General features: G+C 48.6%; 2 protein-coding genes across 4 annotated transcripts; both read right to left on the bottom strand.

The window, feature by feature from the left end:
• Positions 1-15,018: 15,018 nt before the first annotated feature.
• Positions 15,019-31,856, bottom strand: LOC308116024 (paralemmin-1-like). Its single transcript, XM_080473974.1, has 9 exons — positions 31,836-31,856; positions 22,643-22,676; positions 22,390-22,470; positions 17,460-17,587; positions 16,579-16,642; positions 16,386-16,407; positions 16,005-16,061; positions 15,801-15,929; positions 15,019-15,639 (listed from the first exon to the last, which is right to left on the bottom strand). The coding sequence occupies exons 1-9, from the start codon at positions 31,838-31,840 to the stop codon at positions 15,071-15,073; spliced, it is 1,089 nt and encodes a 362-aa protein (XP_080330100.1). The 5' UTR covers positions 31,841-31,856; the 3' UTR covers positions 15,019-15,070.
• Positions 31,857-32,141: 285 nt separating this feature from the next.
• Positions 32,142-43,706, bottom strand: LOC308115732 (microtubule-associated protein 1S-like). Of its 3 annotated transcripts, none has more exons than XM_080473435.1 (6): positions 43,551-43,706; positions 43,117-43,212; positions 42,880-42,962; positions 39,652-41,860; positions 33,112-33,326; positions 32,142-33,034 (listed from the first exon to the last, which is right to left on the bottom strand). In XM_080473435.1, the coding sequence occupies exons 1-6, from the start codon at positions 43,681-43,683 to the stop codon at positions 32,879-32,881; spliced, it is 2,892 nt and encodes a 963-aa protein (XP_080329561.1). In that variant the 5' UTR covers positions 43,684-43,706; the 3' UTR covers positions 32,142-32,878. The 3 variants fall into 3 exon arrangements, 2 of the variants coding, with proteins under 2 accessions (XP_080329561.1, XP_080329562.1); XR_013935718.1 differs by having other exon boundaries at positions 32,143-33,034; positions 39,647-41,860; positions 43,551-43,703; XM_080473436.1 differs by lacking the exons at positions 32,142-33,034; positions 33,112-33,326 and adding an exon at positions 36,074-36,208 and having other exon boundaries at positions 43,551-43,703.
• Between the last annotated feature and the right edge of the window lie 26,714 nt (positions 43,707-70,420).

Below are 70,420 nucleotides of genomic sequence, written 5' to 3'. Positions count from 1 at the left end.
CACCTTTCCTTAACTCCTTTAGGAAGCCTCCTAACACCTTCAATAACTCCTTTAGGAAGCCTCCTAACTCCTTTAGGAAGCCTCCTAACACCTTTCACTAACTCCTTTAGGAAGCCTCCTAACTCCTTTAGGAAGCCTCCTAACACCTTTCCTTAACTCCTTTAGGAAGCCTCCTAACACCTTTCACTAACTCCTTTAGGAAGCCTGCTAACACATTTACTAACTCCTTTAGGAAGCCTCCTAACACCTTTCACTAACTCCTTTAGGAAGCCTCCTAACACCTTCCACTAACTCCTTTAGGAAGCCTCCTAACTCCCTTAGGAAGCCTCCTAACTCCTTTAGGAAGCCTCCTAACTCCTTTCCTTAACTCCTTTAGGAAGCCTCCTAACACCTTCACTAACTCCTTTAGGAAGCCTCCTAACTCCTTTAGGAAGCCTCCTAACACCTTTCACTAACTCCTTTAGGAAGCCTCCTAACTCCTTTAGGAAGCCTCCTAACACCTTTCACTAAATCCTTTAGGAAGCCTCCTAACACCTTTACTAACTCCTTTAGGAAGCCTCCTAACACCTTTCCTTAACTCCTTTAGGAAGCCTCCTAACACCTTTACTAACTCCTTTAGGAAGCCTCCTAACACCTTTCCTTAACTCCTTTAGGAAGCCTCCTAACACCTTTCCTTAACTCCTTTAGGAAGCCTCCTAACTCCTTTAGGAAGCCTCCTAACACCTTTCCTTAACTCCTTTAGGAAGCCTCCTAACACCTTCAATAACTCCTTTAGGAAGCCTCCTAACACCTTTCACTAACTCCTTTAGGAAGCCTCCTAACTCCTTTAGGAAGCCTCCTAACTCCTTTAGGAAGCCTCCTAACACCTTTCACTAACTCCTTTAGGAAGCCTCCTAACTCCTTTAGGAAGCCTCCTAACTCCTTTAGGAAGCCTCCTAACACCTTTCACTAACTCCTTTAGGAAGCCTCCTAACTCCTTTAGGAAGCCTCCTAACACCTTTCCTTAACTCCTTTAGGAAGCCTCCTAACACCTTCAATAACTCCTTTAGGAAGCCTCCTAACACCTTTCCTTAACTCCTTTAGGAAGCCTCCTAACACCTTCCACTAACTCCTTTAGGAAGCCTCCTAACTCCCTTAGGAAGCCTCCTAACTCCTTTAGGAAGCCTCCTAACTCCTTTCCTTAACTCCTTTAGGAAGCCTCCTAACACCTTCAATAACTCCTTTAGGAAGCCTCCTAACACCTTTCCTTAACTCCTTTAGGAAGCCTCCTAACACCTTCACTAACTCCTTTAGGAAGCCTCCTAACACCTTTCCTTAACTCCTTTAGGAAGCCTCCTAACACCTTCAATAACTCCTTTAGGAAGCCTCCTAACACCTTTCACTAACTCCTTTAGGAAGCCTCCTAACACCTTTAGGAAGCCTCCTAACATCTTTCCTTAACTCCTTTAGGAAGCCTCCTAACACCTTCAATAACTCCTTTAGGAAGCCTCCTAACACCTTTCCTTAACTCCTTTAGGAAGCCTCCTAACACCTTCAATAACTCCTTTAGGAAGCCTCCTAACACCTTTCACTAACTCCTTTAGGAAGCCTCCTAACACCTTTCACTAACTCCTTTAGGAAGCCTCCTAACTCCTTTCACTAACTCCTTTAGGAAGCCTCCTAACTCCTTTAGGAAGCTTCCTAACACCTTCACTATCTCTTTTAGGAAGCCTCCTAACACCTTTCCTTAACTCCTTTAGGAAGCCTCCTAACACCTTCAATAACTCCTTTAGGAAGCCTCCTAACACCTTTCACTAACTCCTTTAGGAAGCCTCCTAACACCTTTCACTAACTCCTTTAGGAAGCCTCCTAACTCCTTTAGGAAGCCTCCTAACTCCTTTAGGAAGCCTCCTAACACCTTTCACTAACTCCTTTAGGAAGCCTCCTAACTCCTTTAGGAAGCCTCCTAACACCTTTCCTTAACTTCTTTAGGAAGCCTCCTAACACCTTCAATAACTCCTTTCGGAAGTCTCCTAACACCTTGACTAACTCCTTTAGGAAGCCTCCTAACACCTTTCCTTAACTCCTTTCGGAAGCCTCCTAACTCCTTTAGGAAGCCTCCTAACACCTTTCCTTAACTCCTTTAGGAAGCCTCCTAACACCTTCAATAACTCCTTTAGGAAGCCTCCTAACACCTTTCACTAACTCCTTTAGGAAGCCTCCTAACACCTTCAATAACTCCTTTCGGAAGTCTCCTAACACCTTGACTAACTCCTTTAGGAAGCCTCCTAACACCTTTACTAACTCCTTTAGGAATCCTCCTAACACCTTTCACTAACTCCTTTAGGAAGCCTCCTAACTCCTTTAGGAAGCCTCCTAACACCTTTCACTAACTCCTTTAGGAAGCCTCCTAACTCCTTTAGGAAGCCTCCTAACACCTTCAATAACTCCTTTAGGAAGCCTCCTAACACCTTTCACTAACTCCTTTAGGAAGCCTCCTAACACCTTCCACTAACTCCTTTAGGAAGCCTCCTAACACCTTCCACTAACTCCTTTAGGAAGCCTCCTAACTCCCTTAGGAAGCCTCCTAACTCCTTTAGGAAGCCTCCTAACTCCTTTCCTTAACTCCTTTAGGAAGCCTCCTAACACCTTCACTAACTCCTTTAGGAAGCCTCCTAACTCCTTTAGGAAGCCTCCTAACACCTTTCACTAACTCCTTTAGGAAGCCTCCTAACTCCTTTAGGAAGCCTCCTAACTCCTTTCCTTAACTCCTTTAGGAAGCCTCCTAACACCTTTACTAACTCCTTTAGGAAGCCTCCTAACACCTTTCCTTAACTCCTTTAGGAAGCCTCCTAACACCTTTACTAACTCCTTTAGGAAGCCTCCTAACACCTTTCCTTAACTCCTTTAGGAAGCCTCCTAACACCTTTCCTTAACTCCTTTAGGAAGCCTCCTAACACCTTTACTAACTCATTTAGGAAGCCTCGTAACTCCTTTCACTAACTCCTTTAGGAAGCCTCCTAACTCCTTTAGGAAGCCTCCTAACACCTTTCCTTAACTCCTTTAGGAAGCCTCCTAACACCTTTCCTTAACTCCTTTAGGAAGCCTCCTAACTCCTTTCACTAACTCCTTTAGGAAGCCTCCTAACTCCTTTCACTAACTCCTTTAGGAAGCCTCCTAACTCCTTTAGGAAGCCTCCTAACACCTTTCCTTAACTCCTTTAGGAAGCCTCCTAACACCTTTCCTTTACTCCTTTAAGAAGCCTCCTAACACCTTCAATAACTCTTTTAGGAAGCCTCCTAACACCTTTCCTTAACTCCTTTAGGAAGCCTCCTAACACCTTTCCTTAACTCCTTTAGGAAGCCTCCTAACACCTTTCCTTAACTCCTTTAGGAAGCCTCCTAACACCTTTCCTTTACTCCTTTAAGAAGCCTCCTAACACCTTTCCTTAACTCCTTTAGGAAGCCTCCTAACACCTTCAATAACTCCTTTAGGAAGCCTCCTAACTCCTTTAGGAAGCCTCCTAACACCTTTCACTAACTCCTTTAGGAAGCCTCCTAACTCCTTTAGGAAGCCTCCTAACACCTTTCCTTAACTCCTTTAGGAAGCCTCCTAACTCCTTTCACTAACTCCTTTAGGAAGCCTCCTAACTCCTTTCACTAACTCCTTTAGGAAGCCTCCTAACTCCTTTAGGAAGCCTCCTAACACCTTTCCTTAACTCCTTTAGGAAGCCTCCTAACACCTTTCCTTTACTCCTTTAAGAAGCCTCCTAACACCTTCAATAACTCTTTTAGGAAGCCTCCTAACACTTTTACTAACTCCTTTAGGAAGCCTCCTAACACCTTTACTAACTCCTTTAGGAAGCCTCCTAACACCTTTCCTTAACTCCTTTAGGAAGCCTCCTAACACCTTTCCTTAACTCCTTTAGGAAGCCTCCTAACTCCTTTAGGAAGCCTCCTAACACCTTTCCTTAACTCCTTTAGGAAGCCTCCTAACACCTTCAATAACTCCTTTAGGAAGCCTCCTAACACCTTTCACTAACTCCTTTAGGAAGCCCCCTAACACCTTCAATAACTCCTTTCGGAAGTCTCCTAACACCTTGACTAACTCCTTTAGGAAGCCTCCTAACACCTTTACTAACTCCTTTAGGAATCCTCCTAACACCTTTCACTAACTCCTTTAGGAAGCCTCCTAACTCCTTTAGGAAGCCTCCTAACACCTTTCACTAACTCCTTTAGGAAGCCTCCTAACTCCTTTAGGAAGCCTCCTAACACCTTCAATAACTCCTTTAGGAAGCCTCCTAACACCTTTCACTAACTCCTTTAGGAAGCCTCCTAACACCTTCCACTAACTCCTTTAGGAAGCCTCCTAACTCCCTTAGGAAGCCTCCTAACTCCTTTAGGAAGCCTCCTAACTCCTTTCCTTAACTCCTTTAGGAAGCCTCCTAACACCTTTCCTTAACTCCTTTAGGAAGCCTCCTAACACCTTCAATAACTCCTTTAGGAAGCCTCCTAACACCTTTCACTAACTCCTTTAGGAAGCCTCCTAACTCCTTTAGGAAGCCTCCTAACTCCTTTAGGAAGCCTCCTAACACCTTTCACTAACTCCTTTAGGAAGCCTCCTAACTCCTTTAGGAAGCCTCCTAACACCTTTCCTTAACTCCTTTAGGAAGCCTCCTAACACCTTCAATAACTCCTTTAGGAAGCCTCCTAACACCTTTCCTTAACTCCTTTAGGAAGCCTCCTAACACCTTCAATAACTCCTTTAGGAAGCCTCCTAACACCTTTCACTAACTCCTTTAGGAAGCCTCCTAACACCTTTCACTAACTCCTTTAGGAAGCCTCCTAACTCCTTTCACTAACTCCTTTAGGAAGCCTCCTAACTCCTTTAGGAAGCTTCCTAACACCTTCACTATCTCTTTTAGGAAGCCTCCTAACACCTTTCCTTAACTCCTTTAGGAAGCCTCCTAACACCTTCAATAACTCCTTTAGGAAGCCTCCTAACACCTTTCACTAACTCCTTTAGGAAGCCTCCTAACACCTTTCACTAACTCCTTTAGGAAGCCTCCTAACTCCTTTAGGAAGCCTCCTAACTCCTTTAGGAAGCCTCCTAACACCTTTCACTAACTCCTTTAGGAAGCCTCCTAACTCCTTTAGGAAGCCTCCTAACACCTTTCCTTAACTTCTTTAGGAAGCCTCCTAACACCTTCAATAACTCCTTTCGGAAGTCTCCTAACACCTTGACTAACTCCTTTAGGAAGCCTCCTAACACCTTTCCTTAACTCCTTTCGGAAGCCTCCTAACTCCTTTAGGAAGCCTCCTAACACCTTTCCTTAACTCCTTTAGGAAGCCTCCTAACACCTTCAATAACTCCTTTAGGAAGCCTCCTAACACCTTTCACTAACTCCTTTAGGAAGCCTCCTAACACCTTCAATAACTCCTTTCGGAAGTCTCCTAACACCTTGACTAACTCCTTTAGGAAGCCTCCTAACACCTTTACTAACTCCTTTAGGAATCCTCCTAACACCTTTCACTAACTCCTTTAGGAAGCCTCCTAACTCCTTTAGGAAGCCTCCTAACACCTTTCACTAACTCCTTTAGGAAGCCTCCTAACTCCTTTAGGAAGCCTCCTAACACCTTCAATAACTCCTTTAGGAAGCCTCCTAACACCTTTCACTAACTCCTTTAGGAAGCCTCCTAACACCTTCCACTAACTCCTTTAGGAAGCCTCCTAACTCCCTTAGGAAGCCTCCTAACTCCTTTAGGAAGCCTCCTAACACCTTTCCTTAACTCCTTTAGGAAGCCTCCTAACACCTTTACTAACTCCTTTAGGAAGCCTCCTAACACCTTTCCTTAACTCCTTTAGGAAGCCTCCTAACACCTTTCCTTAACTCCTTTAGGAAGCCTCCTAATTCCTTTCTTTAACTCCTTTAGGAAGCCTCCTAACACCTTTACTAACTCCTTTAGGAAGCCTCCTAACACCTTTACTAACTCATTTAGGAAGCCTCCTAACTCCTTTCACTAACTCCTTTAGGAAGCCTCCTAACTCCTTTAGGAAGCCTCCTAACACCTTTCCTTAACTCCTTTAGGAAGCCTCCTAACACCTTTCCTTAACTCCTTTAGGAAGCCTCCTAACTCCTTTCACTAACTCCTTTAGGAAGCCTCCTAACTCCTTTCACTAACTCCTTTAGGAAGCCTCCTAACTCCTTTAGGAAGCCTCCTAACACCTTTCCTTAACTCCTTTAGGAAGCCTCCTAACACCTTTCCTTTACTCCTTTAAGAAGCCTCCTAACACCTTCAATAACTCTTTTAGGAAGCCTCCTAACACTTTTACTAACTCCTTTAGGAAGCCTCCTAACACCTTTCCTTAACTCCTTTAGGAAGCCTCCTAACACCTTCAATAACTCCTTTAGGAAGCCTCCTAACTCTTTTAGGAAGCCTCCTAACACTTTTACTAACTCCTTTAGGAAGCCTCCTAACACCTTTCCTTAACTCCTTTAGGAAGCCTCCTAACACCTTTCACTAACTCCTTCAGGAAGCCTCCTAACTCCTTTAGGAAGCCTCCTAACACCTTTCCTTAACTCCTTTAGGAAGCCTCCTAACACCTTTCACTAACTCCTTTAGGAAGCCTCCTAACTCCTTTAGGAAGCCCCCTAACTCCTTTAGGAAGCCTCCTAACACCTTTACTAATTCCTTTAGGAAGCCTCCTAACACCTTTACTAACTCCTTTAGGAAGCCTCCTAACACCTTTCCTTAACTCCTTTAGGAAGCCTCCTAACACCTTTCACTAACTCCTTTAGGAAGCCTCCTAACTCCTTTCGGAAGCCTCCTAACACCTTTCACTAACTCCTTTAGGAAGCCTCCTAACTCCTTTAGGAAGCCTCCTAACACCTTCACTAACTCATTTAGGAAGCCTCCTAACACCTTTCACTAACTCCTTTAGGAAGCCTCCTAACTCCTTTCCTTAACTCCTTTAGGAAGCCTCCTAACACCTTTACTAACTCCTTTAGGAATCCTCCTAACACCTTTCACTAACTCCTTTAGGAAGCCTCCTAACACCTTTCACTAACTCCTTTAGGAATCCTCCTAACACCTTTCACTAACTCATTTAGGAAGCCTCCTAACTCCTTTCACTAACTCATTTAGGAAGCTTCCTAACACCTTCACTATCTCTTTTAGGAAGCCTCCTAACACCTTTCCTTAACTCCTTTCGGAAGTCTCCTAACACCTTGACTAACTCCTTTAGGAAGCCTCCTAACTCCTTTAGGAAGCCTCCTAACACCTTTCACTAACTCCTTTAGGAAGCCTCCTAACTCCTTTAGGAAGCCTCCTAACTCCTTTCCTTAACTCCTTTAGGAAGCCTCCTAACACCTTTACTAACTCCTTTAGGAAGCCTCCTAACTCCTTTCACTAACTCCTTTAGGAAGCCTCCTAACTCCTTTAGGAAGCTTCCTAACACCTTCACTATCTCCTTTAGGAAGCCTCCTAACACCTTTCCTTAACTCCTTTCGGAAGTCTCCTAACACCTTGACTAACTCCTTTAGGAAGCCTCCTAACACCTTGACTAACTCCTTTAGGAAGCCTCCTAACACCTTTCACTAACTCCTTTAGGAAGCCTGCTAACACATTTACTAACTCCTTTAGGAAGCCTCCTAACACCTTTCACTAACTCCTTTAGGAAGCCTCCTAACACCTTCCACTAACTCCTTTAGGAAGCCTCCTAACTCCCTTAGGAAGCCTCCTAACTCCTTTAGGAAGCCTCCTAACTCCTTTCCTTAACTCCTTTAGGAAGCCTCCTAACACCTTCACTAACTCCTTTAGGAAGCCTCCTAACTCCTTTAGGAAGCCTCCTTACACTTTTACTAACTCCTTTAGGAAGCCTCCTAACTCCTTTCCTTAACTCCTTTAGGAAGCCTCCTAACACCTTTACTAACTCCTTTAGGAAGCCTCCTAACTCCTTTCACTAACTCCTTTAGGAAGCCTCCTAACTCCTTTAGGAAGCCTCCTAACACCTTTCACTAACTCCTTTAGGAAGCCTCCTAACACCTTTACTAACTCCTTTAGGAAGCCTCCTAACTCCTTTCCTTAACTCCTTTAGGAAGCCTCCTAACACCTTTACTAACTCCTTTAGGAAGCCTCCTAACACCTTTCCTTAACTCCTTTAGGAAGCCTCCTAACACCTTTACTAACTCCTTTAGGAAGCCTCCTAACACCTTTCCTTAACTCCTTTAGGAAGCCTCCTAACACCTTTCCTTAACTCCTTTAGGAAGCCTCCTAACTCCTTTCTTTAACTCCTTTAGGAAGCCTCCTAACACCTTTACTAACTCCTTTAGGAAGCCTCCTAACACCTTCAATAACTCCTTTAGGAAGCCTCCTAACACTTTTACTAACTCCTTTAGGAAGCCTCCTCACACCTTTCCTTAACTCCTTTAGGAAGCCTCCTAACACCTTTACTAACTCCTCTAGGAAGCCTCCTAACACCTTTCCTTAACTCCTTTAGGAAGCCTCCTAACACCTTTCACTAACTCCTCTAGGAAGCCTCCTAACACCTTTCCTAACTCCTTTAGGAAGTCTCCTAACACCTTTACTAACTCCTTTAGGAAGCCTCCTAACACATTTACTAACTCCTTTAGGAAGCCTCCTAACACCTTTACTAACTCCTTTAGGAAGCCTCCTAACACCTTTCCTTAACTCCTTTAGGAAGCTTCCTAACACCTTTCACTAACTCCTTTAGGAAGCCTCCTAACACCTTTCCTAACTCCTTTAGGAAGTCTCCTAACACCTTTCCTAACTCCTTTAGGAAGCCTCCTAACACCTTTCCTAACTCCTTTAGGAAGTCTCCTAACACCTTTCACTAACTCCTTTAGGAAGCCTCCTAACACCTTTACTAACTCCTTTAGGAAGCCTCCTAACACTTTTACTAACTCCTTTAGGAAGCCTCCTCACACCTTCCCTTAACTCCTTTAGGAAGCCTCCTAACACCTTTACTAACTCCTTTAGGAAGCCTCCTAACACCTTTCCTTAACTCCTTTAGGAAGCTTCCTAACACCTTTCACTAACTCCTTTAGGAAGCCTCCTAACACCTTTCCTAACTCCTTTAGGAAGCCTCCTAACACCTTTCCTAACTCATTTAGGAAGTCTCCTAACACCTTTCCTAACTCCTTTAGGAAGCCTCCTAACACCTTTCACTAACACCGCGATGTCATCCCGGGGTTAAGGAAAAGTACAGGAGAAGGAGATAGGAGGACATACCAGGGCGTACCAGGACATTCCAGGACGTTCCAGGAAGTTCCAGGATGCTCCAAGATGTTCCAGGGTTCCCTGGGGAGGAACTTTTGTGATTTTCAGATCGATAACAGGTATTAGCTTAGCATGCTAGTTAGAATGCCAACAAAGTTTGTTTGATTGAGCTGATATTTGGGGGGGAGGGGGGGGGGCTATAGAGGGGGCTAGGGTTACAGATCACTGGCTACTGAGCCGGATCCCGCCCACTTTTGACCCCACCCTAGGGTTATCGTTACAGGACCAACCCCAGCTGAAGGTGTCTTGGTTTGCTTCATGTAAACACCACCCACGCCTACTATAGTAGATCCTTCTTTCTGGGAACCAGAAAAATTAGAGTTCGTGTTGGGTTAGGTGGTGGCCTATATGCAATGAGCTACATTAGAGTTCAGTTGGCTTTCAAAATTAAAGCCCCCACATTTTTAAAAAGTCCTTTTTTGTTCACAATTTATATTTGTTCAATATTTAAAGGCACCAGAGGCCATGATTGGGCAGACACCGACGGGCCTGGGTTCGAGGTCCCGATCAACGTGTGTGTGTGTGTGTGTGTGTGTGTGTGTGTGTGTGTGTGTGTGTGTGTGTGTGTGTGTGTGTGTGTGTGTGTGTGTGTGTGTGTGTGTGTGTGTGTGTGTGTGTATTCATGTGTGAATAAAAAGCAACACAAAGTTTAGCTCGGTGTCTTTATTTGTTATCCCCATGTGATAAGGTGACGTTGCCGTAGCGACACTTCAACAGATGTTTGGTCGCCATTCTTCTCTTTCTGTTGAGTAACTTTATGAGGAGTTGCTGAGTCACTTTATGAGGATGTGGTAAGTCGCTTAATGAGGAGTTACTGAGTGGCTTTACGAGGAGTTGCTGAGTCACTATATGAGGAGTTGCTGAGTAACTTTACAAGCAGTTGCTGAGTGGCTTTACGAGGAGTTGCTGAGTGGCTTTACGAGGAGTTGCTGAGTGGCTTTACGAAGAGTTGCTGAGTCACTTTACGAGGAGTTGCTGAGTGGCTTTACGAGGAGTTGCTGAGTGGCTTTACGAGGAGTTGCTGAGAGGCTTTAAGAGGAGTTGCTGAGAGGCTTTAAGAGGAGTTGCTGAGTGGCTTTTTGAAGAGTTGCTGAGTTGCTTTACCAGGAGTTACTCAGTGGTTTTACAAGGAGTTGTTGAGTCACTTTATGAGGAGTTGCTGAGAGGCTTTAAGAGGAGTTGCTGAGTGGCTTTAAGAGGAGTTGCTGAGTCACTTTACGAACAGTTGCTGAGGCACCTCACGAGGAGTTGCTGAATCACTTTATGACGAGTTACTGAGTCACTTTATGATGAGTTGCTGAGTCACTTTATGACGAGTTTTTGAGTCACTTTCCCTAGAGTTGCTGAGTCACTTTATGACAAATTGCTGAGTCACTTTATGAGGAGTTGCTGAGTCACTGTAAGAGGAGTTGCTGAGTGGCTTTTTGAGGAGTTGCTCGGTCGCTTTACGAGGAGTTGCTGAATGGCTTTACGAGGAGTTGCTGAGTGGCTTCACGAGGAGTTGCTGAGTCACCTTACGAGGAGTCTCTGAGTGGCTTTTTGAAGAGTTGCTGAGTTGCTTTACCAGGAGTTACTCAGTGGTTTTACAAGGAGTTGTTGAGTCACTTTATGAGAAGTTGCTGAGTCGCCTTACGAGGAGTTGCTGAGCCACTTTACGAACAGTGGCTGAGGCACCTTACGAGGAGTTGCTGAGTCACTTTATGACAAATTGCTGAGTCACTTTATGAGAAGTTGCTGAGTCACTGTACGAGGAGTTGCTGAGTGGCTTTTTGAGGAGTTGCTCAGTCGCTTTACGAGGAGTTGCTGAGTGGCTTTAAGAGGAGTTGCTGAGTGGCTTTACTAGGAGTTGCTGAGTCACTTTACGAGGAGTTGCTGAGTGGCTTCACGAGGAGTTACTCAGTGGTTTTACAAGGAGTTGTTGAGTCACTTTATGAGGAGTTGCTGAGCCACTTTACGAGGATGTGGTAAGTCGCTTAAAGAGGAGTTACTGAGTAACTTTACAAGCAGTTGCTGAGTAACTTTACAAGCAGTTGCTGAGTAACTTTACAAGCAGTTGCTGAGTGGCTTTACGAGGAGTTGCTGAGTCACTTTATGAGGAGTTGCTGAGCCGCTTTACAAGAAGTTGCTCAGTGGCTTTATGAGGAGTTGCTGAGTAACTTTACAAGCAGTTGCTGAGTGGCTTTACGAGGAGTTGCTGAGTCACTTTACGAGGAGTTGCTGAGTGGCTTTACGAGGAGTTGCTGAGTGGCTTTAAGAGGAGTTGCTGAGTGGCTTTTTGAAGAGTTGCTGAGTTGCTTTACCAGGAGTTACTCAGTGGTTTTACAAGGAGTTGTTGAGTCACTTTATGAGGAGTTGCTGAGAGGCTTTAAGAGGAGTTGCTGAGTGGCTTAAAGAGGAGTTGCTGAGTCACTTTACGAACAGTTGCTGAGGCACCTCACGAGGAGTTGCTGAATCACTTTATGACGAGTTACTGAGTCACTTTATGATGAGTTGCTGAGTCACTTTATGACGAGTTTTTGAGTCACTTTCCCTAGAGTTGCTGAGTCACTTTATGACAAATTGCTGAGTCACTTTATGAGGAGTTGCTGAGTCACTGTAAGAGGAGTTGCTGAGTGGCTTTTTGAGGAGTTGCTCGGTCGCTTTACGAGGAGTTGCTGAATGGCTTTAAGAGAAGTTGCTGAGTGGCTTCACGAGGAGTTGCTGAGTCACCTTACGAGGAGTCTCTGAGTGGCTTTTTGAAGAGTTGCTGAGTTGCTTTACCAGGAGTTACTCAGTGGTTTTACAAGGAGTTGTTGAGTCACTTTATGAGGAGTTGCTGAGTCGCCTTACGAGGAGTTGCTGAGCCACTTTACGAACAGTGGCTGAGGCACCTTACGAGGAGTTGCTGAGTCACTTTATGAGAAGTTGCTGAGTCACTGTACGAGGAGTTGCTGAGTGGCTTTTTGAGGAGTTGCTCAGTCGCTTTACGAGGAGTTGCTGAGTGGCTTTAAGAGGAGTTGCTGAGTCACTTTACGAGGAGTTGCTGAGTGGCTTCACGAGGAGTTGCTGAGTCACCTTACGAGGAGTCTCTGAGTGGCTTTTTGAAGTTGCTGAGTGGCTTTACCAGGAGTTACTCAGTGGTTTTACAATTAGTTGTTGAGTCACTTTATGAGGAGTTGCTGAGTCGCCTTACGAGGAGTTGCTGAGCCACTTTACGAACAGTGGCTGAGGCACCATACGAGGAGTTGCTGAGTCACTTTATGACAAATTGCTGAGTCACTTTATGAGAAGTTGCTGAGTCACTGTACGAGGAGTTGCTGAGTGGCTTTTTGAGGAGTTGCTCAGTCGCTTTACGAGGAGTTGCTGAGTGGCTTTAAGAGGAGTTGCTGAGTGGCTTTACTAGGAGTTGCTGAGTCACCTTACGAGGAGTTGCTGAGTGGCTTTACGAGGAGTTGCTGAGCCACTTTATAAGAAGTCTCTCAGTGGCTTTATGAGGAGTTGCTGAGCCACTTTACGAGGAGTTGCTGAGTCACTTTACGAGGAGTTGCTGAGTCACTGTACGTGGAGTTGATGAGTAGCTTTTTGAGGAGTTGCTCAGTCGCTTTACGAGGAGTTGCTGAGTGGCTTTAAGAGGAGTTGCTGAGTGGCTTTACTAGGAGTTGCTGAGTCACTTTACGAGGAGTTGCTGAGTGGCTTTATGAGGAGTTGCTGAGTGGCTTCATGAGGAGTTGCTGAGTCACTTTATGAGGAGTTGCTGAGCCGCTTTACAAGAAGTTGCTCAGTGGCTTTATGAGGAGTTGCTGAGTCACTTTATGAGGAGTTGCTGAGCCGCTTTACAAGAAGTTGCTCAGAGGCTTTATGAGGAGTTGCTGAGTCACTTTATAAGGAGTTACTGAGCCACTTTACGAACAGTTGTTGAGGCACCTTACGAGTAGTTGCTGAGTCATTTTACGAGGAGTTGCTGAGTCACTTTATAAGGAGTTACTGAGCCACTTTACGAGGAATTGCTGAGTGGCTTTTTGAGGAGTTGCTGAGTCACTTCATGAGGAGTTGCTGAGTCGCCTTACGAGGAGTTGCTGAGCCACTTTACGAACAGTGGCTGAGGCACCTTACGAGGAGTTGCTGAGTCACTTTATGACTAGTTGCTGAGTCACTTTACGAGGAGTTGCTGAGTCACTTTAAGAGGAGTTGCTGAGTGGCTTTACTAGGAGTTGCTGAGTCACTTTACGAGGAGTTGCTGAGTGGCTTTACGAGGAGTTGCTGAGCCACTTTATAAGAAGTTGCTCAGTGGCTTTATGAGGAATTGCTGAGTCACTTTACGAGGAATTGCTGAGTGGCTTGTTGAGGCGTTGCTGAGTGGCTTGTTGAGGCGTTGCTGAGTGGCTTGTTGAGGCGTTGCTGAGTGGCTTGTTGAGGCGTTGCTGAGTGGCTTGTTGAGGCGTTGCTGAGTGGCTTGTTGAGGCGTTGCTGAGTGGCTTGTTGAGGAGTTGCTGAGCCACTTTACGAGGAGTTACTGAGTCACTTTGTGACGGGTTGCTGAGTCACTTTATGAGGAGTTGCTGAGTCACTTTATGAGGAGTTGCTGAGTCACTGTACGTGGAGTTGATGAGTAGCTTTTTGAGGAGTTGCTCAGTCGCTTTACGAGGAGTTGCTGAGTGGCTTTAAGAGGAGTTGCTGAGTGGCTTTACTAGGAGTTGCTGAGTCACTTTACGAGGAGTTGCTGAGTGGCTTTATGAGGAGTTGCTGAGTCACTTTACGAGGAATTGCTGAGTGGCTTGTTGAGGCGTTGCTGAGTCGCTTTACGAGGAGTTGCTGAGCCACTTTACGAGGAGTTACTGAGTCACTTTACGAGGAGTTGCTGAGTCACTTTATGACAAATTGCTGAGTCACTTTATGAGGAGTTGCTGAGTCACTGTACGTGGAGTTGATGAGTAGCTTTTTGAGGAGTTGCTCAGTCGCTTTACGAGGAGTTGCTGAGTGGTTTTTTGAGGAGTTGCTGAGTGGCTTTATGAGGAGTTGCTGAGTGGCTTCACGAGGAGTTGCTGAGTCACTTTGTGACGAGTTGCTGAGTCACTTTATGACGAGTTGCTGAGTCACTTTATGACGAGTTGCTGAGTCACTTTACGAGGAGTTGCTGAGTCACTGTACGAGGAGTTGCTGGGTCACTTTACGAGGAGTTGCTGAGTCACTTCACGAGGAGTTGCTGAGTCACTTTATGACGAGTTGCTGAGCCACTTTACGAGGAATTGCCGAGTGGCTTTTTGAGGAGTTGCTGAGTGGCTTTTTGAGGAGTTGCTGAGTCGCTTTATGACGAGTTGCTGAGTCATTTTACGAGGAGTTGCTGAGTCACTTCATGACGAGTTGCTGAGCATCTTTACGAGGAGTTGCTGAGTCACTTTACGAGGAGTTGCTGGGTCACTTTACGAGGAGTTGCTGAGTCACTTCACGAGGAGTTGCTGAGTCACTTTACGAGGAGTTGCTGAGTCACTTTACCAGCTGGAGCTTGAGAAGCGTCAAGATTCAACATTTCCAAGACTTTTCTGGAGATGTTAAACGGATCGGAAACAGAAATAGCTGCGTCAGGAAGCAGATGAGGAAGATGTGGAGGATGAAGATGAAACGTGCTGAGTCATCGATTAGTTCCTCCGACTGGCTAATGCTAACGCTAAGGTTAAGGCTGGATCATCGTAGTGGGAAACACGCGGGAATAGAAAAATGTATAAATAAAAGCGCAGCACTATAAACAGGAAGTGATGTCATGAGGCAGGCGGTGGGCAGATTTAGTTCGAAGGGGGGTGGGGCCGTTGGCTCGGTCACATGACGCTGCAGCATCTGCATGGTGGCTTCTTCTCCTTCGTCACTGGAGGCACTTTGGTGGGCAAGGCCGTAGCATCAGTGGGCGTGGCCACTGCCGTAGTGGGCGTGACCACTGCCGCAGTGGGCGTGACCACTGCCGCAGTGGGCGTGGGCACTGCAGTGGTGGGCGTGGTCACAGCGGCAGGAGGCAGGTCACAATGTGCTGTTGAGACGGCGGCGGTGGGCATGGTGGCGATGGGAGTTGCGGCGGGAGGAGTGGCGGGCGTGGCGGCGGGGGAAGTGGGCGTGTCCTCGCGCAGCAGCACTAGCTCCGCCCTCACGGCGCCCTGCAGGCCCAGCACCTGCTTGGTCTGGTCCTCGTCCTCCACGTCTTGGTAGCCCATGAACACCATGGTGACTGGGTGCTCCTCGCTGGCCCCGCCTACGTCGGGCTCACCGCTGCCACTGGTAGCCGTGGCAACGGCCGGGGTTATCATGGCCGCCCGGTCGGCCTGGAGGAGGAGCTGGTCCACCTCGGAGGAGCTCAGCAGGTGGACACCATCGTCGCCGTCGACCTCGTGGACGACTGAGAGAGAGAGAGAGACGTCACTGCGGCAACCGCAGCTCCAGCGCCTCGTTGCCACGGTAACCAGATACACAGTGATGTCACAGAGCAGTGTGTGTGTTTTACTGTATTTTAGTGTGTTGGTGTGTGTTACAATGTGTGTATTTTAGTGTGTGTGTTACCTCGGTGTGTGTCTTCGTACACTTTGACCCCGGTCTCCGTCTGAACCGGCGGCGTCGTGCTGGATGACAGAACTCGAGTTTCTCCCGTCAGATTGTCACGTTCTACTGTGATCTGGACTGAGTACATGGCTACACACACACACACACACAATTGTAATTGTGTGTGTGTGTGTGTGTGTGTGTGTGTGTGTGTGTGTGTGTTACCTCTTTTCATCTCCTCGTTCATTTGGGGACTTTTGTGACCTTTGACCTCAGCCAGGGCTCATGGGAAAAAAAGAGAAGGTCATCAAAACATTGCTTATATTCTGTTTACAGTAATCTGATTACAACAGTAGCAATCTGTGTGTGTGTGTGTGTGTGTGTGTGTGTGTGTGTGTGTGTGTGTGTGTGTGTGTGTGTGTGTGTGTGTGTGTGTGTGTGTGTGTGTGTGTGTGTGTGTTGTGTGTTACCTCTTGTCACCTCATCCGCTCGAGGAGTCTTTTGAACTTTGACCTCCGTGACCTCCCTGTAATCTATTAAAGTGTCTGTAATCTCATTATCATAAACTGGATGTAACTGTAATCTGATTACAAAGGAGGTACTTACCTAGAACTGGTCCAGAAGTGACCTGGAGACAAAGCACACACATCAATTAATCAATCACTGAATCTGTTAATCTGTTACAATGTGTGTGTTTTAATTAATTAATAATTGGTTAATTAATGCACATTGAGTGTGTGTGTGTGTGTGTGTGTGTGTGTGTGTGTGTGTGTGTGTGTGTGTGTGTGTGTGTCCTCACAAAAGTGTGTGTGACGGTTTCACATGAAGCTTCAGCCTCCAAACTGAGCAGCTCCTGTTCCAACCTTGAACAGATTATGCCAGATTAGAGCATATTAAACCAGATGAGAGCACACTAAACCAGATTAGAGCATATTAAACCAGATGAGAGCACACTAAACCAGATTAGAGCATATTAAACCAGGTTGAACCAGACTGGAGAAGATTGGAATGCAATAAACCAGATTAGAGCAGATTGAACCAGATTAGAGCATATTAAACCAGATTAAAACCAGATTAGAGCATATTAAACTAGATGATAGCACATTAAACCAGATTAAACCAGATTTTAGAATATTAAACCTAATTAGAGCAGATTAAACCAGATTAGAGTATATTAAACCAGATTATAACAGATTAAATGTCATGATCTGGGGTTTTGTTGCTTTCCACGTGTGTTTTGTTGTCTGTCTGTCTGCTCTTCCTCTTCCTCTTCCTAACCAGATTAGATTCAGCCAAATTATTGCAGATTATAGAACATTAGAGAAGATTAAACCAGATTAGATTAAACCAGATTAGATCAGATTGTAGGAGATTAGAGCAGATTAAACCAGATAAGATTAGAGCAGATTATAGGATATTAGAGCAGATTAAACCAGATTATACCAGATTAGAGAAGATTATGAGACTAGAGAAGATTAAACCAGATTCGAGCAGATTAAACCAGATTAAAAGAGATTAGAGCTGATTATAGGAGACTAGAGAAAATTAAACCAGATTACATTAGAGCAGATTATATGAGATTAGAGCAGATTAAACCAGGTTAGTGAAGATTATCAGAGATGTGAGCAGATTAAACCAGACTAGACAAGATTAGAGCAGATTAAATTGATCCAGACTGACCTGTGGATGGTGTTCTCCAGGATCCGGGTTCTGGACTGGTCCTGGTCCACGTCCTGGTCCTGGTCCTGGTCCTGATGCAGTCCAGAAGATCCTGAATTAAGAAGCCACCGTTCCCTCAGAGACTTAGACTGTAACACACACACACACACACACACACACACACACACACACACACACACACACACACACACACACACGAGAGAATATTTATATATATTTAACTTTATTGGAGGCATGGCTCAGTTTGTAGGGCAGTCGTCTGCTGATTGGAAGGTCGCAGGTTCGATTCCCATCTCTGGCTGACATGTCCTTGTGCAAGACACTGAACCCCTGAACTGCCTGTGTGAATGTAGTGAGAGAGTGAGTGGTGGGTGGTGGTCAGAGGGTGAGAGAGTAAGTGGTTGGTGTTGGTCACAGGGTGAGAGAGTGAGTGGTTGGTGGTGGTCAGAGGGTGAGCGAGTGAGAGAGTGAGTGGTTGGTGGTGGTCAGAGGGTGAGAGAGTGAGTGGTTGCTGGTGGTCACAGAGTGAGAGAGTGAGTGGTTGCTGGTGGTCAGAGGGTGAGTGAGTGAGAGAGTAAGTGGTTGGTGGTGGTCAGAAGGTGAGAGAGTGAGTGGTTGCTGGTGGTCACAGGGTGAGAGAGTGAGTGGTTGGTGGTGGTCAGAGGGTGAGAGAGTGAGTGGTTGCTGGTGGTCACAGGGTGAGAGAGTGAGTGGTTGCTGGTGGTCAGAGGGTGAGCGAGTGAGAGAGTAAGTGGTTGCTGGTGGTCAGAGGGTGAGAGAGTGAGTGGTTGGTGGTGGTCAGAGGGTGAGAGAGTGAGAGAGTGAGTGGTTGGTGGTGGTCAGAGGGTGAATGAGTGAGTGGTTGGTGGTGGTCAGAGGGTGAGAGAGTGAGAGAGTGAGTGGTTGGTGGTGGTCAGAGGGTGAGAGAGTGAGTGGTTGGTGGTGGTCAGAGGGTGAGAGAGAGAGTGAGTGGTTGGTGGTGGTCACAGGGTGAGAGAGTGAGTTGTTGCTGGTGGTCACAGGGTGAGAGAGTGAGTGGTTGCTGGTGGTCAGAGGGTGAGAGAGTGAGTGGTTGCTGGTGGTCACAGGGTGAGCGAGTGAGTGGTTGGTGGTGGTCAGAGGGTGAGCGAGTGAGAGAGTGAGTGGTTGCTGGTGGTCACAGGGTGAGAGAGTGAGTGGTTGCTGGTGGTCAGAGGGTGAGAGAGTGAGTGGTTGCTGGTGGTCACAGGGTGAGCGAGTGAGTGGTTGGTGGTGGTCAGAGGGTGAGAGAGTGAGTGGTTGGTGTTGGTCACAGGGTGAGAGAGTGAGTGGTTGGTGGTGGTCAGAAGGTGAGCGAGTGAGAGAGTGAGTGGTTGGTGGTGGTCAGAGGGTGAGAGAGTGAGTGGTTGCTGGTGGTCACAGAGTGAGAGAGTGAGTGGTTGGTGGTGGTCAGAAGGTGAGAGAGTGAGTGGTTGCTGGTGGTCACAGGGTGAGAGAGTGAGTGGTTGGTGGTGGTCAGAGGGTGAGAGAGTGAGTGGTTGCTGGTGGTCAGAAGGTGAGAGAGTGAGTGGTTGCTGGTGGTCACAGGGTGAGAGAGTGAGTGGTTGGTGGTGGTCAGAGGGTGAGAGAGTGAGTGGTTGCTGGTGGTCACAGGGTGAGAGAGTGAGTGGTTGCTGGTGGTCAGAGGGTGAGCGAGTGAGAGAGTAAGTGGTTGCTGGTGGTCAGAGGGTGAGAGAGTGAGTGGTTGGTGGTGGTCAGAGGGTGAGAGAGTGAGAGAGTGAGTGGTTGGTGGTGGTCAGAGGGTGAGAGAGTGAGTGGTTGGTGGTGGTCAGAGGGTGAATGAGTGAGTGGTTGGTGGTGGTCAGAGGGTGAGAGAGAGAGTGAGTGGTTGGTGGTGGTCACAGGGTGAGAGAGTGAGTTGTTGCTGGTGGTCACAGGGTGAGAGAGTGAGTGGTTGGTGGTGGTCACAGGGTGAGAGAGTGAGTTGTTGCAGGTGGTCACAGGGTGAGAAAGTGAGTGGTTGCTGGTGGTCAGAGGGTGAGCGAGTGAGAGAGTGAGTGGTTGCTGGTGGTCAGAGGGTGAGAGAGTGAGTGGTTGCTGGTGGTCACAGGGTGAGCGAGTGAGTGGTTGCTGGTGGTCAGAGGGTGAGCGAGTGAGAGAGTGAGTGGTTGCTGGTGGTCACAGGGTGAGAAAGTGAGTGGTTGCTGGTGGTCAGAGGGTGAGCGAGTGAGAGAGTGAGTGGTTGCTGGTGGTCACAGGGTGAGAGAGTGAGTGGTTGGTGGTGGTCAGTGGGTGAGAGAGTGAGTGGTTGCTGGTGGTCAGAGGGTGAGCGAGTGAGAGAGTGAGTGGTTGCTGGTGGTCACAGGGTGAGAGAGTGAGTGGTTGGTGGTGGTCACAGGGTGAGAGAGTGAGTGGTTGCTGGTGGTCAGACGTAGTTTACCACCACCAGTTGGAGGGAATGAATACTGCAAAGTGTCTTTTATATATAACTATATATGAAGTATAACTCCAGGGGTGCTCAATACGGCCTTCGTGATCTAGCGGTCGATCGCAAAGGGAGTACTGGTAGATCGCGTGACATTAAAAACATTGACGTCAGCCTATCATCCATCCCGTCTTTTGATTGACATACAGGGCAGCCAATCAGATGACATCTGAATTTTGTCTGACACTTGGGTCACTGTGCATGAGCAAACAACTGCGCTAAGTGCTAACTAACTAGCAAGCTTGTCAGCGAGTTACCGCCAATTTTCAGCCCTCGGTTTTCTCTCTTCAACCTAAGAAAGGGTATAGAAATGAGTGGGGGAGCTGGACCAAGGAAGAACTTTCATACGGAATGGGAGGAGGACTTTTTTTTCACAATGACATTTTCGAAGAGCGTTTGCCTCATGTGCCGCTCCACCATCGCAATACCAGAGAAGGGGAATGTGGAGCGGCATTTTCGGACTGTTCATGGAAAATACGACACCGACTTCCCTCTGAAAAGCGAGCTGAGAAAGAGAAAGGTGAAGGGACTGACATCCCAGGTGTCCGGACAGAAGTCGTTTTTCACACAACAAACCGAAGCATCGTTCCGGGTGAGTCACATCATCGTTAAGAACAAGAAGTCCTTCCAAGAAGGAGAGATGGTAAAGGAGGCCTTCGTTGAAGCAGCTGACTCATTGTTCCCAGACTTTAAAAATAAGGCAGAAATATTATCTTCGATCAAAGTTCTCCAGCTGTCAAGAAGTACAGTTACACGGCGCTGTGAAGCCATGGCTGAGGATTTAACCCAGCAACCTTGGAAGGACATCGGAGATTGGGAGTGTTTCTCACTGCAGTTGGACGAATCTACGGACGTGAGTGACACAGCCCAGATGTGCATTTTCATTGGTATGGTGTTTAGTGACATCACTACAAAAGAAGAGCTATTAACAGTACTGCCCAGAGAGACGCCAGGACAGGACAGGACAGGACAGGACAGGACAGGACAGGACAGGACAGGACAGGACAGGACAGGACAGGACAGGACAGGACAGGACAGGACAGGACAGGATTGGGAAACCTCCGCTCCCAGTGTACAGACGGGTGGAGCTCCTGCAATGGCGGCTGCTTGAATGGATTTATTGCCACGTGCAGGAGGACCGTGGTTTGCCGGACGTCCTAAATTACCACTGCATAATCCACCAAGCAGCGTTCTGCGCTAACACGCTCAACATGAAGGAGATCATGGATGTTGCAACGAAGAGCTCCTGTTCTATTGGCGCCAGATCTCTTCACAGACAGCGGTTCCCTGCACATCTGGAGATACCGACTGCGCCCACTCTGAGTCGTTGCTGCACCCTGACCTGAGGCTCAGTCCAGGGACATTCCTGCAAAGATCTGGAGCGCTCTGTCCGGAGATGAAGGAGCTCCTCCGTGTAGCTGGACATGCAGAGTACTGGTCCTACCCGACGCTCAGTGGCTCTGAGGTTGGGCCTTTTGAACCGATCCAACATGTTGAATGACCTTAACCTAGTCCAGTTAATGCTTTCAGACCAACGCTCCAACACCGCTCCTCAAAGCTGCAGCGCCAGGATTTGGCAAACTTCCAGAAGCTGGCGTCAGAGCTGGAGATGCCAGGGAAGGCCTGTGCCCCCTGACAGTGGACGCTCCACAGAGCAGGTTGGAAACCGTCTGTCAGAGTTTGACCGAAGCTTCAGGACGGCTGGACCCACTGGCCACAGTCATGTTCCTTTTCAGGAGAGGAGAGTTTGATGCACTCGCATCAGAAATGACCAAACTGTGTCACCTGAACTCTTCTGGAGGGGAAGAGGAGTCCACATGAAGACCATGAAGTCCAGGTACCGTGATGGTTCCACCATGATGATGGACCTCTGGACGTGTGCTTGAGGCTGGCTGTCAGCAGCTACTGTCCGGACTATGGATCCCTGGCTGATTCAATTCAGTACAAGTCATCAGAGTAAACTCGGGTAATGCCAAAAAATGTCCATAGTTAATTGTGTTGTGTAATATTGGCTCATGCGGTGGTGCATGTACATCAACATACATTGTAGATATAAAGAATCCTCAATATATTTAGAAATAAATATGTTTTGCATTTTTGTAGTCGGTAGATCATTTGATAAGCAGCTCGCATGCTGAAAAAGTGTGAGCACCCCTGTGTTAAACTATACATAAAGATGTTTATATTTGAATAACTATATATAAAGTGTATTTAAATTCAAATACTATTCTTAACTTCCTTTCAGCGCTGAGTGAAACTCTGTGTCCGAGTTCAGCAAATAAATCAACTTTCAATTCATTTCACTTTCTTTTTAACAGCAGTGCAGTCAATAAAGTAACTCAATTACTTTCAGGGACTAAAGTACTCAGACTGACTAACTTGCATTTGAGTAACCACAGTAATGGGAGTACTTTAAGTAACTAAATAATTTTAAAGTAATGAGTTTAAACAGAGTAAGTAGAGTACCTTGAGGTGCTGCAGGGCTCTCCTGTCGTCCTCCAGCTGATGCTTCTTGTTCTCCACCTCCATCTGCAGCTTCCTCCTCTCCTGACACACACACACACACACACACACACACACACACACACACACACACACACACACACACACACACACACACACACACACACACACACACACACACACAGACAGATCAATAACAGCAACAAGAGTGTGTCGGGGGCGTGGTCAGATTGAGGGGGCGGGGCTACAAACTGACCGTGAGAGTGTGTGAGCGATCCTGATGAATCACCCTGAGAGACAAAGTGGTTGTTAAAGTCCGTCACCATGGAAACACAACTTTAAAACCAAAAACAGGAAAAGAGAGCAAAAACACGCTGGACATTTGTTTAAGGAGAAAAGAAATGCAAAAAAGAAAATGAAAAGAAAAAAGGAATAAAGAAAACAAACAAAAGAAAAATTAGTTTTACAACAAAAGGAAAAAAAGAAGAAAAAAAAGAAAACTGATATTTTTTTAAATCACATTTTCTTTCCTTAAAGTCTTTAGTCCCTTCCCGTCCTCATGTGGACATCCTGGACTGAGGATACCCCCGAGAGGGTCTCCTGGACCCGGGGACTTTACCCCCTGACAGGGGGCGGGGCCTGAGGCTTCTGGTCTGACCTGGTCCAGTTACCTGGTGGAGGTCAGACCTGGTCCCTGGTAGAGGTCAGACCTGGTCCAGTTACCTGGTAGAGGTCAGACCTGGTCCCTGGTGGAGGTCAGACCTGGTCCCTGGTGGAGGGCAGACCTGGTCCCTGGTGGAGGGCAGACCTGGTCCAGTTCCTGGTGGAGGTCAGACCTGGTCCCTGGTGGAGGTCAGACCTGGTCCAGTTACCTGGTGGAGGTCAGACCTGGTCCCTGGTGGAGGGCAGACCTGGTCCAGTTCCTGGTGGAGGTCAGACCTGGTCCCTGGTGAAGGTCAGACCTGGTCCCTGGTGGAAGTCAGACCTGGTCCAGTTCCTGGTGGAGGTCAGACCTGGTCCCTGGTGAAGGTCAGACCTGGTCCAGTTCCTGGTGGAGGTCAGACCTGGTCCCTGGTGAAGGTCAGACCTGGTCCCTGGTGGAAGTCAGACCTGGTCCAGTTCCTGGTGGAGGGCAGACCTGGTCCCTGGTGGAGGTCAGACCTGGTCCAGTTCTCTGGTGGAGGTCAGGGCCCCCCCCCCCCAAAGGAGCTGATCATAGATATATATACTAGACCATAGATATATACACACTAGACCATAGATATATATACTAGACCATAGATATATATACTAGACCATAGATATATACACACTAAACCATAGATATATATACTAGACCATAGATATATACACACTAGACCATAGATATATACACTAGACCATAGATATATATACTAGACCATAGATATATACACTAGACCATAGATATATATACTAGACCATAGATATATATACTAGACCATAGATATATATACTAGACCATAGATATATATACTAGACCATAGATATATATACACTAGACCATAGACATATATACACTAGACGCCTCATGTCTGGCAGGAACATACGTCAGTGCGTCCGCCATCTTGGGAGGGGCATTTGTCAGGACTTCAGCAACGATACCGCATCACTGTTCTGCTTTTGGTTGTACAAACAGAGACAATCAGGACAATGGACAGCGTGGGATTACCTTCCACAGGGAGGACAAACATATTTATTGTTGTTGTCGTTGTGTTTAGCTCATATAACATTAACTTGGACATAGATGAGCTGGAGCCGTGGGAAATGCTCTCTAGTCCCTGGCTGAAGCTCGCCCTCAAACAACAACAACAATATCAAGGTCTATTGGGTTCATCTGACGGAGGCTCTTTTAGTTACAGTGTGGAGAAGATTACATTTATAAAGAACCAGCGTCTCAGAACCAGTCAGTGTTCTGTTCCCCGCCTGTTCCAGCAGGAGAACCTCAGCCTGGTCCCAGTAGGAAGTTCTGTCTGGCTGTTCTCAAACAGCTGAGCAACATGTCACACCTCACTCCTGTTAGACATACTGACATGTACACAGACAGTATTATTATATATATTGATTAGGAGAGCAGATCAACTGATTGCACGTTGAACAAGCAGTGAATGAATGTGATAACACAGGACTCTGAACAGGTCCATCTGGTCCTCACTAGGACCTCTCCTATCACTGCCCACATGTCCTGATGCTCTGACAGCCAGACTCAGTGAAGCCATGGCCGAGGTGGAGAGTCTGAGAAGAGAGGAGAGGAATGAAGAGATGGAGAACGGAGGGCAAAGAGCACAGTGGGGGGTCTTCTGGAGGAACTGAGAGGGAAACATCTAATAACTGAAGAGCTGGAAGAGAATATGTCATATAATATGGAATAATAGATAAATGTGTCACAGTAAATAAATATGGAATAGGTAAATATCTAACTAGTATTTTCTATGTAATATTAAAGGTAACTATGTAAAAATAAATGAAAGTATAATAGGTAAATATGATATTGTGTGTAAATATGTTAAAACAAATCTATATTTGTTCCACAAGAAAGTAATAACTTTATAATGTCCATGTTCATTGTACATAAATGTCCCATTGTGTGTAAATAAAGACTTTCCATAGTGTTGTCATGGCTCCATCATGTTGCTCTAAAAGGAGAGGACAGCGTCCCAATGTCCCGTCTGCAGACTGCTTCCATTTCCTCTCTAGACTTTCTAGAAGTATGCTACATTAAATAAATAAATAAATGAAATGATTTTTAATTTAATAAATAAAAAATGAAAGCAGTGATTCTTCACAGTCCTGTAAATGTATATCTGCCTGGTTTTCTTCAGAAAACACGTCGCTGTCACACAGACTTGTTTAGGCTGACGGGGCAGACTTGCCCCTCACAAGATGGCGGCCGCTCTGACGTGTTTATGTCTATGTTCTATGTTCTAGTGTTTATGTCTATGGTCTAGTATTTATGTCTATGTTCTAGTATTTATGTCTATGTTCTAGTGTATATGTCTATGGTCTAGTATTTATGTCTATGGTCTAGTGTTTATGTCTATGGTCTAGTATTTATGTCTATGTTCTAGTGTATATGTCTATGGTCTAGTATTTATGTCTATGTTCTAGTGTATATGTCTATGGTCTAGTATTTATGTCTATGGTCTAGTGTTTATGTCTATGGTCTAGTATTTATGTCTATGTTCTAGTGTATATGTCTATGGTCTAGTATTTATGTCTATGGTCTAGTGTTTATGTCTATGGTCTAGTATTTATGTCTATGTTCTAGTGTATATGTCTATGTGGGAGGAGGACAGAGGTGCGCCTAGGACTCTGTACAGATCATGGGTACGTCCGAAAAGTCCCTCCTAACTCCTTAACTATCGACTTTACCTTAACCCCTGGATGACATCACGGTTAAGGAAAGGTGTTAGGAGGCTTCCTAAAGGAGTTAAGGAAAGGTGTTAGGAGGCTTCCTAAAGGAGTTAGTGAAAGGTGTTAGGAGGCTTCCTAAAGGAGTTAAGGAAAGGTGTTAGGAGACTTCCTAAAGGAGTTAGTGAAGGTGTTAGGAGGCTTCCTAAAGGAGTTAGTGAAAGGTGTTAGGAGGCTTCCTAAAGGAGTTAAGGAAAGTGTTAGGAGACTTCCTAAAGGAGTTAGTGAAAGGTGTTAGGAGGCTTCCTAAAGGAGTTAGTGAAAGGTGTTAGGAGGCTTCCTAAAGGAGATAGTAAAGGAGTTAGGAGGCTTCCTAAAGGAGATAGTAAAGGTGTTAGGAGACTTCCTAAAGGAGTTAGTGAAAGGTGTTAGAAGGCTTCCTAAAGGAGTTAAGGAAAGGTGTTAGGAGGCTTCCTAAAGGAGTTAAGGAAAGGTGTTGGGAGGTTTCCTAAAGGAGTTAGTAAAGGTGTTAGGAGGCTTCCTAAAGGAGTTAGTGAAAGGTGTTAGGAGGCTTCCTAAAGGAGTTAATGAAAGGTGTTGGGAGGCTTCCTAAATGAGATAGTAAAGGAGTTAGGAGGCTTCCTAAAGGAGTTAGTGAAGGTGTTAGGAGGCTTCCTAAAGGAGTTAAGGAAAGGTGTTGGGAGGCTTCCTAAAGGAGTTAGTGAAAGGTGTTAGGAGGCTTCCTAAAGGAGTTAGTAAAGGTGTTAGGAGGCTTCCTAAAGGAGTTAAGGAAAGGTGTTGGGAGGCTTCCTAAAGGAGTTAGTGAAAGGTGTTAGGAGGCTTCCTAAAGGAGTTAGTGAAAGGTGTTAGGAGGCTTCCTAAAGGAGTTAGTAAAGGTGTTAGGAGGCTTCCTAAATGAGATAGTAAAGGAGTTAGGAGGCTTCCTAAAGGAGATAGTAAAGGTGTTAGGAGGCTTCCTAAAGGACTTAGTGAAAGGTGTTAGGAGGCTTCCTAAAGGAGTTAGTGAAGGTGTTAGGAGGCTTCCTAGAGGAGTTAGTGAAAGGTGTTAGGAGGCTTCCTAAAGGAGTTAGGAGGCTTCCTAAAGGAGTTAGTGAAAGGTGTTAGGAGGCTTCCTAAAGGACTTAGTGAAAGGTGTTAGGAGGCTTCCTAAAGGAGTTAGTGAAGGTGTTAGGAGGCTTCCTAAAGGACTTAGTGAAAGGTGTTAGGAGGCTTCCTAAAGGAGTTAGTGAAGGTGTTAGGAGGCTTCCTAAAGGAGTTAAGAAAGGTGTTAGGAGGCTTCCTAGAGGAGTTAGTGAAAGGTGTTAGGAGGCTTCCTAAAGGAGATAGTGAAAGGTGTTAGGAGACTTCCTAAAGGAGTTAGTAAAGGTGTTAGGAGGCTTCCTAAAGGAGTTAAGAAAGGTGTTAGGAGGCTTCCTAAAGGAGTTAGTAAAGGTGTTAGGAGGCTTCCTAAAGGAGTTAGTGAAAGGTGTTAGGAGGTTTCCTAAAGGAGTTAAGGAAAGGTGTTAGGAGGCTTCCTAAAGGAGTTAGTGAAAGGTGTTAGGAGACTTCCTAAAGGAGTTAAGGAAAGGTGTTAGGAGGCTTCCTAAAGGAGTTAGTAAAGGTGTTAGGAGGCTTCCTAAAGGAGTTAAGGAAAGTGTTAGGAGACTTCCTAAAGGAGTTAGTGAAAGGTGTTAGGAGGCTTCCTAAAGGAGATAGTAAAGGAGTTAGGAGGCTTCCTAAAGGAGATAGTAAAGGTGTTAGGAGGCTTCCTAAAGGAGTTAAGGAAAGGTGTTAGGAGGCTTCCTAAAGGAGTTAAGGAAAGGTGTTGGGAGGCTTCCTAAAGGAGTTAGTAAAGGTGTTAGGAGGCTTCCTAAAGGAGTTAGTGAAAGGTGTTAGGAGGCTTCCTAAAGGAGTTAATGAAAGGTGTTGGGAGGCTTCCTAAATGAGATAGTAAAGGAGTTAGGAGGCTTCCTAAAGGAGTTAGTGAAGGTGTTAGGAGGCTTCCTAAAGGAGTTAAGGAAAGGTGTTGGGAGGCTTCCTAAAGGAGTTAGTGAAAGGTGTTAGGAGGCTTCCTAAAGGAGTTAGTAAAGGTGTTAGGAGGCTTCCTAAAGGAGTTAAGGAAAGGTGTTGGGAGGCTTCCTAAAGGAGTTAGTGAAAGGTGTTAGGAGGCTTCCTAAAGGAGTTAGTGAAAGGTGTTAGGAGGCTTCCTAAAGGAGTTAGTAAAGGTGTTAGGAGGCTTCCTAAATGAGATAGTAAAGGAGTTAGGAGGCTTCCTAAAGGAGATAGTAAAGGTGTTAGGAGGCTTCCTAAAGGACTTAGTGAAAGGTGTTAGGAGGCTTCCTAAAGGAGATAGTAAAGGAGTTAGGAGGCTTCCTAAAGGAGATAGTAAAGGTGTTAGGAGACTTCCTAAAGGAGTTAGTGAAAGGTGTTAGAAGGCTTCCTAAAGGAGTTAAGGAAAGGTGTTAGGAGGCTTCCTAAAGGAGTTAAGGAAAGGTGTTGGGAGGTTTCCTAAAGGAGTTAGTAAAGGTGTTAGGAGGCTTCCTAAAGGAGTTAGTGAAAGGTGTTAGGAGGCTTCCTAAAGGAGTTAATGAAAGGTGTTGGGAGGCTTCCTAAATGAGATAGTAAAGGAGTTAGGAGGCTTCCTAAAGGAGTTAGTGAAGGTGTTAGGAGGCTTCCTAAAGGAGTTAAGGAAAGGTGTTGGGAGGCTTCCTAAAGGAGTTAGTGAAAGGTGTTAGGAGGCTTCCTAAAGGAGTTAGTAAAGGTGTTAGGAGGCTTCCTAAAGGAGTTAAGGAAAGGTGTTGGGAGGCTTCCTAAAGGAGTTAGTGAAAGGTGTTAGGAGGCTTCCTAAAGGAGTTAGTGAAAGGTGTTAGGAGGCTTCCTAAAGGAGTTAGTAAAGGTGTTAGGAGGCTTCCTAAATGAGATAGTAAAGGAGTTAGGAGGCTTCCTAAAGGAGATAGTAAAGGTGTTAGGAGGCTTCCTAAAGGAGTTAGTGAAGGTGTTAGGAGGCTTCCTAGAGGAGTTAGTGAAAGGTGTTAGGAGGCTTCCTAAAGGACTTAGTGAAAGGTGTTAGGAGGCTTCCTAAAGGAGTTAGTGAAGGTGTTAGGAGGCTTCCTAAAGGACTTAGTGAAAGGTGTTAGGAGGCTTCCTAAAGGAGTTAGTGAAGGTGTTAGGAGGCTTCCTAAAGGAGTTAAGAAAGGTGTTAGGAGGCTTCCTAGAGGAGTTAGTGAAAGGTGTTAGGAGGCTTCCTAAAGGAGATAGTGAAAGGTGTTAGGAGACTTCCTAAAGGAGTTAGTAAAGGTGTTAGGAGGCTTCCTAAAGGAGTTAAGAAAGGTGTTAGGAGGCTTCCTAAAGGAGTTAGTGAAAGGTGTTAGGAGGTTTCCTAAAGGAGTTAAGGAAAGGTGTTAGGAGGTTTCCTAAAGGAGTTAAGGAAAGGTGTTAGGAGGCTTCCTAAAGGAGTTAGTGAAAGGTGTTAGGAGACTTCCTAAAGGAGTTAAGGAAAGGTGTTAGGAGGCTTCCTAAAGGAGTTAGTAAAGGTGTTAGGAGGCTTCCTAAAGGAGTTAAGGAAAGTGTTAGGAGACTTCCTAAAGGAGTTAGTGAAAGGTGTTAGGAGGCTTCCTAAAGGAGATAGTAAAGGAGTTAGGAGGCTTCCTAAAGGAGATAGTAAAGGTGTTAGGAGACTTCCTAAAGGAGTTAGTGAAAGGTGTTAGAAGGCTTCCTAAAGGAGTTAAGGAAAGGTGTTAGGAGGCTTCCTAAAGGAGTTAAGGAAAGGTGTTGGGAGGCTTCCTAAAGGAGTTAGTAAAGGTGTTAGGAGGCTTCCTAAAGGAGTTAGTGAAAGGTGTTAGGAGGCTTCCTAAAGGAGTTAGTAAAGGTGTTAGGAGGCTTCCTAAATGAGATAGTAAAGGAGTTAGGAGGCTTCCTAAAGGAGATAGTAAAGGTGTTAGGAGGCTTCCTAAAGGACTTAGTGAAAGGTGTTAGGAGGCTTCCTAAAGGAGTTAGTGAAGGTGTTAGGAGGCTTCCTAGAGGAGTTAGTGAAAGGTGTTAGGAGGCTTCCTAAAGGAGTTAGGAGGCTTCCTAAAGGAGTTAGTGAAAGGTGTTAGGAGGCTTCCTAAAGGAGTTAGTGAAGGTGTTAGGAGGCTTCCTAAAGGAGTTAGTGAAAGGTGTTAGGAGGCTTCCTAAAGGAGTTAGTGAAGGTGTTAGGAGGCTTCCTAAAGGAGTTAGTGAAGGTGTTAGGAGGCTTCCTAAAGGAGTTAGTGAAGGTGTTAGGAGGCTTCCTAAAGGACTTAGTGAAAGGTGTTAGGAGGCTTCCTAAAGGAGTTAGTGAAGGTGTTAGGAGGCTTCCTAAAGGAGTTAAGAAAGGTGTTAGGAGGCTTCCTAGAGGAGTTAGTGAAAGGTGTTAGGAGGCTTCCTAAAGGAGATAGTGAAAGGTGTTAGGAGACTTCCTAAAGGAGTTAGTAAAGGTGTTAGGAGGCTTCCTAAAGGAGTTAAGAAAGGTGTTAGGAGGCTTCCTAAAGGAGTTAGTAAAGGTGTTAGGAGGCTTCCTAAAGGAGTTAGTAAAGGTGTTAGGAGGTTTCCTAAAGGAGTTAAGGAAAGGTGTTAGGAGGCTTCCTAAAGGAGTTAGTGAAAGGTGTTAGGAGACTTCCTAAAGGAGTTAGTAAAGGTGTTAGGAGGCTTCCTAAAGGAGTTAGTGAAAGGTGTTAGGAGGCTTCCTAAAGGAGTTAGTGAAAGGTGTTAGGAGACTTCCTAAAGGAGTTAGTAAAGGTGTTAGGAGGCTTCCTAAAGGAGTTAGTGAAAGGTGTTAGGAGGCTTCCTAAAGGAGTTAGTGAAAGGTGTTAGGAGACTTCCTAAAGGAGTTAGTAAATGAGTTAGGAGGCTTCCTAAAGGAGTTAGTAAAGGAGATCACGGTGGTGAGGCAGTCAGACTTTCACTTAGTGACGTCATAATAAAGCGACGGCGGCTCTAGTTAGTGACGTCTGCCATGGTGGGGAAAGAACTACAAGTTTCTGAAAATGAACTACAAAAAGTTCCTCTGGGTTCTAGATGATTTCAAGTGGTTCTATGCAGATTATTGCTTTGGTAACTTACATGATCTGCTCCTTTTTCAGTCATCCTGAGTTTCCCTGAACGCTCCGATGAGCGGGTTCCTTTAAATGTTGGAATTGTGGGGGGACATGAGCTGGTCTCCTTTAGTAAAGGAAGCATCAGTGGTTCCTAGGCTAAAGGAGGTTCTAAAGGATCCATCAGTGGTTCCTAGGCTAAAGGAGGTTCTAAAGGAAGCATCAGTGGTTCCTAGGCTAAAGGAGGTTCTAAAGGAAGCATCAGTGGTTCCTAGGCTAAAGGAGGTTCTAAAGGAACCATCAGTGGTTCCTAGGCTAAAGGAGGTTCTAAAGGAAGCATCAGTGGTTCCTAGGCTAAAGGAGGTTCTAAAGGAACCATCAGTGGTTCCTAGGCTAAAGGAGGTTCTAAAGGAAGCATCAGTGGTTCCTTTAGAACCTCCTTTCCTTTGCTTAATGAGAATTCAGACGGTCCTCATCATGGCCGCCACACAGAACACTTCCGGGGTGAAGGAGGACGGACAGAGAAGGACACAGGAGGGACAATTAAAATCTGCTCTCTGCACTGCTACCATGACCACAAACGGACTGAGAGCGAAACAAGATGGATGGAAGATGGTCCTTATTGCCTGTGAGTTTTACTCTGAAAGGGGTGAAGACCGGAAGCTCGGACGGACTTGCCGTGACGTCATCAATTGATCCAGCGATCGATATCTAATTATAGTTATTGTAGCGGGCCAGTCCCTATGGTTCTCACTATCTGGTACCGGTACCTCTACACACACACACACACACACACACACACACACACACACACACACACACACACACACACACACACACACACACACACACACACACACACACACACACACACACACACACACACGGCGTCCCGCTGCGGGAGGCCCCGCCCCGCCCCGCCGCCCCGCGGAGTGGCGGTGCCGCAGCGCGTCGGAATTCACACGTTTCAGAGTCAATAAAGAATAAAAGTATTTTCTTTTTCTTTTAAAGTAACGGAGTACTCACTGCATGACCGCGGAGCATGAGAGGAGCTGCAACACTGAGGAAGCGGAGATGAGAGGGAGGAGCCACAGCCGGAGGAGGAGAGGGAGGAGGATGAGGAGGTGATGGATGGAAGAGGAGGAGGAAAAGGACATGGAGGAAGAGGTGATGGAGAAGAAAAGAAGAAAGGAAAATCAAAAAGAAAAGACAAAAGCAAAAAAAGTAATTGTACCTGGTTGTGAGTGACCAGGGCTAACACCAGCTCATGCTACAGTCGTCATGGCGACAGTGAAACTAACTTCCCGATTGGCACAATAAAAACATACACTTTAATCAAAGCTCTTATCTTTAATCACAGGTTTTAGTGTTACAGTTCACAGTGTGTGTGTGTGTGTGTGTTTAAGGCTTACGGGTGTGGTAAACAGTCATCGCGCTGTGATTGGCCAAGAACGGCTCATACCGAATTCCAGGAATTTAGATGATCCACTGTTAAATTGAATAAATTAATTAAAGTGGCGAAGAGTCGAGTCGTGGTGGTGGTCACGGTGGCGGTGGTCACGGTAATGGTGACGGTGGCGGTCATGGTCACGGTCACGGTGGTGGTGGTCACGGTAATGGTGACGGTGGCGGTCATGGTCACGGTCACGGTGGTGGTGGTCACGGTAATGGTGGCGGTCACGGTCACGGTGGTGGTGGTCATGTGGCAGTGGTCATGTGGCAGTGGTCACGGTGCACCATCTAGTTGGTCAATTCTAACGAGTTGGCACCATTAGCAGCACGGTATGCCAACGTGACAGGATGGGATCATGAAAGTGGGCGGGGCCCATTACCCGCAGTCACTGAGAGACGGCTCTGATTGGACGACGCAGGGAGAAAATGAAAAATGACAACACGAAGACTTTTGGATTGTTGAAATCAACGACCAACGATGACATCATCAACAATAGCTTAGTGCTAGCATGCTAGCATGCCAACAGATTGTGTAACCTAGCTTAGCATGCTCGCAAAGTTAAACAAACAAAAGGAAGTTCTTTGGGAGTCGACGCTGCAGTCTGGTGGGCGGGGCTTCAGAACTCCACCTTGCAGGCGGGGAAACTCTCGTCCTGCATGGCGACCGTGCTGTTGCTACCCAGCACCGTGAGCGACAGCGCCACCTGCCGCTCCACCGTCTCCTGGTACCACTCGTGCATCGCCCGCGAATCGAAAGTCGGGATTAGCGTCACCTGAGGGCAAAGACCAATGGGCCAATAAGAGCACGGTTGCCGGTGACAACGGGGTTAGGACAGGAAGTAGAACTCACCGGCAGGTCCGGCCAAAGGGACTTCCCCTCCAGGAGAGCGTCCAGGACGCGGTGCAGCGACACATCCTTCGCCGGGTCGTCGCCGCTGACGACGTAATGCGACGAGCGCAGGCGGCGGAACAAGTTAGCGTCCACGGTGGAGGAGGCTGCACCCGACGGGAGGTACGCTAGGTCCACATACACCGCCGGTCCGTTGGTTCCTGACAAGTTGAGACCTGCGACCCAACGACACGGTCATCGCCGGTTGAGTCACAAAATGTACGTCAGTCATTGAGTAAAGTACATGAAATACCTCAGTAAAGTTTGCCAAAGCAGCGGTTCCACCGCACAGTCCAAGCAGACCCGTTGTGAGTCTCTGTCAGTTTGTTTTTTCACCAGTTTTAAGGAAAACCCTGAGCTACACTCCCAAACTCTGGATCTTCTATCTATCAAGACCTTAACAAGTGGAGGTCTGGATTGGAATATGAGAACTTTTAACCACAGTCATGCCTCCACCCACTCCACCCTCCGGTGTGACCGCTGCCTCCGTCTGTCCCAGAAGATCTCCCGACCCTCTACCAGATCAGAGGTGAGGAGCAGATCCTGGACTCCTTGGTCACCCTGGGTCCTGTGATCTCCACCACCACAACCGGAGCTGAACTGGACTCCCTGGTCCCGTCGCCAGGCTCCGGCTCCGGCTGCTCCCCACCAGGTTCTGCTGGGAGCTCCGCCCAAAGCTCTGGCTGCTCCACTCCGAGACAGAAAGACTGTGGACTTTGGCCCGGGGGGGTCAAAGGGCTGGGAGACGCGCCGGTTCTCCTCTTTCGCCAAAAGCTCTCCAGCTGTCAAACAAGTGTGCCATCTTGGATGATCTGGATTTCCCTCCACTCGGTGGTCGTCACTCCTCTGTCGCCTCTCTGGAGTTCGCTGGCCGTCCTCCCTCGGGTGCGTCTGGACCGTCTGGGCTGCCCGGTGATCTCAACTCCCGACAGCGGGTCCCCAGGACACGGCCGGAGACACGCCCCCTCCAGCCAGGCTGGCTGTGGACGGACCTCAAGGGAAGTCCTGTTCTTTGCTCGGCTGACCCTGTTCCACCTGTGCTCCACCTGTGCTCCACCTGTGCTCCACCTGTGCTCCACACCTGTTGGGAATATCACCGATAACAGCCGTCGCAGGTTGCTGCAGGAGGCTGTCATGCGGCGGTCAGACTCTCATCCTCAGGCTGAGGCTCCTCCTCCCTACACACCTGTGCAGACTCTCCAGCGTGAGCCGCCGCCATCGAGGTTCAGGGGGAGACGGACAACCATCACCAAGCCTGCTCTGATGGTCCTCCACCTCCATCACCCCGCCCTTCTTTCCCTCAATACATTAATTATCGGAGATTCCATAATCAGGAATGTTTCTTTCCCCTCAGACTGCAGCTCCACCCCTCAGACTGCAGCTCCGCCCCTCAGACTGCAGCTCCGCCCCTCAGACTGTAGCTCCGCCCCTCAGACTGTAGCTCCACCCCTCAGACTGCAGCTCCGCCCCTCGTACTGTAGCTCCACCCCTCGTACTGCAGCCCCCCCTCTTATTCTCAGACTGCAGCTCCGCCCCGCCCCTCAGACTGTAGCTCCGCCCCTCAGACTGCAGCTCCACCCCTCAGACTGCAGCTCCGCCCCTCCGACTGCAGCTCCGCCCCTCAGACTGTAGCTCCACCCCTCGTACTGCAGCCCCGCCTCTTATTCTCAGACTGCAGCTCCGCCCCGCCCCTCAGACTGTAGCTCCGCCCCTCAGACTGCAGCTCCACCCCTCAGACTGCAGCTCCGCCCCTCCGACTGCAGCCCCGCCCCGCCCCTCAGACTGCAGCTCCACCCCTCAGACTGCAGCCCCGCCTCTTATTCTCAGACTGCAGCTCCGCCCCTCCGACTGCAGCTCCGCCCCTCCGACTGCAGCTCCGCCCCTACGACTGCAGCCCCGCCTCTTATTCTCAGACTGCAGCTCCGCCCCGCCCCTCAGACTGCAGCTCCGCCCCTCCGACTGCAGCTCCGCCCCTCAGACTGCAGCTCCGCCCCTCAGACTGCAGCTACATCAGCACACCGAGGTTCTCAGGCCGCGCTGGAGGTCTTGCTGTGGTTTTTAAAAGACATTCTGACTCCCGGTCGGTCAGCACAGGGACTTTCCCTCCTCTGAACTCACAGTAACCAAAGTTACCAGTTGACCCTTTTTACTGTATTTTAATCAGGGGACCTCCCGGTCCTCCCGGTCCTCCCGGTCCTCCCGGTCCTCCCCTGATTCTACTGAGTTTTGTCTTCACTTCTAATGTTTGAAAAGGTTTTAAATATTGGGGATTTTAATTTTCACGTTGATGATGTCACCTCTCAGGTTGCCGCTGCCTTTCTGGATCTGGATCACCGAGTCGTTTAACTTTAGGCAACATGTTTCTGGACCCTCACACAAAGCTGGACATGGACTTGGTTTTTACTCCTGGACTCACTTTGGAAAACATTGGCCTTGAGGATTTACTGCTCACTGATCAGAAATGGGTCCTTCTTGGAATTCCCTGCATTCTGGATAGGAACCAGAGATCCTGGATATGTTGAACAGGTTCGTAGTACAGGCCTCAGGTTCGTAGTACAGGCCTCAGGTTCATAGTACAGGCCTCAAGTATGTTCATGGTACAGGCCTCAAGTTTGTAGTACAGGCCTCAAGTATGTTCATAGTACAGGCCTCAAGTATGTTCATAGTACAGGCCTCAGGTTCATAGTACAGGCCTCAAGTATTGTTTGACTAAAGTACTCTGAACATAGTACTCTCAAGAACTTATTCAGAATATCCCAGTCTCCCTTCAAACTAGAGGAACCTTCTGGGTTCTTGTTTCACCATATCGCTCCCCTGAGGGGACTGAGCCTTTATTTTGAAATCCTTGATTTTAAAATCCTTTATTTTGAAGTGGAGTTTTCTGCTTCAGTGCAGCTTTTCTTCAGTTGTTGTTGTAAACTGAGGAACATCCACACAACAATAAAACGATCTTTGTCCTCCCTGGTCTTTTACCAAACCTCCGTCCTCACCTCACTATGAACACGGCTCAACACCAGGCTTCAGGGCATGTAGTACACCTGCCAGGCCTGTAGGGGCGCTGTGACTCACCAAACAACAAAAACACAGAAGAAGAAAGACCACATAGAGATTTAGAAGTAGACTCCTGAACATAAACACATATCCCACTATATATCACTCTAGTTTTATAGGTCTATGGCCCCGCTCCACCTGCTTCTAGCTTCTGCAGCTCCACCCGAGCTTCTAGTCCCTGATTGTTCTGGTTATTACGTGACGTAGCGAAGCGGTGGGGGGAGGAGGGGGGCGATTACGTCATCTTTTGACCACAGATGATGGTGTTTGCTGAGCGTACTCCACCGCATGTTTACTTTTTAGATGTCTTATCAGATTAGTTGTGTTAAACGAAGCTCTGGTGCTCCACCTCTCAGGACTGTGGTGAAGCTCTGGTGCTCCACCTCTCAGGACTGTGGTGAAGCTCTGGTGCTCCACCTCTCATCCTCTCAATGGCTTCAGGCTGATTGGCGGGGTGATCGACTGGATCCGATATCTACCGATCTGATTGGAACATCCCTGATTAATCTGGTGGATGAAGTTTGAAGTCTGGAGGAGAAAGGACAGGAACCGGTAGAGGAGCTATTAAAGGAGCGTTCACACACAGAACCACCACATGTTGGCAGGAACCTCAGTTCCTGACCAGGATCAGCATTTTGAGCTGGATTCTAGGATTCAGGGTGGAGGCGTCACTCCGTCACCGACAGTCCCCACCTTTTATCCTGAGCTACAAGTAAGAGCAGGAAACATGGAGGATCACCACCAGTCGTTATGCACCGTCAGCAGTATTGTTCCACCGTGTTACAAACTAATATGTTCCGTTGAGATCGTCACTTTCACTAGTCTGTCAGGAATGTGCTGAGTCAGGAGAATTGCTTCTATTCAGTTGAGGATTTTGCTATGAGAGACGTGTCCAGCTGCCAGGGGAGGACCAGAGGACATGAGAATCACCGTCTCAGGTGTGTCTGGTGGAGGCTGCGGGTAAGTGAGATCAGCAACTGAGTTTAAAAACATGTGACTCCACCCCCCATGACTCCACCCCCCCAGGTCTTCTCCCAGCAGCTACTGAACAGTGGACACACTCCAGAGCGCTCAGCATTCAGAGAACCTCCATGGAGTTGATCAGAGAGGAGGATGCTGCAGGGAGCGAATGCTGACACTCTGTAGAACACATCACTACTAATCCACACGCTCAGTTACTAACTTCACCAGTACAGCTGGTTCTTGATAAAAGGTGTTCAGGAACATGAGGAACGTCAGAACCATTCCAGAACCATCTTCAGATGCATTAGGTCACATGAAGAACTCAGGAACTCCTGGTGCTGATGTGGAAACACCTTAAAGCAAGTTTTACTGTCTGATAGTACTGCGAGTAGAAGGGTGGAGGATTCAGTTAAACTGTCACTGTCTCCTGTATGTCTGTCTCTGTCTCTTTCTGTCTCCATCTCTCACTGTCTCCGTCTCTCTCTGTCTCTCTCTGTCTCCGTCTCTCTCTGTCTCCTGTATGTCTGTCTCCATCTCTCTGTCTCCTGTATGTCTGTCTCCGTATCTCTTTGTCTCCGTCTCTCTCTGTCTCCATCTCTCTCTGTCTCTCTCTGTCTCCTGTATGTCTGTCTCCGTCTCTCTGTCTCCTGTATGTCTGTCTCCGTCTCTCTCTCTGTCTCTCTCTGTCTCCTGTATGTCTGTCTCCATCTCCGTCTCCATCTCTCACTGTCTCCTGTATGTCTGTCTCCGTCTCCATCTCTCCGTCTCTCACTGTCTCCTGTATGTCTGTCTTTGTCTCTCTCTGTCTCCTGTATGTCTGTCTCCGTATCTCTCTGTCTCCGTCTCTCTGTCTCCTGTATGTCTCTCTCCGTCACTAAATAACTAGATCGCTGCTTTTACTCTCTTTTATCAAGAGTACTTTTCATGTGACCCTCAACACAAGTTTTGAAAATCCCAGGCTTGAATTATTACTACAACCAACTTGAGTACTACTACTATAGTACTAACCATGATAATAGTAATAATAGTAATGATGGTAACATCAGCAGTTAAAACAACTTTTACTGACATAGAGCAAAAAACCTGCGACTGTTCAGACCCTTATTACTAATGACGCTCTGATTCTGCCCCTCTGGGGGACAATAGAGGACCACTGTCCTATGACATTTACACTGGTGGAGGCAGGGGGTCCTCAGGGTTGGTCTTCAATATGCAGGGGGTCCAGGACCCCGAAAAGGTTGAGAACTACTGCTCTAGACAACTGTAACATCCTTCTGTATCTCCTTTAGACTGGCTAGAGTGACCAGAGGGTTCAGGAGCTAGAGGGACCAGCTGACCAGAGGATTCAGGAGCTAGAGCAACCAGAGGGTTTAGGAGCTAGAGGGACCAGAGAATTCAGGAGCAGAGTGACCAGCTGACCAGAGGGTTAAGGAGCTAGAGCAACCAGCCGACCAGAAGGTTCAGGAGCCAGAGTGACCAGAGTTAGGAGTGAGAGCGACCAGAGGATTTAGGAGCTAGAGCGACCAAAGGTTCAGGAGCTAGAGCGACCAGCTGACCAGAGGGTTCAGGAACTAGAGCGATCAGCTGACCAGAGGATTCGGGAGCTAGAGCGACCAGCTGACAAGTGGGTTAAGGAACTAGAGCGACCAGAAGGTTCAGGAACTAGAGCGACCAGAGAGTTCAAGAGCTAGAGCGACCAGCTGATGAGACGGTCCAAGGAGCTAGAGCGACCAGAAGGTTCAGGGGCTAGAGCGACCAGAGTTCAGGAGCTAGAGCGACCAGCTGACCAGAGGGTTCAGGAGCTAGAGGGACCAGAGAATTCAGGAGCTAGAGGGACCAGCTGACCAGAAGGTTTAGAAGCTAGAGCGACCAGAGAGTTCAGGAGCTAGAAGGACCAGCTGATCAGAGGATTCAGGAGCTAGAGTGACCAGAGGATTCAGGAGCTCCGCGGAGCAACCTGCTACCAGTATAAGGAGGTCTCTGAGCCACGGTGTTTAAGATTAACTGGTTCCCCAGTTAACTGGTGACCTTCTTCCTCCAGCGTCTGCTTTTCACAGCAGATGTTAAAAACCCGACCAGAACCCATAGCTGTCCTGGAGAACGCCGTTTAATTACATTTCTATTAAAGTTTAAAGTATTGTAGGGTTTGTCCGTCTTATTTTAACATCAGTTGCTGCTAATGGCTGGTGGCAGAAGTCACCAGGTAACAGGGGCACCAGTGAAACCGAAACACTGGGCAATGAAGCACGATTGTAACAATCCACATTTTGTGATATTGATCATTTGAGCTGACGTGGAGTTGTAGCTCCGCCCTTCAGAATGCTGAGAACGTGGAGAATGAACGAAACTGAGTGGAGTCGGTACTAGTGGAACAGCGCTGCACGTTAACCAACTGGAGTATGTTAAATAAGTCACTAAAATACATAAAGTGACTAAAGTTAAGTGCGTAAAATAAGTAAGTATGTTAAGTAACTGACGTGACCTCACCCGGCGACGCCTTGGCACTGGACTTGGATCCGGCTTGTGCACTCCGGGCTGGTTGCTTCAGGAAGTTGCCGGACTTCGCCTTCCCATTCAGCGTTACGCCGCTGCCACCGGACTTCTTCGGTTTCTTGCTCTTTTTCCCGTCGGCATCCGGGTCCACCATGCAGGTCCCGGGCTGCAGTGGCAGGGGGGGCAGGTCCTTGACCGGCGCCGGCGGCAGGTCTAGCGAGACCAGCTGCGGTCCCAGGGGGGCGTAAGACGGACTGACAAGATCGCTAGCCTCCTCATCGCCGGAGTCGGAATCCAGCTCAGCAGAAGTGGACGGGAAGTCCTCGGTGGAAGGGGGGACATCTGAGTCTGTGGCGGTGGGGAGAAAGTCACTGTTGGTCGAAGGGGGGTTGCCACCACTTGGGTCCGGCGTCCGGCAGCGGGTGGTGTTGTCATTGGCGCCGAGTTCAGATTGGCCGGTCTCGGCGGTGTTGAGGTGGCGGAACTCGCAGGGGGTCACCAGGCAGAGGTCCACGTCCTGGGGAATGTCCACCACACCGTGGACACCAAAGTGCCCATTGGGTCTCAGAGACGCCACCGAGGACGCAGACAACAAATCGCACGCCATCTGGTTTCCGTTGTCATCGTTTGCAATCTGAGGTGGTTTTTGGTCGTCCTGGTTGTTCGGAGGAGCCTTCGCTTTGGTGCCTTCCATTAGTAGCGCGACGCCTCCCTTCGGCAGCGCGACGCCTCCCTTCGGCAGCGCGACGCCTCCCTTCGGGAGCGCGACGCCTCCCTTCGGGAGCGCGACGCCTCCCTTCGGCAGCGCGACGCGTTTTGGGGGAATTTTCGCTTCAGGTTTTCGGACGTCGGTGCCCGCGGCGGACGCCACGCTTGAGGAAGTGCTAGCAGCTCTCTTCACTTCCTTTGGGGCCGGTTTGGCACTCGTCTTCAAGTCCGGTTTCGAGTCTTTCTTCAGGTCCGGTTTCAAGACTTTCTTCGGTTTCACAGCAGCGATCTCCTTCTTCGGGATTACTTTCAGTAATTTTGTCCGGTCGATCTCCTTTGCTTTGGTCTTGGTCTCAGGTTTCTTATCTGCGCCGCTGGGTTTGGACTCCTTCGGCTTGAAACTCTCCCGGCTCCCGGTTCCAGACCCCTCCGGGTCCTGCGTGCACGGTGCAGGGTGTTTGAGGAACTCCAGATGTTTGAGCTTCTCCAGCCCGTCCAGGATCTTGTCTTGAGAGGTGCACCCGGGGAACAGGACCCGGACTATCTTGTCCTGCAGACTGGCTGGGTGCCAGACCAGCAGGATGCAGACAGAGACCAGATCGAGGTCAGATCCGGTTGTCAAGACCTCGAGGTCTTTGCTCGGCGGGTTCAGCGTGTACATCTCAAGCCGGCCAACGCCCATCTTGTGGAACAAGGTTGCAGGTTCGACGGTCCGGCAGAGCAGTCGTGGTTTGATAGCGAGTCTCTCCAGGAGCCGTAGTGCTAGCGCCGCCTGGTCGCGGCCCCGGAGCTCGCCGGGATCCTCTTCGATGGTCTTGAGTCCGTCAGGGGTGTTCAGGAACACCACTCCGATCTCCGGCGATATCAATTTTCTCGCACAGTCCTCGCCGGCAACCTCTGCTTCCTGCTCTGCTGCCTTTCGCAGCAGGAGCCCGTTGAGACCCGGCAGGCTGCCGATGCCCACATGGGTCACCAGCACTGCGTCGATCCGATCCAGGTGGCGCACCAGCTTCCAGAAGCATGACCGGGTACCGGCGCCGCCATCCACCAGGATGTTGAAACCGTTGACGGCAAAGAAGGCCGAGTGGCCGCGGCCGCCAGGGAACAGGTAGCAGCACGGCCGTGACAGTTTCAGGAAGCCCGCTGTGCCAGGCGGTTCCAGGACCTCAAAAGGAGACTCGGGTTCCAGGGACTCAGACAAGTACTCCGTAAATTCTTGAAGACCCTCCATCTGGAACAGGACCGGCGGCGGGTTGATCCTCAGCTCCACCGTGCCGCCACCCAGTCCGGACCAGGCAACGTCCAGCCAGGACCCCGAGTTCGGACAGCAGACGGTGAGGCAGCAGGGTGGCGGGGCCTCGTCTGTCAGGATCTGGACCAAGTCCGAGGCAGAGAAGAACCCGTCCTGGAGCTCCAGGTCTCCGCTGAGCTCCAGACAGCGGCCCGCCAAGATCAAGAGCTTCTGGGGGGCAGAGCCCAGGATGAATCGCCGCACCTGAACAAAAGAGGTCACACCTGAAGGAACCTAAATGCACCGTAACATGGAACCTGACTGCACCATAAACATGGGGGAACCTGAACATACCTTGACATCACACCTGAAGAAGCCTGAACACACCATGACATTGAGGAAGCTGAACACACCGTAACATGAAAACTCCATAACATGAAGGAACCTAAACGCTCCGTACCATGAAGGAACCTGAATCATCGTAACATGAAGGAACCTGAACGCTCCGTAACATGAAGGAACCTGAACGCTCCGTAACATGATGGAATCTGAATCATCATGATATGAAGGAACCTGAACGCTCCGTAACATGAAGGAACCTGAACGCTCCGTAACATGAAGGAACCTGAACGCTCCGTAACATGAAGGAACCTGAACGCTTCGTTACATGAAGGAATCTGAATCATCATGATATGAAGGAACCTGAACGCTCCGTAACATTAAGAAACCTGAACGCTCCGTAACACGAAGGAACCTGAACGCGCCGTAACACGAAGGAACCTGAACGCGCCGTAACACGAAGGAACCTGAACGCGCCGTAACACGAAGGAACCTGAACGCGCCGTAACACGAAGGAACCTGAACGCGCCGTAACACGAAGGAACCTGAACGCGCCGTAACACGAAGGAACCTGAACGCGTCGTAACACGAAGGAACCTGAACGCGTCGTAACACGAAGGAACCTGAACGCGTCGTAACACGAGGGAACCTGAACGCGTCGTAACATGAAGGAACCTGAACGCGTCGTAACACGAAGGAACCTGAACGCACCGTAACATGAAGGAACCTGAACGCACCGTAACATGAAGGAATCTGAACGCGTCGTAACATGAAGGAACCTGAACGCACCGTAACATGAAGGAACCTGAATGCACCGTAACATGAAGGAACCTGAACGCACCGTAACATGAAGGAACCTGAACGCACCGTAACATGAAGGAATCTGAACGCGTCGCAACATGAAGGAACCTGAACGCGTCGTGTGCATTGGTGTGTGATCTCACCTCTGAACACACACAGTCGTGCATGGGATTCACCAACACCTGTGTGTCTAGGACGTCGCCATGGTAACGGAGTGTTCTCTGACCTACAACACACACACATAACAATCCATGAAGTCATGAGTGTGTGTCTTCAGGCAGAGACTCAGCTGACTGTGTGTGTGTGTGTGTGTGTGTGTGTGTGTGTGTGTGTGTGTGTGTGTGTGTGTGTGTGTGTGTGTGTGTGTGTGTGTGTGTCACCTCTCACTTCCTCCGACAGGAAGGCCGAGTGTCTCGACACGAAGAGCTTCAGCTGCTGGTCCAGAATGTCCACATCTACAGACCAACATCGCACACCTGAAACACACACAGTGACACCGGAACAAAGTTTCACACACACAGTTTTAAACAAACATACACACATCAGCTGCTTCCTGGACAATACAACTTCCTCTTTGTGACACACACACACACACACACACACACACACACACACACACACACACACACACACACACACACACACACACACACACACACACACACACACACACACACACACACACACACACACACACACACACACACACACACACACACACACACACACACACACACACACACACACACACACACTAACTAGGGCCTGGACATGACGGTTCGGCTGGACGCGGCTCCGCCTGGTACCGACTTACCCGCCTCGATGCGCCGCAGCAGCAGCTCCAGTAGCCCGGTGGAGCGAGGCGCCCCCACCACCACCAGCAGCTGGAGATCCGCTGCTCCGCCGGGAGGAGAAGAACCGGGACCGCCGCCCCGCTCGCCCGCCATCTTTCTTCACGTATGGAGCCGTCGAACGGTGACGTCACCGCATTATAGGGTCCAGAGGCGGGAAGAGATTTAAATGACACACGAGCTCAGCCAATCAGAGCGAATCGAGGAGCCGCTGTCCAATAAGATAGGAGGCGTTCAAGGGGCGTTGGGAAAAGAAAAAAAAAAACCTTTCTACTTTTCTGAAAGTGTCGTTTTTTTCACTTCCTAGTTTTGCAAATGTAGAAATTAATTTTCTTTTTTTACTTTGTTCTACTTCTACTTTGAATTATTGAAAATTATTTAATTTTGCATTCTTTAATTTATTGAACTTTTGTACATCTCTTTTCTTAGAATAAAGTTTGACTTTTATTTTATCTGCTTCTTTTTGTAAGTGTAATTTGTTTTTGTTTTTTGCGAAACATTTTTCTGCTTTTTTTCCAAAATGTTTTTATTAATAAGCCAAAGAAGAGTTCCATAGGATCCAATGACGTCATAGCTTCGTTTTGCCAAACTGAACATAAAAGAAAAGAGCACAGACAGACAGAAGACTAACTGAAAGAAAGAAAGAAAGAAAGAAAGAAAGAAAGAAAGAAAGAAAGAAAGAAAGAAAGAAAGACCCTTTATTGAAAAAACATAAAACACAATCATTTACATGTTTACCCTCACAAAAGAGAAGTGTGGAACCACAAACTGGTTCCACACTGTGATCGGCTAGAGAACAACACAAGATCTCATATAATATTAAAGACTGACGATCAGACATCCCCCCCACGATCAGACATCCCTCCCCACGATCAGACATCCCCCCCACGATCAGACATCCCCCCCACGATCAGACATCCCCCCCACAATCAGACAGTTCCCCCCACGATCAGACATCCCCCCCCACGATCAGACATCCCTCCCCACGATCAGACATCCCCCCCACGATCAGACATCCCCCCCACAATCAGACAGTTCCCCCCACGATCAGACATCCCCCCCCACGATCAGACATCCCCCCCACGATCAGACATCCCTCCCACGATCAGACACCCCCCCCACGATCAGACAGTCCCCCCCACGATCAGACAGTCCCCCCCACGATCAGACATCCCCCTCCCACGATCAGACACCCCCCCCCCACGATCAGACAGTCCCTCCCACGATCAGACATCCCCCCCCACGATCAGACATCCCTCTCACGATCAGACATCCCCCCCCACGATCAGACATCCCTCCCCACGATCAGACAGTCCCTCCCACGATCAGACATCCCCCCCCACGATCAGACAGTCCCTCCCACGATCAGACATCCCCCTCCCACGATCAGACATCCATCCCACGATCAGACATCCCTCCCCACGATCAGACAGTCCCACCCACGATCAGACAGTCCCTCCCCACGATCAGACATCCCCCCCACGATCAGACAGTCCCCCCCACGATCAGACATCCCCCCACGATCAGACAGTCCCCCCACGATCAGACATCCCCCCACGATCAGACATCCCTCCACGATCAGACATCCCTCTCACGATCAGACACCCCTCCCCACGATCAGACAGTCCCTCCCACGATCAGACATCCCTCCCACGATCAGACATCCCCCTCCCACGATCAGACATCCCCCCCACGATCAGACAGTCCCTCCCACGATCAGACATCCCTCCCACGATCAGACAGTTCCCCCCACGATCAGACATCCCCCCACGATCAGACAGTCCCCCCCACGATCAGACATCCCCCTCCCACGATCAGACAGTCCCCCCCACGATCAGACATCCCCCCCATGATCAGACATCCCTCCCACGATCAGACAGTCCCCCCACGATCAGACATCCCCCCCCACGATCAGACATCCCTCCCACGATCAGACAGTTCCCCCCACGATCAGACATCCCCCCACGATCAGACAGTCCCTCCCACGATCAGACATCCCCCCCCCCCACGATCAGACAACCCCCCCATGATCAGACATCCCTCCCACGATCAGACATCCCTCCCCCACGATCAGACAGTCCCTCCCACAATCAGACAGTCCCTCCCACGATCAGACAGACCCGCCACCCCCCCCGCCCCAAGATCGGACAGTCTCCCCACCACGGAGCTCAGGACCTGCCTGGTTCCCTTCACCCAATAAAACCACTTTATAAGAACCGGGTTCCACTCTCAGGCCAGCTGTGAGCAGACCTTTACAAACATGCAGAGGATCAGTAAAACCGTCACCTGAAACCTGGTTCCTCCTGGTTCCTCCTGATGAAACCTGGTTCCTCCTGGTTCCTCCTGCTGATACCTGGTTCCTCCTATTGAAACCTGGTTCTTCCTGGTGAAACCTGGTTCCTCCTGCTGATTATTTGGTTCCTCCTACTGATACCTGGTTCATCTTACTGAAACCTGGTTCCTCCTGCTGATTATATGGTTCCTCCTGCTGAAACCTGGTTCCTCCTGCTGAAACCTGGTTCCTCCTACTGATACCTGGTTCCTCCTGCTGATTATTTGGTTCCTCCTACTGAAACCTGGTTCCTCCTGCTGATTATTTGGTTCCTGTTACTGAAACCTGGTTCCTCCTGTTGATTATATGGTTCCTCCTGCTGAAACCTGGTTCCTCCTATTGAAACCTGGTTCTTCCTGGTGAAACCTGGTTCTTCCTGGTGAAACCCGGTTCCGCCTGCTGATACCTGGCTCCTCCTGCTGAAACCTGGTTCCTCCTACTGATACCTGGTTCATCCTGCTGATATTTGGTTCATCCTACTGAAACCTGGTTCCTCCTGCTGATTATTTGGTTCCTCCTGCTGAAACCTGGTTCCTCCTATTGAAACCTGGTTCTTCCTGGTGAAACCTGGTTCTGCCTGCTGATACTTGGTTCCTCCTGCTGATACCTGGTTCCTCCTATTGAAACTTGGTTCTTCCTGGTGAAACAGGGTTCCGCCTGCTGATACCTGGTTCCTCCTGCTGAAACCTGGTTCCTCCTACTGATACCTGGTTCCTCCTGCTGAAACCTGGTTCCTCCTGCTGAAACCTGGTTCCTCCTACTGATACCTGGTTCCTCCTGGTGATTATTTGGTTCCTCCTACTGAAACCTGGTTCCTCCTACTGAAACCTGGTTCCTCCTGCTGATTATTTGGTTCCTCCTACTGAAACCTGGTTCCTCCTACTGAAACCTGGTTCCTCCTACTGATACCTGGTTCATCCTGCTGATTATTTGGTTCCTCCTACTGAAACCTGGTTCCTCCTACTGAAACCTGGTTCCTCCTACTGATACCTGGTTCCTCCTGCTGATTATTTGGTTCCTCCTGGTGAAACCTGGTTCCGCCTGCTGATACCTGGCTCCTCCTGCTGAAACCTGGTTCCTCCTACTGATACCTGGTTCATCCTGCTGATATTTGGTTCATCCTACTGAAACCTGGTTCCTCCTGCTGATTATTTGGTTCCTCCTGCTGAAACCTGGTTCCTCCTATTGAAACCTGGTTCTTCCTGGTGAAACCTGGTTCTGCCTGCTGATACTTGGTTCCTCCTGCTGATACCTGGTTCCTCCTATTGAAACTTGGTTCTTCCTGGTGAAACAGGGTTCCGCCTGCTGATACCTGGTTCCTCCTGCTGAAACCTGGTTCCTCCTACTGATACCTGGTTCCTCCTGCTGATACCTGGTTCGTCCTACTGAAACCTGGTTCCTCCTGCTGATTATTTGGTTCCTCCTACTGAAACCTGGTTCCTCCTACTGATACCTGGTTCCTCCTGCTGATACCTGGTTCGTCCTACTGAAACCTGGTTCCTCCTGCTGATTATTTGGTTCCTCCTACTGAAACCTAGTTCCTCCTGCTTCGCCAAATGCCAAGTTTTGCACATCAAAGATAAAATTCAATAAGACCAATGTTGCCTTATTTTGTTTGGTGTACTTTGGACTAAAAACAAAAAGGGGACAGAGGAACCCTCTCCCAGAGCCTCCAGTCTTTGTAGAACCCTGTAAAGAACAGGACACCACGAGATGTTCTAAAGTTTCAGGCTCTGAACAACCAGAGCAGTTCTCCCCAGAGCTTGGAACCAGGCGGGCTCTGTATCTGTTCTAGCTCCAGCTCCAGGTATCCCCCTTTTCCAGGGGGGGTTTGTACAGGACCCACCAGCTCCCTCCACCAAACAAACCCGTCCACCTGGACTCCCTCACTCCAGCTGCAGATCCAGGACCTTCCCAAGGCAGGACTGGAAGAGGCCTGGAAGAGGACTGGAAGAGGACTGGAAGAGGCCTGGAAGAGGCCTGGGAGAGGCCTAGAAGAGGCCCGGAAGAGGCCTGGAAGAGGCCTAGAAGAGGCTTAGAAGAGGCCTGGAAGAGGCCTGGGAGAGGACTGGAAGAGGACTGGAAGAGGCCTGGAAGAGGACTAGAAGAGGCTTAGAAGAGGCCTGGGAGAGGCCTAGAAGAGGCCTGGGAGAGGACTGGAAGAGGCCTGGGAGAGGCCTAGAAGAGGCCTGGGAGAGGACTGGAAGAGGCCTGGGAGAGGACTGGAAGAGACCTGGGAGAAGCCTAGAAGAGGCCTGGAAGAGGACCAGTCTTGAAGTTTTACTAGTCAGTAGTTTGCCCTCCTCCTCCTCCCATTCTCCCACAGCAGGACGAACTTTCAGGGAGAGGAAGACATAATCTTCTCCTCTTCTCCACTGGTCAGCTGATCCTTGTCCTGAGGAGCAGGAAGCGACTGCCGCACCTCTTCCACCAGATGCTGGACCACTCTGCTGGACCGGACCCTCATCATCTCTGTTAGCTGCTGTGTGTCTGTCCCAGCTGGACAGACCAGCTCTGTGATCCCTGCGTCAGTGAGCTGTTCCTCAAGGAGGCTGAGGAGAAGCCGCGGCGGAGATCAGGCAGTTGTGGAGCAGAGGTTCTTCAAAGACCCACAGCCCAGGCTTGGCGTCCGGACGGGAGATGTCCAGTGTCCTCCATGCCTCCATCATTGCTATGTAGAAGGGAGTCAGTCCAGAAAGGTCACATTGAGCTGTCCATGTCAGGAATAATTGTTTGTCCAGTCCGAGTCTCCCAGCCTTCCTGAGTAGCCGCTGTGCAGGTGGCGTCCAGGCAGAAGAGCCATAGAGCAGTCTCTGCAGACCCTGCAGTCTGAAGGCCACAGTTCTGGAGACGGTGTCTATGAGGCCCCGCCCCCCTCTGCCACAGGGAGATACAGGACCGACGCTCGCACCCAGTGCCGGCCAGACCAAACAAAGTCCACCAGAAATCTGCAGTCTGTCCAGGAGGCCTGGTGGAGGGACCAGGACTTTGAGTTTGTGCCACAGAGACGAGGCGACCAGATTGTTGACTATGGGGGCTTTTCCACCGGAAAGAACCAGGTTCTAGTTCTGGTCCAGGGCCAGCCTTAGCACCAGTTCTTTGTCTTTCCACTGCCAAAGCCCCGGACTACCAGGGACTCAACTGCTGCTACGCTGGTCCCACTTCGTTACTGGACCAGAGAGGAGCTAGACTGGGACCAGAGAGGAGCCAGACTGGGACCAGAGAGGAGCCAGACTGGGACCAGAGAGGAGCCGGACTGGGACCAGAGAGGAGCCGGACTGGGACCAGAGAGGAGCTAGACTGGGACCCGACACGTCATCAGCTGGGGGCGGAGTTATCTCTAGAGGTATCTCTGGAGGTATCTCTGGAGTTATCTCTGGAGGTACCTCTGGAGGTATCTCTGGAGGTACCTCTGGAGGTATCTCTGGAGGTACCTCTGGAGGTATCTCTGGAGGTATCTCTGGAGTTATCTCTGGAGGTATCTCTGGAGGTATCTCTGGAGTTATCTCTGGAGGTATCTCTGGAGGTATCTCTGGAGGTATCTCTAGAGGTGTCTCTGGAGGTACCTCTGGAGGTATCTCTACCTACAAGGAGGAAGCGAGGCTGAACCGTCTTTCTGAAAACTCCAGGAACACGGAGCCCCAGAGAGGTTATAGAGAAAAAACATAAAAAATATGTGTGGGAACGATATAATAAGTCGTTCCCTGAAGTTAATAATACGAGGGAACAGGATTATTTAATCCGCGTTCGCGGAGCCGCGGCTCTCGAGATGCTGCAGAGCTCCACCTGTCAGTCAGCTACGTCAGATAGAATTTAGAAGTAGTTTCCCTTTGTGGTTTATTTTCCACACTTTTCATGGTGACATGATTCTAACTAACATCACGTCCAGGTCTTGAGCAGCTGTAGAGCAGCGTTCTATCATTCTACACCTCCATTCCTCCATGTTGAAGCTTTTGATTCAGACACGTCCAGAAATAAAGTGAAAGGAGCAGAAAGTCACTATGGAATGTTGGAATGGTGAAAAATAAGAGCCAAACTCATCCACGTTATTTATTTCCCCTCTATGTCCACTCTGGACTAAAACAAGACGGACGTGAACAAACACTACTAGAGACAAGAAGAGACGTAATGTCTTCTGGCTCTTTGGTGCATCAGAGGTTCAGGTCAGACTAGATGGAGCGACCCGGACTAAACCTCTGGTACAGTCCGTCTCCTGGTTCCTGGACGAGGCTGTCAGCGCCACATTGGTGAAATCAGTGACGTATCACGTTTTGGAGTGACGCAGTGACGTAGCTCTACTGGCTCCGTTAACGGTGGAAAGAGAACCGGTTCTTTGGTGGTGCTCATTTAAGAACCGGCTCTGGCACCGGCCCTGAACTAGAACCTGGTTCTTGTCGGTGGAAAAGCCCTATGTGAGAGTTCTTCCCCTGTAGGACAGCTGTGGTATCACCCATTTCCATTTAGACAACGTGGCCCCCACCTGATCCAGCACCCCCTCCCAGTTCTGGTTCTCTCTGTCCTCATTTCCCAACCACAGACCCAAGGCTTTTATGCCTGTTGTCCTCCACTTGAGACGTCCAGGGAGGTCAGGAGTGTCCTGAGGACTCCAGCGTCCCACCAAACACGCCTCACTCTTCTCCCAGTTCACCCTGGCTGAAGAGGCTTTCTCTTGCAGGGCTAAACTGTCCTGCAACGCCAGCACGTCCTCCTGTCCTCCTGTCGATGTAAAAACATTTACATCGTCCATGTAAGCCGACACAACCACCTTGGACTCAGCAGCTGGCGTTGGCAGAGACAGACCCGTCGGCCGGTTCCTCAGTCTGTGCAGTAGTGGCTCCACAGCCATACTGTACTGCTGGGATGGGACAACCCTGCCGCATGCCTCTATGGACAGCTACAGGACAGCTCAGCCCTCCCCCCACCTTAACCACACATGATGCCTGACTGTACAACAACTTAATCCATGAGACAAACATCTGTCCAGCCCCAACAGCCTGCAGTGTCCAAAACAAAAGAGAGTGATGAACACGACCAAAGGCCTTCTCTTGGTCAATATAAATAATGGCAGTGTTCAGGTTCTGAAGTTTACAGAACTCAAAAATGTCTCTCATTAAAAACTAATTTTCATGTATTGACCTGTCGGGGACACAGTAAGATTGTTCTCTGCCAATTAAAAGGTCAATAAAAACTTTTAGTTTGTTGGACAGAGCTTTAGACAAAATGTTATAGTCTGTGCATAGAAGAGCTCCAGGTCTCCAGTTCTTCAGCAGGGTCCCGTCCCCCTTCTTAGGCAGCAGGGAGATCACCGCACGGCGACAGGAAGCAGGAAGAGTCCCCTTCTTAAAAGAGTCTCTATAAACGTCCAGCAGCCTCCAGAAATGTTTATAGAACTCTGGGGGGAGTCCATCAAGGCCTGGAGACTTCCCAGAGGCCATCTGTGACACTGCAGCACTCAGTTCCTCCAAAGGCAGGTCTGAGCTCAGGACGAGACGTCCTCTGGACTCAGGACGAGACGGTCCTCTGGACTCTGAAGGTGACGGTCCTCTGGACTCTGAAGGTGACGGTCCTCTGGACTCAGGACGTGAAGGTCCTCTGGACTCTGAAGGTGACGGTCCTCTGGACTCAGGACGTGAAGGTCCTCTGGACTCTGAAGGTGACGTCCTCTGGACTCTGAAGGTGACGGTCCTCTGGACTCAGGAGGTGATGGTCCTCTGGACTCTGAAGGTGACATCCTCTGGACTCTGAAGGTGTCGTCCTCTGGACTCTGAAGGTGACGGTCCTCTGGACTCAGGACGTGATGGTCCTCTGGACTCAGGAGGTGACGGTCCTCTGGACTCAGGAGTCCTCCGCTCCAAACAGGCCACAGCAGGCCTCCTCATCTCAGCGGGGTCAGAGGTCAGCCGCCCATCTGGCAGCCGGAGACACACCGTCTGTCTCCGCTGAGCCTCCGATCTCTCCGAGGTGAAGAAGAAGGAGGTAGGAGCATCCATGTCCCTCAGCGTTCTGAGCCTGGCTCGGACCAAGGCTCCTTTTGCTCTCCTGAAGAAAAGACTTCAGTTGGTGCTGCTTGGAGAGCAGCAGAGCAGGAGAGCAGCAGAGCAGCAGAGCAGCAGAGCAGCAGAGCAGGAGAGCAGCAGAGCAGGAGAGCAGGAGAGCAGCAGAGCAGCAGAGCAGGAGAGCAGGAGAGCAGGAGAGCAGCAGAGCAGGAGAGCAGCAGAGCAGCAGAGCAGGAGAGCAGGAGAGCAGGAGAGCAGGAGAGCAGGAGAGCAGCAGAGCAGCAGAGCAGGAGAGCAGGAGAGCAGCAGAGCAGGAGAGCAGCAGAGCAGCAGAGCAGGAGAGCAGCAGAGCAGGAGAGCAGCAGAGCAGGAGAGCAGCAGAGCAGCAGAGCAGCAGAGCAGGAGAGCAGGAGAGCAGCAGAGCAGGAGAGCAGGAGAGCAGCAGAGCAGCAGAGCAGGAGAGCAGCAGAGCAGGAGAGCAGGAGAGCAGCAGAGCCCTCTGAATCCTGGCTGTGGAGAAGGAGGTGTACTGCTGGCAGAAACCTCTGCTCTGGCCCTTCTCCACCTCCACCACTGACTGAGAGAAGAACAGTCTTGTTTTGAGGTCCAGTTCTTCCAGAACCAGTTAAAATTCTCACAAAACCTAAAATCATTTAAAAGTTTAACATTAAAATGCCAAAAAGAGCCTGATTTTCTATCGCCAGATAAAATCAGCTCTGCTAAAACGAAGTGGTGATCAGTAAGACCAGCAGGGACAATGTGGACGTTTACAACACGAGGGACAAAAGAGACAGACATGCCAGGTTGCCAGCCTGGTTTGACCGTCCACTACTTTGACCCACGTGAACTGTACATCAGAGGAGTGCTTATTCCTCCACACATCCACCAGGCCAGCCTCCGTCACCATCTTGGAGAGGAAACAGGAGGACTGAAGGTGGGGTTCTGCTCCTGTCCTGTCCACACCATCATCTGGACAACAGTTCCAGTCTCCTCCGTCACTACAGTCTCACCATGACTAATGTTTTCCACTACGGCCTTCATTTTTTCAAAGAGAGCCAGACGCTCTGCACCACCTCTTGGTACAGACGCTCTGCACCACCTCTTGGTACAGACGCTCTGCACCACCTCTTGGTACAGGCGCTCTGCACCACCTCTTGGTACAGACGCTCTGCACCACCTCTTGGTACAGGCGCTCTGCACCACCTCTTGGTACAGACGCTCTGCACCACCTCTTGGTACAGGCGCTCTGCACCACCTCTTGGTACAGACGCTCTGCACCACCTCTTGGTACAGACGCTCTGCACCACCTCTTGGTACAGGCGCTCTGCACCACCTCTTGGTACAGACGCTCTGCACCACCTCTTGGTACAGACGCTCTGCACCACCTCTTGGTACATATGCTCTGCACCACCTCTTGGTACAGACGCTCTGCACCACCTCTTGGTACATATGCTCTGCACCACCTCTTGGTACAGACGCTCTGCACCACCTCTTGGTACAGACGCTCTGCACCACCTCTTGGTACAGACGTTCTGCACCACCTCTTGGTACAGACGCTCTGCACCACCTCTTGGTACAGACGCTCTGCACCACCTCTTGGTACAGACGCTCTGCACCACCTCTTGGTACATATGCTCTGCACCACCTCTTGGTACAGACGCTCTGCACCACCTCTTGGTACAGACGCTCTGCACCACCTCTTGGTACAGACGCTCTGCACCACCTCTTGGTACAGACGCTCTGCACCACCTCTTGGTACAGACGCTCTGCACCACCTCTTGGTACATATGCTCTGCACCACCTCTTGGTACAGACGCTCTGCACCACCTCTTGGTACAGACGCTCTGCACCACCTCTTGGTACAGACGCTCTGCACCACCTCTTGGTACATATGCTCTGCACCACCTCTTGGTACAGACGCTCTGCACCACCTCTTGGTACAGACGCTCTGCACCACCTCTTGGTACATATGCTCTGCACCACCTCTTGGTACAGACGCTCTGCACCACCTCTTGGTACATATGCTCTGCACCACCTCTTGGTACAGACGCTCTGCACCACCTCTTGGTACAGACGTTCTGCACCACCTCTTGGTACATACACATTAAAGAATCAGGGATTTTCACTGTGATTAATTAAAACTAATTCTAAGCTGGATCAAATCTTTACCTTCAGATGAGGAGAAAAGCAGACGGCACCTCCAGCACTAAGATTGGAACCATGGCTCAGAACATGCTGGCCTTTCCTCCACAAACCCCAGTCTGGTTCCATCTCCTGCAAAAACACTACGTCTGTCTTCTCCTGTCTGATTGTCTCCGTCACCAAACCCCTTTTGTGTGCACTTCTACCCCCGTTCATATTTAGAGAGGCGACCGTCAAAGGAGGAGAGGAAGACACAGAACAAAGAGAACCGACAGATAGAGAAGCACCCCGTGAACTATGATCACTTTACAGTTATTTAGAACATTTCATCTTTTTGCCCTTTAAAGTCTTTTAACTGTAGTGACTTGTTTTCTTTAACGATAAGGCTTCTTCTCATCCAGCACTTCTGTGCTGACCGAGTTCTGAAGAGCGTTCACCGTCCGGTGGAACTTCTCTGCTTTAGGGAAATTACTCCCCACATCAACTGGCCGACACAAGGAACCCTCCAGGAACTCATTGATCTCATCCACGGAACAAATATCAGCGTTCTGAGAGGCACTGCCTGCAGGCCATGTGGTGTCACAGTCCATCTCCTCCTCTGAGTCCAGTTCTCCAGCCTCTAGGGCCTCTGGAGCCTCTGGAGCCTCTGGAACCTTTGGAGCCACTAGAGCCTCTGGAGCCTCTGGAACCTCTGGAGCCACTAGAGCCTCTAGAACCTCTGGAGCCTCTCCAGCCTCTGGAGCCTCTCCAGCCTCTCCAGCCTCTCCAGCCTCTGGAGCCACTGGAGCCTCTAGAGCCTCTGGAGCCTCTGGAGTATTTGGAGCCTCTAGAGCCTCTGGAGTTTTTGGAGCCTGTGGAGCCTCTCCAGCCTCTAGAGCCTCTGGAGCAGGGGTGCTCACACTTTTTCAGCATGCGAGCTGCTTATCAAATGATCTACCGACTACAAAAATGCAAAACATATTTATTTCTAAATATATTGAAGATTCTTTATATATACAATGTATGTTGATGTACATGCACCACCGCATGAGCCAATATTACACAACACAATTAACTATGGACATTTTTTGTCATTACCCGAGTTTACTCTGATGACTTGTACTGGATTGAATCAGCCAGGGATCCATAGTCCGGACAGTAGCTGCTGACCTCCAGCCTCACGCACACTTCCAAATGTTCATCAGTCATGGTGGAACGGTACCTGGACTTAATGATCTTCATGTGGGAAAAGGCTGACTCACATAAATAAGTGGAGCCGAATAATGCAGTCAAGGAGGTAGCACATTTCCTGATGTTGGGGTACTTTACCTCTGTGAGTAAGTTCCAGAAGTGTCCATGAGCTCTGGACTTCAGCTCAATGTCGGCTTGTAGTGTCAGAATCTCCTCTTCCACTCCAGAAGAGTTCAGGTGAAACAGTGTCAGAATCTCCTCTTCCACTCCAGAAGAGTTCAGGTGAAACAGTGTCAGAATCTCCTCTTCCACTCCAGAAGAGTTCAGGTGAAACAGTGTCAGAATCTCCTCTTCCACTCCAGAAGAGTTCAGGTGAAACAGTGTCAGAATCTCCTCTTCCACTCCAGAAGAGTTCAGGTGAAACAGTGTCAGAATCTCCTCTTCCACTCCAGAAGAGTTCAGGTGAAACAGTGTCAGAATCTCCTCTTCCGCTCCAGAAGAGTTCAGGTGAAACTGTCAGAATCTCCTCTTCCGCTCCAGAAGAGTTCAGGTGAAACAGTGTCAGAATCTCCTCTTCCACTCCAGAAGAGTTCAGGTGAAACAGTGTCAGAATCTCCTCTTCCACTCCAGAAGAGTTCAGGTGAAACTGTCAGAATCTCCTCTTCCACTCCAGAAGAGTTCAGGTGAAACAGTGTCAGAATCTCCTCTTCCACTCCAGAAGAGTTCAGGTGAAACAGTGTCAGAATCTCCTCTTCCACTCCAGAAGAGTTCAGGTGAAACAGTGTCAGAATCTCCTCTTCCACTCCAGAAGAGTTCAGGTGAAACAGTGTTGCAATTTGTGATGTGAGTGAATCAACCTCAGCATCTTCCTGAAAAGGATAGCACATGAATGTAGCGACTGGCTCGAGCAAAGAAAAGTCTTGAAAGCGTTTGTCAAACTCTGACAGACGATTGTCAATCTGCTCTGTGGAGCGTCCACTGTCAGGGTGCACACAGGCCTTCCCTGGCATCTCCAGCTCTGACGCCAGGTTCTGGAAGTTTGCCAAATCATGGCGCTGCAGCTTTGAGGAGCGATGTTGCATCTTTCGTTTGAAAGCATTAACTGGGCTGATCATATTGATCACTGTTTAGTCTTTTCCTTGCAGCTCTAGATTAAGCTCATTCAACATGTTGGTCAGATCGGTTAAAAATGCCAAGTCTAACAGCCACTGACCGTCATTTAGTTGTGTGTATTCTGCATGTCCAGCTACACGGAAAAACTCCTTAATCTCTGGACAGAGCTCTCGAAATCTTTGCAGGAATTTCCCTGGACTAAGCCATCTCACGTCAGTGTGCAGCAACAACTCAGAGTGGTCGCAGTCAGCCTTCTCCAGATGTGCACCAAATAACCGTCTTTGAAGAGATCTGGCGCCAATAGAACAGGCGATCTTCGTTGCAACATCCATGATCTCCTTCATGTTGAGCATTTTAGCGCATAACGCTTGTTGGTGGATTATGCAATGGTAATTTAGGAAGTCCGGGAAATCATCGTCCTGCCTGCACTTGGCAATAAATCCATTCAAGCGGCCAACCATAGCGGGAGCTCCATCCGTGGTGATAGACATCAGTTTGTACACTGGGAGCTGAGTTTTCTCCATCAAGTTTTTAAACGACTGAAATATGTCCTCTCCTCGCGTCTGTTCTTTCATGGGCAGTACTGTTAATAGCTCTTCTTTTGTAGTGATGTCACTAAACACCATACCAATGAAAATGCACATCTGGGCTGTGTCACTCACGTCCGTAGATTCGTCCAACTGCAGTGAGAAACACTCCCAATCTCCGATGTCCTTCCAAGGTTGCTGGGTTAAATCCTCAGCCATGGCTTCACAGCGCCGTGTAACTGTACTTCTTGACAGCTGGAGAACTTTGATCGAAGATAATATTTCTGCCTTATTTTTAAAGTCTGGGAACAATGAGTCAGCTGCTTCAACGAAGGCCTCCTTTACCATCTCTCCGTCTTGGAGGACTTCTTGTTCTTAACGATGATGTGACTCACCCGGAACGATGCTTCGGTTTGTTGTGTGAAAAACGACTTCTGTCCGGACACCTGGGATGTCAGTCCCTTCACCTTTCTCTTTCTCAGCTCGCTTTTCAGAGGGAAGTCGGTGTCGTATTTTCCATGAACAGTCCGAAAATGCCGCTCCACATTCCCCTTCTCTGGTATTGCGATGGTGGAGCGGCACATGAGGCAAACGCTCTTCGAAAATGTCATTGTGAAAAAAAAGTCCTCCTCCCATTCCGTATGAAAGTTCTTCCTTGGTCCAGCTCCCCCACTCATTTCTATACCCTTTCTTAGGTTGAAGAGAGAAAACCGAGGGCTGAAAATTGGCGGTAACTCGCTGACAAGCTTGCTAGTTTTGCCCTATGGTGCAGTGCGCCCTATGGTGCAGTGCGCCCTATGGTGCAGTGCGCCCTATGGTGCAGTGCGCCCTATGGTGCAGTGCGCCCTATGTGTGTGTGTTGTTGTTGTAAAGCGGACGTAGTAGGGAACACCATGAGAACGTGTGGGCATGGAACCAGCACCCTATGAGCGTATGTAATGCGATCTACCAATACGTCGATCGCGATCGACGTATTGAGCACCCCTGCTCCAGAGCCTCTGGAGCATCTGGAGCCTCTAGAGCCTCTGGAGCCTCTAGAGCCTCTGGAGCCTCGAGAGCCTCTCCAGCCTCTAGAGCCTTTCCAGCCTCTAGAGCCTCTAGAGCCTCTGGAGCCTCTAGAGCCTCTGGAGCCTCTGGAGCATCTGGGGCCTCTAGAGCCTCTGGAGCCTCTAGAGCCTCTAGAGCCTCTGGAGCCTCTAGAGCCTCTAGAGCCTCTGGAGCCTCTAGAGCCTCTGGAGCCTGTGGAGCCTCTGGAGCCTGTGGAGCCTGTGGAGCCTCTGGAGCCTCTGGAGCCTCTGGAGCCTCTGGAGCCTCTGGAGCCTCTGGAGCCTCTGGAGCCTGTGGAGCCTGTGGAGCCTCTAGAGCTTCTGGAGCATCTAGAGCCTCTGGAGCCTCTGGAGCATCTAGAGCCTCTGGAGCATCTGGAGCATCTGGAGCCTCTAGAGCCTCTGGAGCCTCGAGAGCCTCTCCAGCCTCTAGAGCCTTTCCAGCCTCTAGAGCCTCTAGAGCCTCTGGAGCCTCTAGAGCCTCTGGAGCCTCTGGAGCATCTGGGGCCTCTAGAGCCTCTGGAGCCTCTAGAGCCTCTAGAGCCTCTGGAGCCTCTAGAGCCTCTAGAGCCTCTAGAGCCTCTGGAGCCTCTAGAGCCTCTGGAGCCCGTGGAGCCTCTGGAGCCTCTGGAGCCTGTGGAGCCTGTGGAGCCTCTGGAGCCTCTGGAGCCTCTGGAGCCTGTGGAGCCTGTGGAGCCTCTAGGGCTTCTGGAGCATCTAGAGCCTCTGGAGCCTCTGGAGCATCTAGAGCCTCTGGAGCCTCTGGAGCATCTGGAGCCTCTGGAGCCTCTGGAGCCTCTGGAGCATCTGGAGCCTCTGGAGCCTCTGGAGCCTCTGGAGCATCTGGAGCCTCTGGAGCATCTGGAGCCTCTGGAGCCTCTAGAGCCTCTGGAGCCTCTGGAGCCTCTGGAGCATCTAGAGCCTCTGGAGCATCTGGAGCCTCTAGAGCCTCTGGAGCCTCTGGAGCCTCTGGAGCCTCTGGAGCCTCTGGAGCCTCTAGAGCCTCTGGAGCCTCTGGAGCCTCTAGAGCCTCTGGAGCCTCTAGAGCCTCTGGAGCCTCTGGAGCCTCTGGAGCCACTGGAGCCTCTGGAGCCTCTGGAGCCTCTGGAGCCTCTGGAGCCTCTGGAGCCTGTGGAGATCAGAGTTTTGAGTGGGCTCTCTTGCTGTGCATGCGTCTTTAAATGGTCTCAGTTTTTCAGAATGTAGTAAACGACCTGTTTCCAGATCCTTGATGAAGATCTCCAGCTTGTTTTAGAAAGCAAACACAGGGAGAACAGGGGAGAACACTGTACTTCCAATGCCTTGCATTTTCACGTTGAGCTGGTTTAGATGTTCAGTCATATCCACCAGATAGTAAAACTTGAGGAGCCGCTCAGTTTGGGCGAGCTCAGGATGCTCCAGGCCTTTCATTTCAAGGAAAGTCCGGATTTGGTTCAGGCAAGCCGCTGAGCACCTTCCCTCTTGACAACCAACACACATTGCTGTGCCAAAGCAGAGCATGATAGTTATTTCTAACTTCATCCAGCAGCGTTTTAAACTGGCGATCATTTCAGGCTCGAGCAACAATAAAGTTGATCAGAGGAATGAGCAGCTCACTTCACCAAGCTGCCCGTCACATCTGAGCTCAAAGTGCCTCCTGGTGTAGAATGTAATGGAAACTTAGGATGGGGCTGTTTTCATGTTCACGGAGAAGCACCACAAATCCTTTGTTTCTCCCTCCATACACGGAGCACCATACACAGAGCACCATACACAGAGCACCATACACGGAGCACCATACACGGAGCACCATACACGGAGCACCATACACAGAGCACCATACACGGAGCACCATACACGGAGCACCATACACAGAGCACCATACACGGAGCACCATACACGGAGCACCATACACAGAGCACCATACACAGAGCACCATACACAGAGCACCATACACGGAGCACCATACACGGAGCACCATACACAGAGCACCATACACGGAGCACCATACACGGAGCACCATACACAGAGCACCATACACGGAGCACCATACACGGAGCACCATACACAGAGCACCATACACGGAGCACCATACACGGAGCACCATACACGGAGCACCATACACAGAGCACCATACACAGAGCACCATCAGTACACACGGAGCACCATCAGTATACACAGAGCACCATACACAGAGCACCATACACAGAGCACCATACACGGAGCACCATACACAGAGCACCATACACAGAGCACCATCAGTACACACGGAGCACCATCAGTATACACGGAGCACCATACACGGAGCACCATACACAGAGCACCATACACAGAGCACCATACACGGAGCACCATCAGTACACACAGAGCACCATACACGGAGCACCATCAGTACACACGGAGCACCATCAGTACACACGGAGCACCATACACAGAGCACCATACACAGAGCACCATACACAGAGCACCATACACGGAGCACCATCAGTACACACGGAGCACCATACACGGAGCACCATACACAGAGCACCATACACAGAGCACCATACACGGAGCACCATCAGTACACACGGAGCACCATCAGTACACACCGAGCACCATCAGTACACACGGAGCACCATACACAGAGCACCATACACAGAGCACCATACACGGAGCACCATCAGTACACACGGAGCACCATCAGTACACACGGAGCACCATACACGGAGCACCATCAGTACACACGGAGCACCATACACGGAGCACCATCAGTACACACGGAGCACCATCAGTACACACGGAGCAGCATACATGGAGCACCATACACGGAGCACCATACACGGAGCACCATCAGTACACACGGAGCACCACACACGGAGCACCATACACGGAGCACCATCAGTACACACGGAGCACCACACACGGAGCACCATACACGGAGCACCATCAGTACACACGGAGCACCATACACGGAGCACCATACACGGAGCACCACACACGGAGCACCATACACGGAGCACCATCAGTACACACGGAGCACCATCAGTATACACGGAGCACCATACATGGAGCACCATACACGGAGCACCATACACGGAGCACCATCAGTATACACGGAGCACCATACATGGAGCACCATACACGGAGCACCATACACGGAGCACCATACACGGAGCACCATCAGTACACACGGAGCACCATACATGGAGCACCATCAGTACACACGGAGCACCATCAGTACACACGGAGCACCATCAGTATACACGGAGCACCATACATGGAGCACCATACACGGAGCACCATATACGGAGCACCATCAGTACACACGGAGCACCATACATGGAGCACCATCAGTACACACGGAGCACCATACACGGAGCACCATACACGGAGCACCATCAGTACACACGGAGCACCATCAGTACACACGGAGCACCACACACGGAGCACCATCAGTACACACGGAGCACCATCAGTACACACGGAGCACCACACACGGAGCACCATACACGGAGCACCATCAGTACACACGGAGCACCATACATGGAGCACCATCAGTACACACGGAGCACCATCAGTACACACGGAGCACCATACAGGGAGCACCATCAGTACACACGGAGCACCATCAGTACACACGGAGCACCATACAGGGAGCACCATCAGTACACACGGAGCACCATCAGTACACACGGAGCACCATACAGGGAGCACCATCAGTACACACGGAGCACCATACACGGAGCACCATCAGTACACACGGAGCACCATACACGGAGCACCATACACGGAGCACCACACACGGAGCACCATCAGTACACACGGAGCACCATACACGGAGCACCATCAGTACACACGGAGCACCATACACGGAGCACCATCAGTACACACGGAGAGAAGTTTATCCATAGGCAGATTGTTTTCATGAACGAACTCCATGAAAGACTTGAATAAATCTTCACCTCTTCTGGACCTTTTATTGGCAAAACAGCCAGACTTTCTTCACGCAGTGCGTCACCAGCAGCAGATCCTGTAATCACACTGAACTGCCACAGCTGACTTACGTCTGCTGACTCCTCCAACGCCAGGGAAAAGAACGGCGCTGAATTTATGTCCTTCACTTGCGTTTCCTCCACTTGGTTTGCCACCATGATGGTACCACCATGATGGTACCACCATGATGGTACCACCATGATGGTACCACCATGATGGTACCACCATGAACAGTTCTTGCCGACAGAGGCATGTCTTGTATCCGTTTGATTATCTAATCTTTGTTCGGCAGATCATCAAAAAGTTCATTGGCTCCATCCAGCATGAACGTTTTAGCGTACTCGCCATCTGTGAATGGTTTTCCATTCTTCACTGTTGCTAACGATCCAGCGAAACTAGCGGGTTATAGTCACCTTGCCGGGTCCATACGCGGAGTTGCTGCTGGCTCGTTTGCTAGTCTCTGTGGCCCTGAGGCACTCCGGCAGCCTGTTCCACAAACCTGGGCCATAGTGGCAGAACCAGGCCCCACCATAGGTCCTGGTCCTGACACTAGGAACCCTTAACAGGCCGGACCTAGAGGACCTCAGGGACCCCAACCCAGCAGGTCCTGGTCCTGATACTAGGAACCCTTAACAGGCCGGCGCCAGAGGACGTCAGGGACTGTGAGGACTCGTATCATAAAAGCAGGTCAGACAGATCAGAAGGACCAAGACCATGAAGACGTTTAGAAACTACTAATAAAATGTTAGACTCCATCCTGAATCACAGGGAGACGATGCAGGGACTTTAAAACAAGTGTAATGTCTCGTCTTCTGGTCCTCGTCCCTCGTGCTGCTGAGTTCTGGAGCAGCTGAAGGCTGCTGGGAGTTTTCTGGAGAAGACCAGAGAGCAAGGCATCACAATCGTCTAAGCCACTGGAGCTAAAAGCATCAGCACCTCCTGCTGGCCAGAGAGAGGAACGGCGGACTCTGGCTATGTTCTTCCAGTGATAGAATCCTGTTTTGGTTCTCTTAATGTGGGAAATCATATCCAGCTCAGAGTCAGAGAGAAGGTCCAGGTGTGAAACCCACTGCCAGAGGTTCCAGTCCTGCAGTGATGGTAAAAGACTGTCTCTCTGGCCTTCAGGACCGAGAACTGAAACCTCAGTTTGTTCTTGTTGAGCTGGAGGACGTTCTCTGCCATCCATGATTTAAAATCTAAAATACAGTTAAAAAGGTTCGTCGTCCTCACCGGGGTCTCCACCTGACTACAGTTTATCGTCCTCGCCGGGGTCTCCACCTGACTACAGTTCATCGTCGTCCTCACCGGGGTCTCCACCTGACTACATTTCATCGTCGTCCTCACCGGGGTCTCCACCTGACTACAGTTCATCGTCTTCACCGGAGTCTCCACCTGACTGCAGTTCAGGTGGAGATATACTCTGCCATATATATATATATATATATATATATATATATATATATATATATATATATATATATATATATATATATATATATATATATATATATATATAGCATATATATATATATATATATATATATATATACTATATATATATATATATATTAATACGCCTGGTCGAATGTGCCCTTTTGTTAAATTGGAGCACCTGCCCCTTCAAAGGTTTCTGCACGTCCCTGCTGTGGAGCCCCATTCCTTCCAGTGAGCAAATGTAGTATCAGTGGTTGAGGGGTTAAATGCTGAGTCAGCTGAAATAGGCGTTATAAAGGACAAGACCCTCAGGTTGAATTCTTCTGCTGTTTGTCTTCAGACTTGCTCAGTATTAGAAATAAGTGGGTTCTGGCTACAGTAGGATTTGCTGAGATGAGTGGAAGACAAGCCAGAGGATCACCAGAGGAGTATGGCCAGCAGTCGTCCTGCTACACAGCAACACATTCCCAGTGAGGAGCGTGTAATCCCACCAGTGAGGAATGGATTACACATTAGTGGTAAAGTATTTACACTCTGGTAGGGACAGCCCTACTTGCTTTTTCTGTTTGCAAAGGTGTAACTTCCAAATAAAAGGAAAGAATATTCAATCCACTTTTTGAAAAAATTAGACTTTCAAATAAGTGTGGACCCTTTGCCAGAGACAGGAGGTGTGGAATCAGAACCTTCTCATTGTGTTTACTCTGCCAATCAGTGACGGGGGAGGGCATTTCCAGAACTCTGTCCTCTTTTCCAATGTGTCCAGAAGTGGTTTAAAATGTGCATCTTATAGCGAATTGTATGTGTTCGTAACCAAAATCTCCAAATATGTGAATTTATGGGAGGTAAACTTTTGGTCAGAAACTAACAATGAACTTGGTCTAGAGGAACTCACCTGTTCTACATCTTTTCTTTCCTTTGTGATCAGTGTCACTGCAGCTTCATTCAGTTGGAGGTAATGCTCCACCTTCCAAGGCCCCGTTAATCACCCTCAACAAATAGGGAATGAAGAACTTACCCAATCTGTTATAGAACTCATTGCATAGAGCAGGGTTCCTCAGTCCCAGGCCTGGAGGTTTAGGTTCCTCAGTCCCAGGCCTGGAGGTTTAGGTTCCTCAGTCCCAGGCCTGCAGCTTTAGGTTCCTCAGTCCCAGGCCTGGAGGTTTAGGTTCCTCAGTCCCAGGCCTGGAGGTTTAGGTTCCTCAGTCCCAGGCCTGGAGGCCCACTGTCCTGCAGCTTTAGGTTCCTCAGTCCCAGGCCTGGAGGTTTAGGTTCCTCAGTCCCAGGCCTGCAGCTTTAGGTTCCTCAGTCCCAGGCCTGGAGGTTTAGGTTCCTGGCAGCAGCAGCACTCCTGAATGCAATAAGGCCTGTTACTAAGCTGGGTGATGACATCATCAGATTGAGGCGTGCTGGAGCTGGGAGAGATAGAACCTGCAGGACCCCTGTAGGCCTGGAAGTGAAGAACCCTGGATCCGGTCCTAGATAGATAGAAAGATATCTTCTCCTTTTCTACCACATTCAGTAATGTACACTTATCCAAACAATCCTTTGCATACAATGAAGGAGTGCACAGGATTGAGGTGAGTAGAACTGTTCAAAGAACTGTCTGGATTTAGTCTTTATTCCCTCCTAAACCTGAGTGAAGCCGTCTGCCATGAGGCCCATACTGTCTCCACTCAGACCCAGTGTGGACAGAGACACGGTACCAGGACTCCTCTCACTCTACTTTAATGAATGAAGTGGCAAGGGACTCAAACCAACAAACAAGATAGTGGAATTGTTACAAAGAGGACAAGTAAGAGGACGAGTAAGAGGACGAGTAAGAGGACGAGTAAGAGGACGGAGAAGGAAAGGAGGGTAGATGTGACTGAACTACGAGCAAACTAACAAACAAAAACTGCTGACTAAGCAAAGAACTCCAAGACAGGACCCCATCTAAACTGATCCCAGGACGAGTACAAAGACAGAAACACTTCTAAGGTCCCGCTCAAAAGTGTGTGGAACTGTGAGGAACCAGCAAGAGGCTTTAAGAAAACAGAACTTCTTCAAGACTTGGTGATTTGCAGCTTGATCTTGATAAGTCAGTAGTTCCTCTGTTCATCCGGACGTTTCCACCAGAACCAGAGAGTTGACTGGAGTCTGGACTGCAGGCACATATACTGCGTGAGAAGTACGCACTCAATATCCCTGAAGTAGTTGTTTGATATACATTTGTAAAGCTGGGTACTCACATTATTCCAGAGCTCCACCGGTTCAGTTGAAGTAACGACGTACTCCGTCAGGTCACTTTCACTACTTGGAGCAGGAGAGTCCATCATAAGGCCCGGGGCCCGGTTCAGGACAAACCACCAGGCAGAAGGTCAAAGGTCAAAGAGGTCAACTATCAACCGTAGTAGCAGATAGAGACGAGATGTTAAAACGTCTCTAAAGACTAAACAACAAAACAAGCTAATAGAGCAGCTGCTGAGCACGAGATCCAGAGCACAAACAGCCAAAGGCGTCCAGAGAGACCTCGCTATGGAGCCATCAGACATCAACACGGCGCCCAGGGCAGCCATTTTCAAAATGGCCGCCAACAACAAGCGTTTTCTTATGACTGATGGATATAATATGATAATTCAGGCTTCTTTATGCACGATTCCTTTATATGTTGAAGCTAAGCCCCCCCAATCCTCCAAAATACTCAGAAGTCTTTTTTCAGCTCGACTGGATAAATTCATTAAAAACCAAACCTCCCTACTGACAGGAAGGAAGTATAGAGCTACAACAGACAGATCAACATCGCTGGCACCAATAGAGGAAATCACAAACTGTATAGACAATTAAAAAAATGCAATTAGAGTATTGGTGGACTAAAAAAAGCATTTGATCCCATTGATGATAAGATGTTCTATAGAAGTATGGCATTAGAGGGGTCGGACTGAGCTGGCTGTCGGGTTCTCTAAGAAACAGGAAACACTTTGTGCAGATCGGTGAACATAAATCTACATGCTGGGCACCACAGGGGTCCAAATCGGGTCCGGAATTATTCAGATTATATATCAATGATTTATGTCGAGTTTCGTAAATCCTGAAATTTGTTTTGTTTGCAGACGACACCAATATTTTCTTTTCAGGTGAGAATCTGAAGCAGACTTTAGAGACGGTCACAGCTGAAATAAAGAAACTAAACTTTGGTTTGACAGAAATAAATGATCATTAAATCCAAGCAAAACAAAGATCAAGTTGTTTGGGAGACACCAAGTAGATCGTAACGTCCAACTGCTAATACTGAAATAGAGTGAACAGGAAGTGAGACGTCAGTGTGAGTTTGGGTGAGAGATTCTGCTGGAAGCCTCATGTCGGGTCCAGAGCAGCCAAACGGCCAAATGCTCTGCAAGTCTGTGGAAAACAAAACATATTCTGGATTACTAATCCTCGCTGCTCTAGATTGCTCCTTAGTTTAGCCAGATGTGACTTACTGTGTAGAGGCACTCTGCAGTCAGGAGGATAGAGCTGCTCCTCAGATCACACAGCTGCAACTTTATGGACCTGCTCAAATACACAACGGCACAGGTCGTATATAAAGAACAAAGTAATCTATAGCCCAAAATATATAGAGGGACTGTTTAGTGAGGGGGGGGGGGAACTTTATACAAAGAGGAAAAGCATGTGTGCATGGAGCTGTGGGGGGACTTCATGGAACAGAAATAAAACTAAGTGCAAATATAAATCTGTTGAAAAAAGGTACAAAACCATATTTTTGAACAAGTATATATAAGAGGAAGTATGTCTCTATAAATAGAATAGTCTCTAAATAGATTAGTGTTGATCGTTAGATGGTAACTAAGTATATGGGATATATTTAGTTATGGGGATAGTTGTTTTTATATATATATATATGTGTGTGTGTATGTATGTGTATATATATATGTGTGTGTGTATGTATGTGTATATATATATATATATATATGTGTGTGTGTATATATATATTTATATTTATAAGGATTTGTATGTAGTATATTTTTGTTTTTGAAATTATGTATTTATATAGATATTTCTGAAATGTATATATGGTATGAATTTATATAGCTGTAATATATAGATATAAGGATATCTGTGTACAAACTAAGACATAGGCAATAAGGGGTGGGAAATTAAAAAAGGTTTGTACTTCTTCCTACTCCTTTTTCAAACAATGTACAGTGTTTTGCTATGCTCTATCTTTATTTTTATTTTTTTATTTTTTCTTTCTTTTGTATGTACAAATAAGTACTTATACATGTTTGAAATAAAATTCATTCATTCATGCAATCATAAGCAGCTGTACTATTACTATATATATAGTACTTGGTAATTGTCTTTTGGATAATTGACCATTTTCCTTGAAAATTCAAAATGGTCACCATTTTTCCCACTGGTTAGATATAGATGATCCTGTGTCGAATTCTACATTTGTTTTGATTCAGAATTTGAATTAGAAACTTTATAATTTCTAATAAGCTTTGTTTCGTCTCACAAGACTTACACTGTGTGCACAATTATTAGGCACGTTGTATTTTTGAGGATGTACAGTACAGTGAACAGGTACAGTGCTCTCGGTATATCAAAATGTTAATGAACCTGAACCTGAACCTTTAAGAAAGTAAAAGTCAGGTTTTGTCTTTCTTAAGAGAATATATATGTATGTATGTATGTATGTATGTATGTATGTATGTATGTATGTATGTATGTATGTATGTACGTACGTATGTATGTGTATATATATATATATATATATATATATATATATATATAGAACATATAGACATAAATACTAGACCATAGACATATACACTAGAACATAGACATAAATACTAGACCATAGACATAAACACTAGAACATAGACATAAACACTAGAACATAGAACATAGACATAAACACTAGACGCAGCCTGTCTCCGCCCACCGCTCCGACACGTCAGAGCGGCCGCCATCTTGTGAGGGGCAAGTCTGCCCCGTCAGCCTAAACAAGTCTGTGTGACAGCGACGTGTTTTCTGAAGAAAACCACGCAGATATACATTTACAGGACTGTGAAGAATCACTGCTTTCATTTTTTATTTATTAAATTAAAAATCATTTCATTTATTTATTTATTTAATGTAGCATACTTCTAGAAAGTCTAGAGAGGAAATGGAAGCAGTCTGCAGACGGGACATTGGGACGCTGTCCTCTCCTTTTAGAGCAACATGATGGAGCCATGACAACACTATGGAAAGTCTTTATTTACACACAATGGGACATTTATGTACAATGAACATGGACATTATAAAGTTATTACTTTCTTGTGGAACAAATATAGATTTGTTTTAACATATTTACACACAATATCATATTTACCTATTATACTTTCATTTATTTTTACATAGTTACCTTTAATATTACATAGAAAATACTAGTTAGATATTTACCTATTCCATATTTATTTACTGTGACACATTTATCTATTATTCCATATTATATGACATATTCTCTTCCAGCTCTTCAGTTATTAGATGTTTCCCTCTCAGTTCCTCCAGAAGACCCCCCACTGTGCTCTTTGCCCTCCGTTCTCCATCTCTTCATTCCTCTCCTCTCTTCTCAGACTCTCCACCTCGGCCATGGCTTCACTGAGTCTGGCTGTCAGAGCATCAGGACATGTGGGCAGTGATAGGAGAGGTCCTAGTGAGGACCAGATGGACCTGTTCAGAGTCCTGTGTTATCACATTCATTCACTGCTTGTTCAACGTGCAATCAGTTGATCTTCTATCCTAATCAATATATATAATAATACTGTCTGTGTACATGTCAGTATGTCTAACAGGAGTGAGGGGTGACATGTTGCTCAGCTGTTTGAGAACAGCCAGACAGAACTTCCTACTGGGATCAGGCTGAGGTTCTCCTGCTGGAACAGGCGGGGAACAGAACACTGACTGGTTCTGAGACACTCATTTCTTTTGAAATGTAATATTCTACACACTGTAACTAAAATAGCCTCCGTCAGATGAACCCAATAGACCTTGATATTGTTGTTGTTGTTTGAGGGCGAGCTTCAGCCAGGGACTAGAGAGAACCACGGCTCCAGCTCATCTATGTCCAAGTTAATGTTATATGAGCTAAACACAACGACAACAACAATAAATATGTTTGTCCTCCCAGTGGAAGGTAATCCCACGCTGTCCATTGTCCTGATTGTCTCTGTTTGTACAACCAAAAGCAGAACAGTGATGCGGTATCGTTGCTGAAGTCCTGACAAATGCCCCTCCCAAGATGGCGGACGCACTGACGTATGTTCCTGCCAGACATGAGGCGTCTAGTGTATATATGTCTATGGAGCGGAGGACCGGGCCAAGATGGCGGCGCCACCGCTCGCCAGCGCCAAGAGTTGGTAGCGGTCATTCGGCGTCTACTCTTTACTGTCTATGGTGAACACAGCAGAGTGGGCGGGACTCTGACGTCGCAGTCATGGCGGCGGCTCCTGCGTCCGGCCGCTGCGGCTTCTTCGTGGAAAGAAAGAAGCGCTTCTGTAAAATGGAGGCGGGGAGAGGGAGACTCTACTGCGGCGAGCACGCGCACATGGTGAGGTCACGCGCCCACGGGAAGGCGGGGTGGGGGTAGAGTGAGAGAGAGAGAGAGAGAGAGGGAGAGAGAGAGGGAGAGAGAGAGAGAGACAGAGAGAGGGAGAGAGACAGAGAGAGAGAGAGAGAGAGAGAGAGAGAGAGAGGGACAGAGAGAGAGAGAGAGACAGAGGGAGAGAGACAGAGAGAGAGAGAGAGAGAGGGAGAGAGACAGAGAAAGAGAGAGAGAGGGAGAGAGAGAGGGAGAGAGACAGAGAGAGAGAGAGAGAGAGGGAGAGAGACAGAGAGAGAGAGAGAGAGAGAGAGAGAGAGAGAGAGAGAGAGAGACCGTTCTCCAATAGAGCGTTTGCAAATGACGTCACATTCCCATGATCCTCTTTGATTCGCTCGGTCCGCCATCTTTTATGTGAACAACTGCATAGCAACACATCAACAATGGAGGAGTCCTGCGTTTTATCCAGAAGTTATCAAGAACTAAGTGTTCCTGATAAAACTGGGTGTAGCTGTAAGATGGAGGAGTGCGGTGGGGTTGGCCCCGACAGCAAT

This window comes from Lipophrys pholis (genome assembly GCF_963383615.2).
Source record: "Lipophrys pholis genome assembly, chromosome: 10".
Taxonomy (NCBI): Eukaryota; Metazoa; Chordata; class Actinopteri; order Blenniiformes; family Blenniidae; genus Lipophrys; species Lipophrys pholis.
Note: the sequence above shows the minus strand (reverse complement) of the source record. Positions and strands in the feature narration are given on the sequence as shown.

Excerpts from the sequence above, each read along its gene's own strand:
- LOC308116024 (XM_080473974.1), bottom strand. Across the intron at positions 16,408-16,578 it reads AAACCGTCACACACACTTTT|GTCACTTCTGGACCAGTTCT; the intron begins GTGAGGACACAC and ends CTTTGTCTCCAG. Across the intron at positions 15,930-16,004 it reads GAACGAGGAGATGAAAAGAG|CCATGTACTCAGTCCAGATC; the intron begins GTAACACACACA and ends GTGTGTGTGTAG.
- LOC308115732 (XM_080473435.1), bottom strand. The coding sequence starts at position 43,683 with ATGGCGGGCGAGCGGGGCGGCGGTCCCGGTTCTTCTCCTCCCGGCGGA. Across the intron at positions 42,963-43,116 it reads CCTGTCGGAGGAAGTGAGAG|GTCAGAGAACACTCCGTTAC; the intron begins GTGACACACACA and ends TGTGTGTTGTAG. Across the intron at positions 33,035-33,111 it reads CCCTTTGGCCGGACCTGCCG|GTGACGCTAATCCCGACTTT; the intron begins GTGAGTTCTACT and ends CTTTGCCCTCAG.